General features: G+C 37.2%; 7 protein-coding genes across 7 annotated transcripts; 6 read left to right on the forward strand and 1 right to left on the reverse strand.

Annotated features, from left to right (window-relative positions):
- Window positions 1-1,898: 1,898 nt before the first annotated feature.
- On the reverse strand, window positions 1,899-6,456 carry LOC131351519 (extracellular calcium-sensing receptor-like). The gene is made up of 6 exons (XM_058386934.1): window positions 6,287-6,456; window positions 5,632-5,917; window positions 4,684-5,505; window positions 3,953-4,174; window positions 3,639-3,762; window positions 1,899-2,815 (listed from the first exon to the last, which is right to left on the reverse strand). Exons 1-6 carry the CDS (start codon window positions 6,340-6,342, stop codon window positions 1,899-1,901), a joined length of 2,427 nt encoding a protein of 808 aa, XP_058242917.1. The 5' UTR covers window positions 6,343-6,456.
- A 4,168-nt stretch (window positions 6,457-10,624) lies between these two features.
- On the forward strand, window positions 10,625-19,993 carry LOC131351520 (extracellular calcium-sensing receptor-like). The gene is made up of 7 exons (XM_058386936.1): window positions 10,625-10,644; window positions 16,526-16,687; window positions 16,804-17,092; window positions 17,571-18,326; window positions 18,408-18,635; window positions 18,797-18,917; window positions 19,080-19,993. The coding sequence occupies exons 1-7, from the start codon at window positions 10,625-10,627 to the stop codon at window positions 19,991-19,993; spliced, it is 2,490 nt and encodes an 829-aa protein (XP_058242919.1).
- Window positions 19,994-24,774: 4,781 nt separating this feature from the next.
- On the forward strand, window positions 24,775-28,366 carry LOC131351521 (extracellular calcium-sensing receptor-like). Its single transcript, XM_058386937.1, has 8 exons — window positions 24,775-24,801; window positions 24,944-24,972; window positions 25,287-25,448; window positions 25,581-25,869; window positions 25,982-26,737; window positions 26,820-27,047; window positions 27,165-27,288; window positions 27,453-28,366. Exons 1-8 carry the CDS (start codon window positions 24,775-24,777, stop codon window positions 28,364-28,366), a joined length of 2,529 nt encoding a protein of 842 aa, XP_058242920.1.
- A 2,219-nt stretch (window positions 28,367-30,585) lies between these two features.
- LOC131351522 (extracellular calcium-sensing receptor-like) lies at window positions 30,586-34,172 on the forward strand. Its single transcript, XM_058386938.1, has 8 exons — window positions 30,586-30,612; window positions 30,755-30,783; window positions 31,098-31,259; window positions 31,387-31,675; window positions 31,788-32,543; window positions 32,626-32,853; window positions 32,971-33,094; window positions 33,259-34,172. Exons 1-8 carry the CDS (start codon window positions 30,586-30,588, stop codon window positions 34,170-34,172), a joined length of 2,529 nt encoding a protein of 842 aa, XP_058242921.1.
- Window positions 34,173-41,276: 7,104 nt separating this feature from the next.
- LOC131351523 (extracellular calcium-sensing receptor-like) lies at window positions 41,277-47,002 on the forward strand. Its single transcript, XM_058386939.1, has 7 exons — window positions 41,277-41,327; window positions 43,024-43,175; window positions 43,307-43,595; window positions 44,492-45,241; window positions 45,327-45,554; window positions 45,800-45,923; window positions 46,089-47,002. The coding sequence occupies exons 1-7, from the start codon at window positions 41,277-41,279 to the stop codon at window positions 47,000-47,002; spliced, it is 2,508 nt and encodes an 835-aa protein (XP_058242922.1).
- Window positions 47,003-50,369: 3,367 nt separating this feature from the next.
- Window positions 50,370-54,169, forward strand: LOC131352208 (extracellular calcium-sensing receptor-like). The gene is made up of 6 exons (XM_058388153.1): window positions 50,370-50,506; window positions 50,657-50,945; window positions 51,661-52,410; window positions 52,497-52,724; window positions 52,967-53,090; window positions 53,256-54,169. The coding sequence occupies exons 1-6, from the start codon at window positions 50,373-50,375 to the stop codon at window positions 54,167-54,169; spliced, it is 2,439 nt and encodes an 812-aa protein (XP_058244136.1). The 5' UTR covers window positions 50,370-50,372.
- A 2,366-nt stretch (window positions 54,170-56,535) lies between these two features.
- Window positions 56,536-60,347, forward strand: LOC131352206 (extracellular calcium-sensing receptor-like). The gene is made up of 6 exons (XM_058388151.1): window positions 56,536-56,672; window positions 56,822-57,110; window positions 57,841-58,590; window positions 58,677-58,904; window positions 59,145-59,268; window positions 59,434-60,347. The coding sequence occupies exons 1-6, from the start codon at window positions 56,539-56,541 to the stop codon at window positions 60,345-60,347; spliced, it is 2,439 nt and encodes an 812-aa protein (XP_058244134.1). The 5' UTR covers window positions 56,536-56,538.
- Window positions 60,348-61,457: the final 1,110 nt, after the last annotated feature.

Raw genomic sequence — 61,457 nt, forward strand, 5'->3', positions numbered from 1 at the left:
AACATCTTTGGTTAAATGCTGCATGGTACTTTACCTGTAACTTATTATATTCCAAAGGCATTATTTTATTTTATTATATTATTTATATTATATTATTTTTATTTATTATATTATTATTATGTGTTATCTCAGATAGGAGTTTATGTTTATCTTTCTTGCAACTCTGTTATTTATTTATTTATTTATTTATTTATTTATGCCATTTATTATTATTTTTGCCATTATTTCAGAATCACATGGACTCATACCAGTCACCATGATCTTTATGTTTTTTTTGTGTGTGTTTATTACACGATCTCTACTACTCAAAGTCATGAGATCCATATCTTCTTTTATTACATGCATGGAAGAATCACTAATAAAATTAATCAGTTGTCAGAGTGTGTAGATATGTATACATGTTTATTATTGCTGTAAGTGTTTTTTTTTAATTAGCCTGAAGCAGCTGGGCTTTAACTGGGGGACAAGGGGCATGTTGATGAGTTCCTCAGAGAGAGAACATCTCTGATCTGATCCAGAAAGGAAAACACAGCAAGTGTGTGGTTTTATCCAACGAGAGGGAAGAATCACAAGGGTGTAAGTGTGTAATTATTTAATCTGGGCTCTCCTCAGCAGCACCTCACAGTGGGCAGTGAATAAAAATACACAAGATAATATATTAAAGACCAAGAGTTAATATCTCGAGCCCACAAAGGATCTCATGGCCACAAATTATAATTTTTTGACCACAAAATTTGTAACTTGAGCCCTCAAGCCCATCTTTTATGTTATAATCTGTTGAGGACAAGCAAAAAAGGTTTACTCCTCTGCCTATAGTGGTCTAATTCCATTGATTTCTCTGTGTCTGGCTTTGAAAATACAATAGTAAGAAATTAAATTAAATTTTGTGGCCACAAAATAGATCTTAAGAAACTGAATCATGGCCTTATTTAATATTATACACCAATCAGGCATAACTTTATACCCAACTGCCTAATATTGTGTTGGTCCCCCTTTTGTTGACAAAACAGCCCTGACCCATCATGCACTGTGTATTCTGACCCCTTTCTATCACCACCAGCATTAACTTCTTCAGCGATTTGATCAACAGTAGCTCGCCTGTTGGATCGGATCACACGGGCCAGCCTTCACTCCCCACGTGCATCAATGACCCTTGGCCGCCCATGACCCTGTCACCGGTTCACCACTGTTCCTTCCTTGGACCACTTTTGATAGATACTGACCACTGCAGACCGGGAACACCCCACAAGAGCTGCAGTTTTGGAGATGCTCTGATCCAGTCATCTATCCATCACAATTTGGCCCTTCATCAAACTCGCTCAAATCCTTACACTTGTCCATTTTTCCTGCTTCTAACACATCAACTTTGAGGACAGAATGTTGACTTGCTGCCTAATATATCCCACCCACTAACAGGGGCCATGATGAGGAGATAATCAGTGTTATTCACCTCTCACTGGTCATAATGTTATGCCTGATCAGTGTACAGTATATTAATATGGAGCCACATGAAACTTGCATCCTCTCAATATATTATCTTGTGGTCTCAATATATTATATCTCATATGCTCAATATATCATATAGAACTTTATATATCCTCAATATATTATCTCATGCCTTCACTATATTGTCTCATGGCCTCAAAATATTATCTTGAGGCATTATTTCTACATCTGAACTAAAACCACAACCACCAAATTGTATACATATGAGTTAAAGGACAATGTTTTATTGTAGGCATAATAAGGAACAATAAGGAACTTTTTTTGTCTACTAATATAATATGTACATATTTCACAAATTTTCCTAAAGTTCCCTGAATTTGTAAAAATGTAATGGGCTGATATCTATAAACCCACAATTAAACATATATATTTCAAATTCACGAGATATAATGTTATATTTTTTTTTCTACTGCGGCTTTGCCCATCAGGTGCTTCTTTGTGTTCTTCTCTGGTCTGAGGAGGATGATGTAACACTTTGGGGCAAAGATACACAGCAAAAGGCCATAACTGGAAGCCAGGATGGCAAAAACTTCTACAGCTACTGTGTACTTTCCCGGGGAGCTGACATACGCTGGAACAAAGGCAATCCAAACAGCACAAAAAATCAACATGCTGAAAGTAATGAATTTGGCCTCGTTGAAGTTGTCTGGAAGCTTCCGGGCGAAGAAGGCCAGCAAGAAGCAGATTGCTGCCAGCAGGCCAATGTAGCCCAGAACCAGAGAGAAGGCAAGTGTTGAGCCCATGTCACACAGCAAGATAATGTGTGCTGACTCCCGAGTCATTAGTCTACGTGGGACAGGAGGTGCCAAGCCCAGCCATGCACCACAAATCCCAACCTGTACTGCTGTACAGAGGAAGATCAGAGCACGTAGTTGTGGTGGTCGGAACCACTTCATGGCACTGCTACCTGGCAGAGTGGCTTTGAAAGCCATCAGGACCACCATTGTCTTTCCCAAAATACAAGACAGGCAGAGACAAAAGGCAATGCCGAAAGCAGTGTGACGTAACTGGCACGACCAGGAAGTAGGCTGTCCAATGAAGGCAAGTGCACATAGGAAGCACAACCAAAGAGAGCTGAGAATGAGGAAGCTGAGCTCTGAATTGTTAGCCCTGACCAGAGGAGTGTGGCGTTTGAAGGCGAAAATGAGACCGACAACGAGTGTTGTACAGGATCCCAGCAAGGCTACAGCCAGCAATGTTATGCCCATGGTATCAGCGTAGGACAGGAACTCCACCAGCTTTGGGATACAGGCATCTCTCTTCAGGTTGGACCAGAACTCAGGTCCACATGTCACACACTCTATGGCATCTTACACACAGAAAAAAAAAAAAAAAACATTAAAATGAAATTCAGTAAAATGTAAGTGTGTAATTTACTCAATATTCATATTTGAGTTAAAGTATTGTATCAAAAATAGAGCAGGATATATCCATGTTCCTTTATGTGTTTTAATAATCCCCCCACACACCTACAACACAAACAGTCCATAATAATAATAATAATAATAATAATAATAATAATAATAATAATAATACATAGTAATAACATTACATTAATAACACAATAGGCAATTAATATAGCTATAAAACAGAAACAGTTATTGTCTGTATTCAAGGATGATGCTGATTATTATTATTATTATTATTAGTAAAAGCAGTACTAATGTTATTATTGATATTATTATCATGTTGCTAATGTGCAACAACAACAACAATAAAAAATAATAACAGGAAAGGTTGCATATTCTCAACGATCTCTTAAATTATTACGGGTGACTTTTAAGGTTTTGTACCATGTCAGGATGTCATTTGGGACTTGTTCATTCGTTTGTTCGTTCAGTTGAGAATGAACTACTTGATATTGTAGTATCATGTATTCATTCATTTACTTATTGATTGATTGGTCGAGTGACTGAGTAAAAGTTGCCATTTTTGGAAACAATTTAGAAATAAAGTTGAAGTTGAAGGAAAAAATTGAAGAACACTATCTTTTGCATTTAAGTTAAACAGAATATTAATGTGTTGTTACATTTTTATTTCTTTTTAAATTTGTTCATAAATGCATCCCAGCTTTGAAAAAAAAAACAAAATATCTGTTGCATTTGTTCTCTAGACAGGTGCAGGTAACTCACCTGTCTGATTGCTAACCTCCCCAGCTGCACAGAGAACGCAGTCAAAGCAGCAGACAGGGAAACTAGGCCTAATGGCCTTCCTGGTGCCTGGGGGACAACTGCTACTGCAGACAGACACAGGGACCTGCAGAGCAAAGAGGAAGCCAACTAAAAAGATATAAATGACTTATGTTTAAGCTATAAAATTCAGTAACCATTTATAGAGTTACACTAGATGCAGAAAAATACAATAGATAATAGGATAATGGTGTAATATATAATGACAAGGTGTGATGTCAGTGAAGTTTTGGTTTTATAAAAACCCACAGGCTTACTTTTCTCTGGTTGCCATTCCAGATAATTAGATCTTCTTCTATCAGCAGTTTAATGCTCTTGGTTTCGTCGAACGTGCCCACAGTGCCGTACTGGACCTCACCAGTCTCTGAGAGCTGAAAGTTGATCAGGTCGTACATTGCCACGGCATCGCCGTTTGCATCAAACTTAGTTTCTTCACCATACTCATTAGTGAAGTCCACTTTTTTCAAATAGTGCAGTAGCTGGAACATGGTGCAGAAATAAGATCAGACTGGTAAATGACCAAGACGAGAGATAGTCAGAGAGATAGAGATAAACAATGCAGAAAATATTATAGGACCTGCTGCAAATACCAGAACCAATGTTCATGTATATATCCTTATTTTTTTGTGAATATTGTCCTGCAATGTTGTATTACATGTACACATACCTCACATCTATATATCTATGGCATTCTAATTTTTGTGTTTTTTGTAGCATTGTATATGGACGCCTGTGCATATGATAATAAAGTTCTTGAATCTTAAATTACCAAATTTTAATATTTTTTTTATCATAAGTAACCAATAATAACCAAAATAATAATAACCATAATTTTGTATAAGGGTTATTCATTCTTTTTAAAGATATCAGTAAATATAGACAGACATATAGACAGACATAATAAACAATAAATAAATGATAAAATAAATATATTTCTTTTGAGAAAAAGAAAAAAATATTGAGCTGAATGAGAATATGTGTTTCTAACCTGCCATGGATTTATGGTCCGGGTGTCAGGGCAAGTGCCCCCAGGGAAGGGTCCTCTCTCTGGCACACATTTTAACATTGCATCCAGAGCATAAGCAATGGCATACACACCCTTATAAACATTATAGGAGATCCTCAGCTGAGATACATCTGAGTATATGCTTTTGACATTAGCCAGTAACTCTGAACCATTACAAGAGGGTTTATTCGAGAACGTTCTATTGACTGCAGTGTGAGGAGTGCACCCAAACATCTCCTCCCAAAACTGCAACACAAAAGGATCGTCAGGGAATGTGGAGGGGTGCAGACGCAGCAGGAAAGGCTGCAAACCAGGGATATCCGCCTTGCGAATGGCAAAACCCATAGAGCCCTGCAGAATGGACTGAAACTCTGGTGTGGTGAGGATCGCAGCTGTGATCCAGGCCTCACTGGCCAGCCACTGTATCCCAGTCAGATTGTGATTGAGAGCCTCAGTGAAGAGAGCCTTTGCATCCTGCTCTAAAGCAAACACTAAAACCACTCGAGCCCCTGAGTCATTTATGCGCTTCACAATCCTGGACATTTCTGCTGAGGCATGGTTTTTAGGAATGATCTCATAAAAAGCAATACAAGCATCCAGTTTGGTCACCTTGTCAATGAAGATTTGGGCTCCTCCACGGCCGTAAGCATCATCCCCAGCCACTGTTCCCACCCAAGTCCAGCCGAAGTGTTGTACCAGCTGAGCCAAGGCATTCACCTGGAAGAAATCACTCGGCATGGTCCTTAGGAATGCCGGGAATATTTTTTTATCACTCAGACATGCACAGCTAGAGAAATAGCTAACCTTCAGAAAGGAGAGAAGAGTAAAGTAGAAATAAATGAATGAATAAAAATAATACTTAATGTGAGTACAGCTTTAGGCAACATTTACCCTTTCCTGTAAGCCTGCAAGCTTTTGTTTAAGCCTCACCTGTGGCAGTTGGAAAACACCTAGAAAGTGTGCAACAACCATCGAAAGTGTGGATCCACCATCACCAATAACGACAGGTACCCTGCCCTGACAGAATGCATCTCCACTCTCCTCCTCTCTACCCCCCATTAGCGCCATAGCTGTACGAAGTGCATGGAGAGGGGTACTGCATGAGTCATAGATCTTATAGCCAAGGGTGATGTTCGGCAAAAGATGATTGTCCCTGTTGATCTTTTCTATGGCAAAAATCATTGTCTGCATCCAACGAAATGTCCTGAAATTGAATCTGTCAGATACAAGGGAAGCTAAACTCTTATTTGTTCCTATATATATAGCTATTTGTTCCTATATATATAACTATATGTATATATATATATATATATATAGTTTCTGTTATAACTTATTCAGCTTGATCATTTTTTGATTCATGGAGCTTAATATTTTATCACCATTTCTTACAATTTTTGAATTGTTTCTGGTCCAGAATATTCCTGACTTTGATTAAATATTACAGTGATAAAATATTAAGTTCTTTCAATAATACAACAGAGTAAAATGGTAATACAGCTTAACACCCACATTTTAAAATAAATAAATAAATAAAAGCATATATCCAGGCAGAATTTTCGTCTGTATTGGAGAGCGAGTGACTGACCCAGTGCACTGAGCAGATTTGGGCTGAGAGCTGAAAGAGAGCCGTGCCTCCATCATCGCATCATGCAGAGAAAACAAGCCCCCCAGTGTGATGTTCCCTTCTCTAGACACCACAGGCAGGTGTGAAGAGCCAGTAAGGAGACGACAGGCTTGTTGCTGGAGAAGCTGAGAAGAGATCAGAGTAGAGAGAAATGCTACAGGCACACATACACATGCATACACTCCTATAAGCTGCATTCTGGCTCTGCTCATGCTAAATGACAATGGACAGAACATTCACTATACTCCATAGTATAGCATTTTGGATGTGACATTCTGCCACAATGGCACAGCAAAGACAAATCACTCATGCCCACTTTTATGTTGCTTATGAAGGCTTTTTATGCAACATTAGGCCTCGAATCCTCCTGAGAAAATCACTCAGTGATTGTGAAAATCACTCATGCATGCTCACTGCAATAACACTGTAGACCTTTTTGATGGCAGAAGTCATGCATCTTACAGCCAAGGGCATGTTGGTCAAAAAGTGTTGATTTATTCAGTGAAAAAATTGTTTTGATTAAACCTGTCATATACAAGGAAAGCCAGAAAATTGTATTTGTTGCTTAAAATAGGAGTTTAGTTTATAACAGTAACATCATTTGGTAGATGCCTTTATCCAGAGTGACTTACACTTTATCTCATTTTATACAACAGAGCAATTTAGGGTTAAGGGCCTTGCTAAAGTGGCAGCTGAGTGGACCTGGGATACAAATTCACAAACGTCCAATCAGTAGTCCAACACCGTAACGACTAAGCTAAAGCTTGCTCTCAAGTACTGCCTGCTTATACACATGTGTAAACTCTTTCAATGAGTTGCTTTATGCATGAAGCTGGCATGCATCCTGGCTGTACAGACTGTAAATTAGCAGACTGAACATTAATTTGTATGGTCACTGCAGTAGTACTAAGGAAAGATTGACAAATCCTATCAAAAATCCAAAAGAATCAGAGATCAGGAGTTAAAATGAATTGAATACAATTTGTGGCATTTATTAGTGAATAAAAACTTCATACAAAACATGTCTAGGAGGTTGCTAAAAGGCTAATTCTGGGAGTAATGAATCTCTCTTGTGTTTTTCAGGTACTGCCTAGCCCAAGGCTTACTCATTAGGGTATTTTGGTATTCGGATTAATACCTCATTACAAGCTGTTTAGTGACTTTTGGGATTATTTCAAATTTGTAACCCTGTGGGTTTTCTTAATGCAGACAATTTGAGAATAATGGCATACTGTATTACTGGCTCCAGGCTATTTTCTTTACTTAGGCCTCTCTAATATCAGCAGGAGATTGCTGTATGTACATACAGTCGTGATGAGCTCTCCTAGGATCAGTCTGTGGGAAAACATAGTCATGTCTAGGAAGCAGACCACACTGTTATAGCTCACGGGTTTGAGGGCTTTGACAAAATATACAGTATATGAAATTCTGTGTGTGTTTCCCATTTAATATATGCAAAACATAAATAAATAAATAAATAAATAAATAAATAAATAAATAAATAAACAAACAAGTGCAGCATAAAAATCCTTGTTCAGATCTTATGGCAAACAGTTTGTAAGGTTCATGAAACAAACTTGAACAAATATTAACAGGAACAAATTCACCTGAAATCAGAAGGACTACAATTGAATCATGCTCCAGCACAACTGAGAGATAAATCCCTGCAGCAAATGATGTGGCAGTAATGAAAGCTGTTCATTTATTATTATTATACAAAAGCCATAGACATTTCCTAATTAATTTGTACTGTAATTACACTAGACATTGCAGCATGAGGAAGACAGAAGATAGAAGACAGAAGACTATATTTGTGTCTGTGGTTTTCATAAATATTATTTTTTCTTTGCTATTCAGTTACATGTTTATCTAAAAAAAGGTCTGTGTGTGATTATTGACTCAAGTCTCCTTTTGGATAAACAATAAAACTACTGCTTTTATTAAAACTTAACCTTCCTGTTAGTGTTTGGGACCCAACAGCTTTCTTTTGTATGAACGTTTTTCATAACATGTTACTGTAGCGTGCATTAGCCTCAAGTTGATTTTTAGTTTTATTGTCCTGTATTTATATAATTATTTGCTCTGTTTATCTCTATGGACTTCACCTGCACTGTGTCACTTACTGCTCCTCTCTTTCATACAGATTCAGGCTCTACCTTGCATTTTCTCATTTGATAAATCAAAATTCTAGTGGACTTGCTAGCATTATTGACTGATTAAAATACCACACACTGTTTATGGTTAAGCTGAATAATTTAGCTGCTATTTACTTAGACTTCATTCTTGTAACACAACCTGTGGAAAAAAATCCTCAACATTTGACAGATTTTTGGGGGATTCTGGCCGACCCTAGCACACCTAATCTCTCAGGCACATGTTCGTCCAATCTTCAGATACTGACTCCATATACTGTGAATTTATTGAAACAGCAAGGCCAATCATTCTGTGAGGATAAAGTAAATTGGCAGTGAGAATGTTTCTGTATACTTCTACCATCTACCACTTCTGTAGACTGAGAATGTCCCAGGTGACTGTGCCTAAGAAACAGGTGGGACAACATTGGTGTTTTTTAAAACCTGGCTAGTAGGAAGAAGAAGGGGCATTTACTATTGCAACACACTACATTGAAGCACAGATAAATTTTATTTTATTTTTTTTTACATATCCCAGCTTTGGAGGTTCGGGACAGAGCATAGGTTGGCTGTGATGCACAACCCCTGGAGCACAGAGGGTCAAAGGTCTTGCTTAAGAGCCCAACAGTGGCAGCTTGATGGAGCTAGGGCTTGAGCCCTAATCTTCCAATCAACAACCCAGAGCCTTAACCACTTGAGCCACCACTGCCCCAGAGGTGATGGTGCAATGAAACTGGCCAAAGAACAGTGCCCAGCAGGCATTTGGTTGACTTCCTTATCCAGAGTATCATTACATTTATCTCATTTATACAACTGATCAATTGAGTGTCAAGAGCCTTGCTCAAGGGCCTAGGAGTAAACTCACAACCTTCCCACCTTTAGCCCAACACCTTAACCCCTGAGCTACCACTTTATTACTTCCCTACCACAGTCATCCCCCACTCCTGTCTTGAAGACATCGAATTCTACCATAACTAGTTTGGAGGGACTTGGACAATTAAGCATGGGTGCAGTGGTGAATGCCTGCTTGAGTCTGTCGAAGGCCTAATCAGATGCACTGTTCCATTCTAGAGATTTAGCTTCCTTATTCAGGACTTACCTTAATGGGGGTGCAACACCATAGCCGTTGGTTGAAGCCCATTACAATACTTATAGTGGCCAGAGGTGGTGCTGAATGCTGTCTTTCATTTATCACCATCTCAGACACAAACTAGTTTATATGTGTTGTATGGGTCTAGCTTGGTGAACACATGGGCTATGCACAGTTATTATAGATCTGCTGGAAAAATATGACAGCAGATACTGGCATTTAACAAAGGCAAGACTTGAGAGTTTTTGGTAGCCTATGCATGATTGCAGTCCATGCCCTTTTTTCACAAAGAAGAAACCAGCCAAGTTGGGGGGCATGGATAGACAGATGTACTGCTCTTGTAAAGGTTCAAATGACAGCGAGTGAAAAGGGATTTCCCCAAACAGTCTTTGCATTTAAAATTTATTTGGCTTCCTGTCTGCATTTGGGCAGCTGAAAGGCCTGATTTAGGCCTCTGCCTCATTAACAGTACTGGTGACAAAAATGTCAAGGTGCAATTTACTCATCTTATATTGTACAAGCCAACAACTTGATAAAGTCTAATAGACCCTTTTTCTGTTAGTTTTTTTGTGGGCAGAGCTTAGGTGGATCCAGAAAGATTTCCTTGACCGCTTTACAAGCAGAAGTTATCAAGTTTGTTGGTTTGTTTTTAAACAATGACTAGTCAAAATGATCTGACTATGTTTGGTCACTCACCATCCCGGACCAGGAATGTTATTTGAAAAAATTCATTTTAATGGATGGAAGCAGATCACCAGATCACTCATTGGATGGACGATGTGACAGGATGACCTCCGGTTGAGTGACTTGACATCTACACCTATCTGATAGAAAAACTGAGCACTTCTGTTAACTGTAGAAAGGGAGATGACACAAACAGTTTCTTCTGTGTAGACTACGGCCGCTAGCTACCAGTTAGCTAACTTATACGCTAAAATGTTAGCTTTACATGAAAAAGCAATTTAACTTGATCCCCAGTTTCTGATGAGGTGGGCTTGCATAAGAAATAAGTAACCAAATGACATGTAACCAAACCATAAACCATACAAATGAAAAACAATAGTTTCTTTATCTGATATGGCGTGTGCACTGCAACCGTGAGCATTTTTGTCCAGTCCACTCATTTTATTGAGTTTAACCACAGCTGTGGTCATTTTTTGTCTAGTAGTGGCAGCAGGTATGAGATAAAACTTCAAATTGGAGCCTGTACTCCATCGAATCTGTCACCCAACAACACAACAAGATGATATTTGTGTTCATTGTGTAGCCAAATCTGTACTGGTTTGTACTGGCCGCCTCCAGTTTTCCCTTTGTTTTGCCTCCAGCTAGCGCAGTGACGTAATTGTGACATCGGCCCGAAAAGGGTCTATAGTTAAAGCTTCTAATACACACAAAAACCTGATTTATAAATTTATATGTTTTTGCAGCAACACATTTATGTTTAGAGATGCCTTTTCATTTTTCAGAGCAACTTTCAATTTATAAAACTGAGTATTTGAGGGTTATGGGCCTTGCTCAGCAACCCTTAGCTTGAACTTACAACCTCACAGTCAGTAGCCCAACATGTTAACTCCTAAGAGACCACATCCTGTTGCATCCTATACTATTGCACATTAAAATCTTTGTTCTTTTTATATCATTTTTGTCTGTTTTATAATTCTGACATTATTATTTTTATTATTATTATTATTATTATTATTATTATTATTATTTGTTGTTATTGTTGTGGTTGGTCATATCACTCTAACATTATTTTAGATAACTGAATGTCGCCATTATCATGACCTTTCCGAAACAGGGCCTCAAGATAGCCTAATAAATGGGCATGTATTTTAATGTGCCTGCAGTGTGACTAATAGAGATGGGACTCAAACCTGCATATTGTACTATATAAGATCCATAATGACATAAAATGCTTTCAAGTGTTTGAGTTACAAGCTAAAATTACAAGCTTTACACTATACAGTAGTTGGTTAAATAAAGTAATATCATTGAGGCCATATATCTTGCTGAACTTGCTGCATATCCTTGCAAGCTTAAGCACCTGCATGTGTATACCTGATTCTGGTTTATAATTCTGAACATCTGCCTATAATATATATTATAATTACACAGTAACTCATTACAGCTGTTGCTGTTTTGTTCACTTTGCACAATTTTTGTAAATAAAGTTATCTAGAGAAAGGATCACAGCTGCTGTGGTGAATGGTCCAACATATCAGTAACATATCAGGGCTTTAATAAACTTTACTGGTTTAGCAAAAATATTTGTTGTAAGTTTATTGAAAAGTCTTATTTAGGTTTGATTCACGTTTGTTGTTGTTTCCCTGACTTGATTTCAAAACAAATTAAATTAAAATCAATAGGCATGAACCAAACAGGTGAATAAAGAAAAAATAAAACTTCTGCCTTCGTCTCTAGTGTGCAAGTGACAGCTTCAGCCTGACAAAAACAAACAAATGTCTAATCCCGAGAGCCGAGTTATACTGTTATTGCACTCATGCGCAACAAGGCTCCTGTTTTCAGGCTTTGTTTCAGTTTTTAATTATAACATGCCCAAGGATATGGTTTAATTGGAGGTGAAAAACAGGAAGCAGCTAAGGGAGTTTCAGCAGAGAAGTGACATCTCAGACTCATCAGTTTTGCCCTATCCTGAGGGGAGGTGTCAGGTGTGGTGCAACTTGTTAGACATGTGCCAACAGGTAACTGTTTCCAATTCAAAACTGTATCCAAAGGCTTTGTTTCATTATGGATGATGCTTCATAATTAATTAGCTGCTCTGTGTTAAACACAAGCGAATAAGTGATTAGCGCAGTGCAGAAGATAGCAGGTGATACACGGTGGATTATTCTTTTTGGTCAAAACATGCTTAAAAAATAAACAACCCTTTCAACATGACAGGTTGTAACATGCTGGAAAGTATTTGTAATTATTTCAACTGGGATGATTTTATATCCAAAACCCCTGATTAATTATTCCAAGATTATGTTCACATTCAATGCCCTCAGCATGGCGTCCATCACCAAAGGCCAACAGCAGATACAAGAAATGCTCTAAAATCTCTACACTACATGTGTACCATCTTATCATTTATTAATAATCCTGTGCTTTTATCCCAGCTCCTATACTATAATATTCTGATTGAAATGATCAGGGCTATAAAAAAAGAAGAAAAAATACAGTTCTTGTAGGAAAAAAAAGCAGTATAAATATTAAAAAAATAAGTGCAATAACTATGTGTACATGTGCATTTGTTCCTGTTTGCAATGAACTTTAAATTTTAACTATGCATAAGCCCCTATATCTACGCAGGCCTTACTCATTGTGTGCAGCTTGTAAAGAAAAGGGGACATAAAAATGCACAAAAAACTTTCCGGCTGTAAAAAACCTAGTGCAGATTCAGGTTTCTCAGTATATGGCAGTGATGGTAGCTTTATATCACCATGTATGGATAAATTCATATAGTAAATTTATGTATATAGCATGTATATAAAATCTTTAAAGATTGCACTGATATAAGTAAGTAATCATGGTATTAAGTGCTTGCTGTCATGAAGGCCCAACAGCACATACCACAGACTTAAAGCCAAAGCAGATACTTTTAATGTCTTCACCACTAGCTAAAAAGTCCATTTATTTAATATAAGGAATCCTGTGGAATCCTCTACAACATGCTTTCATATAGACCAAACTGTTCTATTACAGTAACAAAGATACACAATAGCAATTTGTCAATTTTTTTTAAATTAATCATAGTAGTAAAATCGTATTTAAGGCTGAACAATCTATGCACACAAATGATTAAAGAAAAAGTAACTAGTGCATTTAGGATGAGCATTTAGATCAATCCTTTGGCAATCATAATAATCTCCACATCTACATCAACTCTATCAATATGCATATTGATATAGTGCTTGTGAGTAAGATTGATAAAACATCTATATTATCCAAACATCACGAGTCATGTAGATGTGGAGATACAGTTGCCAGTAGGCCAGAATGTTCAGTCTTGGGGTTGAATATGATTGCCAAAGTATTGATCTAACTGCTCATCCTAAATGCACTAGTTACTTTTTCTTTAATCATATGTGTGCATAGATTGTTCTCAAGATTCCTTAAATTAGTGGTAAAGACATTAAAAGTATGTGTTTTGGGTTTAAGTCTGTGGTATGTGCTGTTGGGCCTTCATGACAGCAAGCACTAATCTATATATATATACTTATATATATATATATCACTCGTATAGTGTGATATAGTCCATAAAACCATAACATACCATACCACATTACTCATCTGTACAGTAGTATGGAATACTATTTTCTAGTACGGAAATGGGGAAGTTTACAAATCACAAAATGCTATAACTGTTTCTTAAAAAGAAAGAATCAAATCTTTTTAACATTGTGGATAATATATGCCTTTTTCACTGATGTGGGCCTGACATACTCTGTGTACAAGCCTAGAACAATTGTTAATTTAGAAATGAATAAAAAACAAATTACACATGCTATTAAAGGGTTTGCACAGGGTCAGTTAAGGTCACAGAAAACCTTGTGCTAAGGATAGTTATTAGGAAATTATGATTAATTGAAGTATTTATTGACAAAAAGACAGATATCAGTGTGAAATTGTGTCTTCACTATCAAATTCCTTTTTTAATTTTAATTTATTGCTTTATTTTGTGCACCAAGATGTCAGTTTATTAGTTAACTAAACCCATATCCCTAAGAATATAGAAATGTTTGTCTTGTATAAAATGACCTTATTTACAAATCATTAGTATAAAGCTCAAATATTTAATTTACACAAGATCTGATATTAGAATATTTAACTTTTGCACTTTTATTTATTATTGTTTGTAGAAATACAGAGACAGGGTTAAAAGAAAATTGTGTTTTAGCCAAGGACTTAAGGGAGGCTGTACAGATGGGATGATGCAATACAAAGAGTGGTGGAGTCTATAGGGATTTAGGGGGTGACAAGTTAGAACTTGAAAACAAGCTGACAAAACAGGAACCTTTCCATTCGACTGGAAAGCAGTCTGATTAGTGGCCCTCAAACATTATCATCACAAATAACAATCATATTAATTAACCCCCTGCTGCCTGCAACATAATAAACTTAATTCTGCATCTGCAGGGACTGACATTTTTCTGAACAACAGTGACACAGCATAAACAGTGTATGATGCAATACACAGTTAAATAAGGTATAAAATATAATAATATACAATGTTAAATTTAACATCTTAATCTTACAATTATTAGATGTTCAAGAATGCTCCATAATTCTACAATACTATTTTTATAATAGCTTAATATACATGATCTTTCAGAGGATAAAACAGGTTTCCTTGTGTTTCCATTAATAATGATGCAGGCCTAATCTTTTTGTGAACCTTGTGGGCCTCCAATATTCATATCTGAATAAATCAGAACTGTACAGCAACTGTGATAATATAGAAAATATGTAAGATAAATGACACTTTTAAGCATTTCTTGTGACCCTGCTATAAAAGGTTATCTATAGAAATCTACAGTGCATGAATTAAAATTATAATGCTGTTTAGTACACTTTAGTCCTAACAGCAAATACAACAGCACATAATCATCACTACCTGAAAATCTCCTGTGGTTATATAATTGCTATATACTAACTATTATATACTATACTATGCTATCTAAACCTAAGGGTTTGGCAAACATTTTGTAGCCAGGAACCCATTTAACTGCAAAATATATTTTACAGACTGCTTCAATACAGATTTTTTTTCTTTAACATTATTTTAATAACTACTATTACGCATATACACTCTTCAACCACTTTAATAGGGGCACCTGTGCACCTGCTTTGTTGTTAAGTTAATCAGCCAAATAAGTGGCAGCAGCACAAAGCATCAAATCCTGCAGATACAGAACTTCAGTTAATGATCACAAACATCAGAATGGGTAAAAAGTGTGGTCTTGGTGCCAGATGGGCTAGTTTAAGTATTTCAGAAACTGATGAGCAACTAGAGAACAGCCAAAGCCAAGAACACCAGCAGGCCTGCATGCCAAATGATAAGATTGGCAGATAAGGGTACACCTGGGCAAGCAGCTCAAGTTACCTTACAGTATCTTGTCAAAATCTCTCTTGCCTGACATGTTCATTCTATCAGACACTTCAAAACATCCGGCAATTATAGAGATGACAGTATGCTGGAAAGACCTCACTGAAAAAGTGAAAAAATGCCAAAAATATGGATTGCAAAATTAATGTAATCTTGAAGGAATTTGGGTAGGGGCTCTATATCAATTTTATTCTTGATGCCAGTGGTCTCTTCCAGGATGACACCATTTACAGAACCTCAGGATTCACTGAATGGTTTAATGATGTTAAAAAAGATATGGGACCCAGCTATGGGAAACGTGTTAGACAGCACTCTCCACCACCATCACAACACCTGTCTTTTAGAAGTTTGCTGAGTTCTCCAGTACATTTCCACAGAATTCCATAGTAACATTTTTTTATCGTTCAGTATGAAACTTCAAAATATATTTTATTTATTGTATAATCACGTCGTCAAGTCAAGAAGCTTTTATTGTCATTTCAACCACATATAGCTGATGCAGTACATAGTGAAATAAAACAATGTTTCTCCATATATAATATTCTCTTTTATAATAATATAATTTAATATAAAATATTATGTAATATAATTTCTCTTTCATAATATATTGTAAAAACAAAATAACTGAGTAAAAAAATCTAACTGAAACATTTTTTTCATTTTTTTTTTTTCAGGCATTTTTTTTTAGCATCCTAAACCATAATGATGTCACAAAGCTCAGAGTTTCTGATTTGTCTAAATGTACTGGCCATATTCAAAAGCGTTCTGAGCATGTCTATAAAACATGAGTACTTCATCTGCTAAGGATTCATGAAGCCTAGGTGGACTAACTTTGTGATGTTTTTCTTTATATTGTTGCTTTATTTCAGACTGGCAGAAGGGGAACATTGCCAAATTCTGGACAGCCCAGCATATCCCCTGCTATCTAAAGATGGAGATGTGATAATTGGAGGTTTATTTTCAATACATGGTGATATAAAGCTTCCATCACTGCCATATACTGAGAAACCTGAACCTTTAGTCTGCACCAGGTTTGTTACAATTAAAAAGATTTTTATGTTGGAAAAGCAGTGAAAAACACTGTATTCCCCTTGACTTACTCAACAGTGGATACTAATTGTATCATTTTCCTTGGGAATGTCCACAGCTTTAACCTTAGAGAATTTCGATTTGCTCAAACCATGACTTTTGTAATTGATGAAATCAACAGAAGCAACCGTTTGCTCCCAAATATCTCAATTGGTTACAGGATTTATGACAATTGTGGCTCAAGATTATTGTCTATGAAGGCAGCCATGGCTTTGTTGAATGGTCAGGATATGACAGCAGATGATACCTGTTCTGGACAAGCAGTTGTACAAGCCATCATAGGAGAGTCAGAGTCTTCTCCAACTGTAGTGCTAACAAGAACTACAGGGCCTTTTCAGATCCCAGTGGTAAGGACCAATTTTGAAAATAACCTATCTGGGACAAGAAATGGGCATTCTAAAAATAGCTTGCTTTCAGTTCACCAATAACCTGCTTATGCCAAATAAACATATTTCTTATTCGAGTCTTTTCCAAAAAACTAAAATGCTTGAAAATATAGTTAAAATGGTTGAAAATATATTTCTATCAATAGAAAAGGCACTGCTAAAGCAATGACACTGTATATTTAAAGGTTACAATGGAAATATGAAGATTATGCCATTTAGAGCAAGGATTTTAGTAAAGTGAAATCAGTATTGGAGACAGATCTTTTGTAATCTTTCATTCCTAGTCCTTCTACATACTATATATCACTGTTCTTACATATTCCAGATGTTCTTAATGATAGTTTTAAAATGTTGTCTTCTAAAATGATGTAAAAGATAGGGTAGATGACTTCTAGTTAAATAAACTTCTGCTTTTAAGAAATTATGTTTGTGTTCTCAGATAAGTCATGCTGCCACATGCGAATGTCTGAGCAACAGAAAAGAGTACCCATCTTTCTTCAGGACCATAGCGAGTGACTACTACCAGAGCAGAGCTCTGGCATATTTGGTCAAGCACTTTGGCTGGTCTTGGGTGGGAGCTGTGAACAGTGATAATGACTATGGAAACAATGGAATGGCCATTTTTCTGAATGCAGCCAAAGAGGAGGGAATATGTGTGGAGTACTCTGAGAAGTTTGACCGGTCAGATCCTGCCAAACTAATGAAAGTGGTGGATATTATTAAGAAAGGCACAGCCAAAGTAATCATTGTATTTCTTGGCCATGTTGAAATGAATGTTCTAGTAGAAGAACTTATACTGAAGAATGTCACTGGCTACCAGATGATTGGTGTTGAGGCATGGATCACTGCTGTCAATCTAGTAACTCCAACAAGTTACAATGTACTGATTGGATCCATGGGATTTGATGTGGGAAAATTGAACATTGGTGGCTTTGCTGACTATGTCATTAAAAAGTTTTGGCAAAATGATTTTCCTTGTTTGAACACAGAGAAAAACTTTACTCAATCTGAAAACTACTGCAGCAGATATGAGGAAATCATTCCCTTTAAAGACTACAGTGAAGATATATCAGAATTGAGATATGCAAATAACATCTACAGTGCAATTTATGCTGTGGCACATTCTCTACACAGCCTGTTGAGATGCAGAGAGAACCAGAGTTGTGAAAAAGACAACACAACACGATCATGGCAGGTAACACAATAACCAAAACAAGAAGAAAAGTTACTGTTACTAATATTCTCATATAATGAATGCCGCTGTTTTACTTTAAAGGTTGTTGAGTCTCTGAAAAAAGTCAATTTCTCCACCAAGGCCGGAGAAGAAGTTTGGTTCGACAGCACTGGGGCAACAGCTGCAAAATATGATGTAGTGAACTGGCAACGAGGCTTTGAAGGAGAAGTGGAGTTTAAGGTTGTCGGGTATTACGATGCCTCTCTGCCAGCTGGACAACAATTTGTCTTAAATGCTGACACTATAATTTGGGCTGGAGGGAAAACAGAGGTAGACACAATGTTGGTTAAGTTTTTTTTTATGAAACCTAGTCTAAATTAAAATAGATTGTAAAAATCTTTAGATATCATGTTACAATTAGTGCAGTGCAAAATCTGTATTTGTCTTTATTTTCATGGATAGTATTAATTGTAGCCATTACATATTAGAAGCCAAGGTCTGTGTGCAGTGAGAGCTGTCCTCCAGGAACCAGGAAAGCTGCACAGAAAGGAAGGCCTGTCTGCTGCTATGACTGTATACCATGTGCAGATGGAGAGATCAGTAACCAGACAGGTAATTTCAGCATGACCAAGATTCAAAGACAGTTTGTTAGTCATACAAGTTGTTTCTTTCTCCTATTATTTAAGATCCAGTTACTGAACAATGGCATCAGTAAATAAAACCAGGAACCAATGGTTATTTTCTCTCCTAATCAGAATCATGATTATTTTGCAGATTCAAATAACTGTGAGCAGTGTCCAGGAGAATACTGGTCTAATGCTGAGAGAGATAAATGTGTGTTAAAGGTCATAGAGTTTCTTTCGTTTACAGAGGTTATGGGGATAATACTGGTGTTTTTTTCTTTGTTTGGAGCTACATTAACTGTGTTAGTAGCTATTTTATTTTTAGTAAAAAAGGACACTCCCATTGTTAAAGCCAATAACTCTGAGCTGAGCTTCCTGCTGCTCTTCTCTCTGACTCTGTGTTTCCTCTGTTCACTTACTTTTATTGGAAGACCATCTGAGTGGTCCTGTATGCTGCGTCACACAGCATTTGGGATCACATTTGTCCTCTGTATCTCCTGTGTACTGGGGAAAACAGTAGTGGTGTTAATGGCCTTCAGGGCTACACTTCCAGGCAGTAATGTCATGAAATGGTTTGGGCCTCTACAGCAGAGACTCAGCGTACTTGCTTTTACACTTATACAAGTCATGATATGTGCCATTTGGTTAACAGTTTCTCCTCCTTTCCCATACAAAAACATGAACTACTACAAGGAAAAGATCATATTAGAATGTAGCTTGGGCTCAGCTATAGGTTTCTGGGCTGTGTTGGGGTATATAGGAGTTCTTGCTTTCCTATGCTTTGTTTTAGCTTTTCTAGCTAGGAAGCTGCCTGATAATTTTAATGAAGCTAAATTCATCACATTTAGTATACTTATCTTCTGTGCAGTTTGGATCACTTTTATTCCAGCTTATGTCAGCTCTCCTGGAAAATTCACTGTAGCTGTGGAGATATTTGCTATTCTGGCCTCCAGTTTTGCTCTACTATTCTGTATATTTACACCTAAATGCTATATTATTCTGTTTAAACCTGAACTAAACACAAAGAAAAATATGATGGGTAAAATGGCATCTAAATCCCTTTAAATAAAAATATATCTAAATGTACAAACATATTTATATTTTTACATGCCTAAATCTATTAATTCCACTGATATATGGATGAAAAACAATTACATTACCGTTTATTAAAAATCATATTTTGTGTTATTTATGTCTATACAAAGGCCTTTGGTATTAAGCCATATACATGTTTGTCTTCAGGAATCTGTCATTTATATTGGCACTAAATATTAAATAAAAGTTTTCAACATAAAAGCTATTAAAATGCCAAAGTTAATATATGTTGACGTTTCTAGACCACAGTGTATTTGCAATTTGACCCTCCTGCTAATTTAGGCACCACTATCAACCTAAAACCCCTAAATAATATAATATAATTTTATTACAAAATAAAAACTAACACTTCTCACCCAATATAAAGAATTATTCAAAATTATCAAAATTATTCGGGACTATTATTTTAAAATATATAACTTTGCACGCATCACATGGATATAATGAGCATAACTATTCACTTTAGACAATATTCACTGCTTAAAATCCTTTTTTCAGACAGTCAATGACGTACAAAATACTGAGAAACAAGGTTAATGAATATCTGTGCTATAGGCAAAGAAAAGCAAGCATTATCAAAACCAACAGAGAGGGGCAGAGTCTACCAGGGTTTGAAAGAGTGACATATTAGTAATTTATGAATAATATTGCAAAACAAATTCCTGTGAGAATGCATTCACCTGGAAACTACCTTGATAGATAGCCCTACAAACACTATAATTACGTTATCAAATAAACCACAGCTGGCAACAATGTCCAAAACAGTGGTAATCCTCTTCAGGGATTGACATTGCTCTGAACAACAGTGGCATATTGTAAAAATTAAATGTTGCAATTAACAGTTATGTCAGAAGTAAATAGTACATTTTTGTTTGTAGTTCTGCAAATGTGACAATTGTGATTTAGGAATTTTTCTCAATGAACAAATTTACCACCTGCATGCCAGGTAGTATAAACATTCTTTTTTAAAAATTATTATTCTTTAATTATTGAACATTTTAGATTTGTACCTATTTACAGCAGAGCCCACCTATGCATGTTTTGGTGTTTGTGCACCTTCTTATGATGCAGCAGCATACTCTTCTTCAAGTATGATTAAATCGGTAAACGTACATAGAATATAAGAATATTCTGCCTTAGAGCAAAAAATGTAGAAGGTCAGTGGTGTCATGTATAAATACAGAAAGATGTCCGTAATCCTTTGAAGGTTATCGCATGACTCTTACAAAATCGGCTGTCTTCAAAGACCGCATTACACTCCACTTAACAACATAACACTTATGTGTCCAGCTCTTTTCTTATTATTGTACATAATATAGATAGATAGATAGATAGATAGATAGATAGATAGATAGATAGATAGATAGATAGATAGATAGATAGATAGATACTTTATTCATCCCAAAGGGAAATTTACAATATATAACAATTAATATAACAATATATAATATATAATATAATGAATTAATATAACAATTAGCTAACTCTGTCATGAAGGCCAAAAAGGAGATGTTATAGACATCAAGTCATAGCAGATTGTCTCAATGCCTTGTCTTCAGAACAATATAATTTTAGGGAACTTGTGGCCTTGTACTAGTTGTCTAAGTTGTGCTTTATACTATGTACTATAATGAAAGGGGCTCAGAAGGGATGTTAGAATCTGCAGACAAAAGATTATTTTACACCAGAAAAGCAAATCCAAAATATCATGAATAATAAGCAGGTCCAGGTCATACACATAACAGGCACAGGTGAACACTGGAAAACAGATTCAATGTTATAGTTAAGGTACAGGTAAATCCACTAAACAGGACAGAGAGCTATTCAATACAGAGAAACAAGGTAGACAAAAGTCACATATGAAAATCAGTAAAGGTGTAAACAGGACTTAGTTGTATGAACAGACAAGCTGTAAGGCTTTGCAAAGTAAAAGAGAGTCCAGATGTTTTATATAGTTTGTAAAATGGAAATGATCAGTGAAGTAGTGTTTAAAACTCAGTGCAGGATGCCCTCTGGTGGCAGGATTGTGAGTTGTCTGTGGTGTGTGTAACACATCCAGGGTTGTATTCAGTAGCTATCTACAGTGGAGAGATGGGTGTTGTTATATTTTACACATGATAAAAAAAACACAACGTTAAAAATATCAATGCATACGACATGAGATGTGGAAAATATAAAGCATTCACAGCAACTATTGACAAGTGGTGAGAATGGTTTGGTTAGTGCTGGTTTGCTGGGATACTATCTACATGCTTGTACACAAGAAATCCACCTTCAGTTTGCTTGTCTTACTGATGTTAAGCTTTAGGTTGGTTGTTTGCACAATGAGAGAAAATCTAGAAAATATTCCACTAGTCATTTGTACTCTAAATAATCTATCTGAAATGTGCAACCTAAAATGGAGGAATTATCAGGGAATTTCTGCAGATACACTATATTGCCAAAAGTATTCGCTCACCCATCCAAATAATCAGAATCAGGTGTTCCAATCACTTCCATGGCCACAGGTGTATAAAATCAAGCACCTAGGCATGCAGACTGTTTTTACAAACATTTGTGAAAGAATGGGTCGCTCTCAGGAGCTCAGTGAATTCCAGCGTGGAACTGTGATAGGATGCCACCTGTGCAACAAATCCAGTCGTGAAATTTCCTCGCTCCTAAATATTCCACAGTCAACTGTCAGCTGTATTATAAGAACGTGGAAGTGTTTGGGAACGACAGCAACTCAGCCACGAAGTGGTAGGCCACGTAAACTGACGGAGCGGGGTCAGCGGATGCTGAGGCGCATAGTGCGAAGAGGTCGCCAACTTTCTGCAGAGTCAATCGCTACAGACCTCCAAACTTCATGTGGCCTTCAGATTACATACATCACCAAGTGCAATGCAAAGCGTCGGATGCAGTGGTGTAAAGCACGCTGCCACTGGACTCTAGAGCAGTGGAGACGCGTTCTCTGGAGTGATGAATCGCGCTTCTCCATCTGGCAATCTGATGGACGAGTCTGGGTTTGGCGGTGGCCAGGAGAACAGTACTTGTCTGACTGCATTGTGCCAAGTGTAAACTTTGGTGGAGGGGGGATTATGGTGTGGGGTTGTTTTTCAGGAGCTGGGCTTGGCCCCTAGGTTCCAGTGAAAGGAACTCTGAATGCTTCAGCATACCAAGACATTTTGGACAATTCCATGCTCCCAACTTTGTGGGAACAGTTTGGAGCTGGCCCCTTCCTCTTCCAACATGACCGTGCACCAGTGCACAAAGCAAGGTCCATGAAGACATGGATGACAGAGTCTGGTGTGGATGAACTTGACTGGCCTGCACAGAGTCCTGACCTCAACCCGATAGAACACCTTTGGGATGAATTAGAGCGGAGACTGAGAGCCAGGCCTTCTCGTCCAACATCAGTGTGTGACCTCACAAATGCGCTTCTGGAAGAATGGTCCAAAATTCCCATAAACACACTCCTAAACCTTGTGGACAGCCTTCCCAGAAGAGTTGAAGCTGTTATAGCTGCAAAGGGTGGACCGACGTCATATTGAACCCTATGGATTAGGAATGGGATGTCACTTAAGTTCATATGCGAGTCAAGGCAGGTGAGTGAATACTTTTGGCAGTATAGTGTAGCTTGGATTGTAGGTCTAACGTAGAAAATGAGGTCAATGGGTTAGCAGTCATTAATAGTGCTGGGGTGTCCATATATTGCATTGGAATTATACAGGAGTTCTTTCAGAGCAAGGCCACTTTCTGTAGTCAGGGAAAGAGAGAACAGTTGCTGGAGCATGCCACATAACTGGCTAACCCAGTCTTCAGGGCTGATTCTATCAGGCCACACAGCCTTGCCCCCCAAGAGTTTTCCCTGGACTCTCATCACTTACTCAACTATAAAAGTCAGAGTGGAAAGAAAAATGAGGAAAGCCAAGGGTGGACAAGATGATGCCTTCATTTGGGGAGTCATGAATGGAAGAGGTGTTGAATAGGTGGATAGATGTCAAAAAACATATCAGGTCATTACCATTCTATTAACACTGATTGGATTCCAGTTTCAGTCCAGACAGTTCAGTCCATTCCAAACCACTTTCACATTGTTCTTCTGCATTTTCCATACTGGCTTGTCCCTGTTATCATCTTTTCCCGTTTCCCTGTTTTTATAGCTACGACTGGAATTGCTTAATCTCTTTCCTATTAGCTACCCTGAAAGCGCTCTTCTTCCATTTCAGCAGGATGTCCAGGTCTTTTGTGATCCATGGTTTGCTATTGGGAAAAAAGCATTCCATTGTTGTGGTAATCACATTTTCCACACAGAACTTAATGTCATCTGTAATGCAGTGGTTAAGTCTGTCAACGTTCTCCCCATATATCTGACATGGTTGCACCTAAACATTTCAACCATACATCACAGCGACCTGGCTGAAAGCCTTCTTCAAAGTATCAGCATCTGACTGCACCAATGAGATGTCTGTGAGTGTAAAGTGACCTGTTCAGTGACCCTCTCTGATTGCCCTGGGTATAGCTACATGCAGTGATGACAGCAATTGAGTTGCTTCTGGACAAATGTGATTAGCTGGTCCTATCCCTCCAATGCCACTGTTCAGCATCAGTGGTGATACTCCTATTGGGAGGGACTGACCAACTTGAGCAAAGCTATTCTCACAGGCAGATAATCCAGCTGTCTTACAGGCAGCAGTCTATAGGTCAGTGACTGGGCCTCTAGTCAGGAGAACATGAATGCAGAGTCACTCACATCTTGGCCAGCCCTATGTATGGGCAGTGACTTTAAAAATATCCAGGTAAACGTTGGAAACCTCCTGACAGGAGACTGCTGCACACTCGCTCTTCTCCAATGACCCAACCTGCAACAAGAGGATTTTGTCACGAGGGATAAAAGTTTACTGAAACAGTGCTTTAAGTTATGTCTCCATTTTTTTCTAGGGGACCCTGATCCAGACCATGAATGTTAGGTGAAAGATTTGGTGGAACCACGTTTCCTTTGCTGGCATAATTTTATTATTGACATATTAGCTTCTATAAAACTATTCGAAACATAAGTTGTTATAGTTGTTAGAGATGTGACTTGTAAGCAATTCCTGGGAGATTAAGGGCCAGTGATGTCACCAAGTACAGGCTCTCTGATTTGTCAAAATCAAACAATAATATGCAGATGAGATCTGAGCATGTTAATAAAATTGGTGTATATGAAATCAGTTGTGGATTCATGTGAAAAACAGTGAACAAACTTAGTGATGTTTTTCTATGCATTGTTTTTTTCTTTCAGCCTGGCAAAAGGGGAAAACTGCCATATTCTGGACAGCCCAGTATATCCTCTACTGGCTAAAGATGGAGATGTAATAATTGGAGGTTTATTTTCAATACACAGTGGTATACAGACTCCATCTGTGCAATATACTGAAAGACCAGAACCTTTAATCTGCATTAGGTTTGTTATAGTGGAAAACTTCGAGCTATTTATTCTGCACGAACATGATTAAATATTGTGTTTAGTGATTTTTGTTTTCATTTTATATTAATCATCCTTTGTAATTATTTTCTTTTGGGACTTGTTCCACAGATTTAATCTAAGAGAACTGCGATTTGCTCAGACAATGACTTTTGTAATTGATGAAATCAACAGAAGCACCCGTTTGCTCCCAAATATTACAATTGGCTACAGTATTTATGACAACTGTGGATCAAGATTATTGTCTATGAAAGCATCCATGGCTTTGATCAATGGTATGGACATGACAGCAGATGGTGCCTGTTCTGGACAAGCAGCAGTACAAGCCATCATAGGAGAGTCAGAGTCTTCTCCTACTATAGTACTCACGAAAACTACAGGAGCGTTTCAGATCCCAGTGGTAAGGACCAATTACTGTTGCATCCTGTGCTATAGATCAGTAAGTAGATCTATTCTATATAAACAAATGTGTGTTAAAATTTGATTTCAAGGAAGTTTCTTTGTCTACTCAGATAAGCCATGGGGCTACATGTGAATGTCTGAGCAACAGAAAAGAGTACCCATCTTTCTTTAGGACCATAGCGAGTGACTACTACCAGAGTAGAGCTCTGGCATATTTGATCAAGCACTTTGGCTGGTCTTGGGTGGGAACTGTGAACAGTGATAATGACTATGGAAACAATGGAATGGCCATTTTTCTGAATGCAGCCAAAGAGGAGGGAATATGTGTGGAGTACTCTGAGAAGTTTGACCGGTCTGACACTGCCAAAATCATGAAAGTGGTGGATATTATAAAACGAGGTACAGCTAAAGTAGTTATTATATTTATTGCCCAAGCTGATATGAATGTTCTAATAGACCAGCTTATTTTGAAGAATGTTACTGGCTACCAGATGATTGGTGTAGAGTCATGGATTACTGCAATCAATCTAGCAACTCCAGCAACTTACAATGTACTGATTGGATCCATTGGATTGGATGTGGGAAAATTGAACATCGCTGGTTTTGCTGACTATGTCATTAAAGAGTTTTGGCAAAATGATTTCCCTTGTTTGAACACAGAGGGAAACATTTATCAATCTGCAAACTACTGCAGCAGATACGAGGAAATCATTCCCTTTAAAGACTACAATGAAGATATATCAGAATTGAGATATGCAAATAACATCTACAATGCAATTTATGCTGTGGCACAATCTCTACACAGCCTGTTGAAATGCAGAGAGAACCAGAGTTGTGAAAAAGACAACACATTACAATCATGGCAGGTAACTCAATAACCAAAACAAGAAGAAAAGTTACTTATGTTCTCATAAAATGAATGCCACTGTTCTTTGCTTTCCTTCAAAGGTTGTTGAGTCTCTGAAAAAAGTCAATTTCACCACCAAAGCAGGGGAACATATCTGGTTTGACAGCACTGGGGCAACAGCTGCAAAATACGATGTGGTCAACTGGCAAAAAGGTTTAGGTGGGGAAGTGGAGTTTAAGGTTGTGGGCTATTATGATGCCTCTCTGCCAAGTGGACAACAGTTTGTCCTGAATGCTGACGACATAGTTTGGGCTGGAGGGAAAAAAGAGGTACTGATAATTTTCTCAAATTCTTGGTTTAAATATGTCTAAAAATTATGACACTTAAACAACACAAACACAGGTTATATGAATATGAATGTGTATACTTATTTTTGTTCATATTAGAAACCAAGGTCTGTGTGCAGTGAGAGCTGTCCTCCAGGAACCAGGAAAGCTGCACAGAAAGGAAGGCCTGTCTGCTGCTATGACTGTATACCATGTGCAGAAGGAGAGATCAGTAACCAGACAGGTAATTTCAGCATAACCAAGTTTCAAAGACATTTTTTCTGTTGTACATTTTGCATCCTCCTCCTATTATTTAGGATACAGATCCAGAAAAATGGCATCAATAAATGAAACTTTGACAAATATTTATTTTATTTTCTAATAAGAATAACCATGATTATTTTGCAGATTCATATAACTGTGAGCAGTGTCCAGGAGAATATTGGTCTAATGCTGAGAGAGATAAATGTGTGTTAAAGGTCATAGAGTTTCTTTCATTTACAGAGGTTATGGGGATAATACTGGTATTGTTTTCATTGTTTGGGGCAGCAATAACTGTGTTAGTAGGTATTTTATTCATAATAAAAAAGGACACTCCAATTGTTCGGGCCAACAACTCTGAGCTGAGCTTCCTGCTGCTCTTCTCTCTGACTCTGTGTTTCCTCTGTTCACTGACTTTCATCGGAAGGCCATCTGAGTGGTCCTGTATGCTGCGCCACACAGCGTTTGGGATCACCTTCGTCCTCTGTATCTCCTGTGTTCTGGGGAAAACAGTAGTGGTGTTAATGGCCTTCAGGGCTACACTTCCAGGAAGTAATGTCATGAAATGGTTTGGGCCTCTACAGCAGAGACTCAGTGTTCTTGCATTCACTCTTGTACAGGTTATTATCTGTGTGGTTTGGTTAATATTTTCTCCTCCTCTTCCCTACAAAAACATGAACTACTACAAGGAAAAGATCATATTAGAATGTAGCTTGGGCTCAGCTATAGGTTTCTGGGCTGTGTTGGGGTATATAGGAGTTCTTGCTTTCTTGTGCTTTGTTTTAGCTTTTCTAGCTAGGAAGCTGCCTGACAATTTCAATGAAGCAAAATTCATCACATTCAGCATACTTATCTTCTGTGCAGTTTGGATCACTTTTATTCCAGCTTATGTCAGCTCTCCTGGAAAATTCACTGTAGCTGTGGAGATATTTGCTATTCTGGCCTCCAGTTTTGCTCTACTATTCTGTATATTTACACCTAAATGCTATATTATTCTGTTTAAACCTGAACTGAACACAAAGAAAAATATGATGGGGAAAACTGCATCTAAATCTCTTTAAATAAAAATATATCTAAATATACAAACATATAATTATTAATATTTTATTTGCCTAAATCCATTAATTCCACTGATATATGTAAGGATGCTATGAATGAAAAACAATTACATTACAGTTCATTAAGTCATATTTGGTGTTATTTATGTATATTGAGCCATATTCATGTTTGTCTTCAGGAATCTGTCTTTTATTAGCATTCAATATTAAATATCAGTTTTAAAATGCCAATGGTAATGTATGTTGTTGTTTCCAGACCACAGTGAATTCGCAATTTGACCCTTTTGCTAATTTAGGCACCCCTACCAACCTAAACCCCTAAATATATAATTTTATTACAAAATACAAAATAACATTTCTCACCCAATATAAAGATCAAAATTATTCAAAATTATCAAAATTATTCAGAACTATTATTTAAATATATGTAACTTTGCACGCGTCACATGGATATAATGAGCATAACTATTCACTTTAGATGATATTCACTGCTTAAAATCCCTTTTTCAGACAGTCAGTCATGCACAAAATTCAGAGAAACAAGGTTAATGAATATCTGTGCTATGGGCAAAGACAATCAAGCATTATCAAAACCAACATAGAGAGGAAGAGTCTACCAGGGTTTGAAAGAGTAACATATTAGTAATTTAGAAGTCTTTCAGAGCAAGGCCACTTTCTGTAGTCTTATGAAGTGGAAAGAGAAAACAAGTGCTGGAGCATGCCATATAACTGTCTAACCCAAGTCTTCAGATTACTGGGCTGATTCTATCAGGCCACACAGCCTTGCCCCCCAAGAGTTTTCCCTAGACTCTCATCACTTCATCAACTATAAAAGTCAGAGTGGAAAAACAATGAGAAAAGGCAAGGGTGGACAAGATGGTGCCTTCATTTGGAGAGTCATTAATGGAAGAGGTGTTAAATGACTGGACAGATGTCAAATAAACATCTCAGGTCATTACCCCTCTCCTAACGTTAGTGTGAGGAAAGCCCGAAAGATAATCAAAGACCCAACCTATCTGAGCCACAAGCTACTGTCTCTGCTGCCCTCAGGATGGTGATACTGCAGTATCAAGTCCAAAACTAGACGACTGAAGAACAGCTTCTTACTCCAGGCTGTCAGACTATTAAACAACCAGGACTAACAGTACACCACAGTACACCACTCACCATTTTACACTGGAAAGCATCACAATTTATAACTCGCTAGTCGTGAAAGTACTGTATCTGTACACTGTACACAGTACACTGCACACTGCCTATGTACACAACATTACACTGTGACACACTGTGCAATATCTACTGATTATACTGTGTATCTCATGCTATAGTTACTGCACATACTGCACAATAATGCTACATATATTATCTAATATATATATATATATATTTATTTATTCATTTTTTTACAGTACTTTTCAGTGTTGCACATTTACAACTGTAATGTCTGGAGCTACAGTAAAGTATTTCAATTACTTCTACACTTGTGTTGTTGATGATATGACAATAAAGAGAGATTTGATTTGATTTAATTAACACTGTTTGGATTCCAGTTTCAGTCCAGACAGTTCAGTCCATTCCAAACCACTTTCACATTGTTCTTCTGCATTTTATAGCTATGACTGGAATTGCTTAATCTCTTTCCTATTAGCTGCCCTGAAAGCCCTCTTCTTCCATTTCAGCAGGATGTCCAGGTCTTTTGTGATCCATGGTTTGCTATTGGGAAAAAAGCATTCCATTGTTGTGGTAATCACATTTTCCACACAGAACTTAATGTCATCTGTAATGCAGTGGTTAAGTCTGTCAACGTTCTCCCCATATGTCTGACATGGTTGCACCTAAACATTTCAACCATACATCACAGCGACCTGGCTGAAAGCCTTCTTCAAAGTATCAGCATCTGACTGCACCAATGAGATGTCTGTGAGTGTAAAGTGACCTGTTCAGTGACCCTCTCTGATTGCCCTGGGTATAGCTACATGCAGTGATGACAGCAATTGAGTTGCTTCTGGACAAATGTGATTAGCTGGTCCTATCCCTCCAATGCCACTGTTCAGCATCAGTGGTGATACTCCTATTGGGAGGGACTGACCAACTTGAGCAAAGCTATTCTCACAGGCAGATAATCCAGCTGTCTTACAGGCAGCAGTCTATAGGTCAGTGACTGGGCCTCTAGTCAGGAGAACATGAATGCAGAGTCACTCACATCTTGGCCAGCCCTATGTATGGGCAGTGACTTTAAAAATATCCAGGTAAACGTTGAAAACTTCCTGACAGGAGACTGCTGCACACTCGCTCTTCTCCAATGACCCAACCTGCAACAAGAGGATTTTGTCACGAGGGATAAAAGTTTACTGAAACAGTGCTTTAAGTTATGTCTCCATTTTTTTCTAGGGGACCCTGATCCAGACCATGAATGTTAGGTGAAAGATTTGGTGGAACCACGTTTCCTTTGCTGGCATAATTTTATTATTGACATATTAGCTTCTATAAAACTATTCGAAACATAAGTTGTTATAGTTGTTAGAGATGTGACTTGTAAGCAATTCCTGGGAGATTAAGGGCCAGTGACGTCACCAAGTACAGGCTCTCTGATTTGTCAAAATCGAACAATAATATGCAGATGAGATCTGAGCATGTTAATAAAATTGGTGTATATGAAATCAGTTGTGGATTCATGTGAAAAACAGTGAACAAACTTAGTGATGTTTTTCTATGCATTGTTTTTTTCTTTCAGCCTGGCAAAAGGGGAAAACTGCCATATTCTGGACAGCCCAGTATATCCTCTACTGGCTAAAGATGGAGATGTAATAATTGGAGGCTTATTTTCAATACACAGTGGTATACAGACTACATCTGTGCAATATACTGAAAGACCAGAACCTTTTATCTGCATTAGGTTTGTTATAGTGGAAAACCTGGAGCTATTTATTCCACTATTATTTAATATTGTGTTTAGTAATTTTAGTTTTAATTTTATATTAATCATCCTTTGTATTTTTTTTCTTTTGGGACTTGTTCCACAGATTTAATCTAAGAGAACTGCGATTTGCTCAGACAATGACTTTTGTAATTGATGAAATCAACAGAAGCACCCGTTTGCTCCCAAATATTACAATTGGCTACAGTATTTATGACAACTGTGGATCAAGATTATTGTCTATGAAAGCATCCATGGCTTTGATCAATGGTATGGACATGACAGCAGATGGTGCCTGTTCTGGACAAGCAGCAGTACAAGCCATCATAGGAGTGTCAGAGTCTTCTCCTACTATAATACTTACGAAAACTACAGGAGCGTTTCAGATCCCAGTAGTAAGGACCAATTACTATTGCATCCTGTGCTATAGATCAGTAGGTAGATCAGTTCTATCTAAATAAACTTGTGTTAAAATTTGATTTCAAGGAAGTTTCTTTGTCTACTCAGATAAGCCATGGGGCTACATGTGAATGTCTGAGCAACAGAAAAGAGTACCCATCTTTCTTCAGGACCATAGCAAGTGACTACTACCAGAGTAGAGCTCTGGCATATTTGATCAAGCACTTTGGCTGGTCTTGGGTGGGAACTGTGAACAGTGATAATGACTATGGAAACAATGGAATGTCCATTTTTCTGAATGCAGCCAAAGAGGAGGGAATATGTGTGGAGTACTCTGAGAAGTTTGACCGGTCTGACACTGCCAAAATCATGAAAGTGGTGGATATTATAAAACGAGGTACAGCTAAAGTAGTTATTATATTTATCGCCCAACCTGATATGAATGTTCTAATTGACCAGCTTATTTTGAAGAATGTCACTGGTTACCAGATGATTGGTGTTGAAGGCTGGATTACTGCAACCAATCTAGCAACTCCAGCAACTTACAATGTACTGATTGGATCCATTGGATTGGATGTGGGAAAATTGAACATCGCTGGTTTTGCTGACTATGTCATTAAAGAGTTTTGGCAAAATGATTTCCCTTGTTTGAACACAGAGGGAAACATTTATCAATCTGCAAACTACTGCAGCAGATACGAGGAAATCATTCCCTTTAAAGACTACAGTGAAGATATATCAGAATTGAGATATGCAAATAACATCTACAATGCAATTTATGCTGTGGCACAATCTCTACACAGCCTGTTGAAATGCAGAGAGAACCAGAGTTGTGAAAAAGACAACACATTACAATCATGGCAGGTAACTCAATAACCAAAACAAGAAGAAAAGTTACTTATGTTCTCATAAAATGAATGCCACTGTTCTTTGCTTTCCTTCAAAGGTTGTTGAGTCTCTGAAAAAAGTCAATTTCACCACCAAAGCAGGGGAACATATCTGGTTTGACAGCACTGGGGCAACAGCTGCAAAATACGATGTGGTCAACTGGCAAAAAGGTTTAGGTGGGGAAGTGGAGTTTAAGGTTGTGGGCTATTATGATGCCTCTCTGCCAAGTGGACAACAGTTTGTCCTGAATGCTGACGACATAGTTTGGGCTGGAGGGAAAAAAGAGGTACTGATAATTTTCTCAAATTCTTGGTTTAAATATGTCTAAAAATTATGACACTTAAACAACACAAACACAGGTTATATGAATATGAATGTGTATACTTATTTTTGTTCATATTAGAAACCAAGGTCTGTGTGCAGTGAGAGCTGTCCTCCAGGAACCAGGAAAGCTGCACAGAAAGGAAGGCCTGTCTGCTGCTATGACTGTATACCATGTGCAAAAGGAGAGATCAGTAACCAGACAGGTAATTTCAGCATGACCAAGTTTCAAAGACATTTTCTCTGTTGTACATTTTGCATCCTCCTCCTATTATTTAGGATACATGTCATGAAAAATGACATCAATAAATGAAACCTTGACAAATATTTATTTTATTTTCTAATAAGAATAACCATGATTATTTTGCAGATTCAAATAACTGTGAGCAGTGTCCAGGAGAATATTGGTCTAATGCTGAGAGAGATAAATGTGTGTTAAAGGTCATAGAGTTTCTTTCATTTACAGAGGTTATGGGGATAATACTGGTATTTTTTTCATTGTTTGGGGCAGCAATAACTGTGTTAGTAGGTATTTTATTCATAATAAAAAAGGACACTCCAATTGTTAAAGCCAATAACTCTGAGCTGAGCTTCCTGCTGCTCTTCTCTCTGACTCTGTGTTTCCTCTGTTCACTTACTTTCATCGGAAGGCCATCTGAGTGGTCCTGTATGCTGCGCCACACAGCGTTTGGGATCACCTTCGTCCTCTGTATCTCCTGTGTACTGGGGAAAACAGTAGTGGTGTTAATGGCCTTCAGGGCTACACTTCCAGGAAGTAATGTCATGAAATGGTTTGGGCCTCTACAGCAGAGACTCAGTGTTCTTGCCTTCACTCTCATACAGGTTCTTATCTGTGTGCTTTGGTTAATATTTTCTCCTCCATTTCCCTACAAAAACATGAACTACTACAAGGAAAAGATCATATTAGAATGTAGTTTGGGCTCAGCTATAGGTTTCTGGGCTGTTTTGGGGTATATAGGAGTTCTTGCTTTCCTATGCTTTGTTTTAGCTTTTCTAGCTAGGAAGCTGCCTGATAATTTTAATGAAGCTAAATTCATCACATTCAGCATACTTATCTTCTGTGCAGTTTGGATCACTTTTATTCCAGCTTATGTCAGCTCTCCTGGAAAATTCACTGTAGCTGTGGAGATATTTGCTATTCTGGCCTCCAGTTTTGCTCTACTATTCTGTATATTTACACCTAAATGCTATATTATTCTGTTTAAACCTGAACTGAACACAAAGAAAAATATGATGGGGAAAATGGCATCTAAATCCCTTTAAGAATCAAAATATTTAAAATTTTTACATGTATTATGGATATAAACACCATTATGGATGAGAACATGTAAAAATAGTCATTAAAAAACTGTGTCTTATCTCCATGTGTTGTATATCCTGACATTTACGGATGTCTTACCAGCTAAAATGTTTTCCCCAGGGCTTAGGACTTAAGTGTGGCAATACAAATGGGATGCAGTAGGAGCTGGTGGGGTTGGACTAAAGATTTAAAAGGTAGAATGCAGACTTCTGTGAGCGATCTGTAGAGCAATCTGTAGGTGAGCACACAAATACTGTAATTAGATAAATAACAATAACAGAGACAAAGTCACCAGGAGCTGCTCTCAAGTCACATCTGGCTGACATCAAAAATCCACTGCTCATTATTTGGCTTCTGAGAGATAAAGAAAATAAAAACAAAGAGCAAACAATTAATGAAAAGAGAAACTAGGTGCACACAATAACATTCCAAATGGGAACAATTACAATTCAGGGAGTGTCTTCCAAGGACAACATTATTAATGTACTTAATCAGCAGTATGGGTTGATTATCACCTTTACCGCAGTAAACAAATTGTTGGGTAAAATGTAAACATGCCATGTTTTCCTGTAAAAATGTATATGAGGGTGAACAAAACTGCTTTTTTGAACAGCTTGAATATTTTTCGGATAAAATGACACACAGTAGTTCCTAAATACTTTTTCAAAAATAGAACTGGTTTGGGGAAAAAAATCTATATGTAAACATAAAAGCAATAGAGAATTTCTTCTTAATTATTCTAAAATTATTTGGAATGGTGAGATGAACTTTCATGTGTTCCAGCAGTAAATCAAATATCATGTGCATATTCAGAGGAAATCATTTAGCTCTTTTTCAAGCACTTGTCTTGAAGTTGGCATTATTTAATCCTTTAGCCTCATGTGAGAGGAAAGGTCAAGGACAAATACACGGAACAATGTACAGTGGACTTAGCACACGAAGCACAGAATAGACCAGAGAGTTGTGGTCCATTCATTACAACAGAGGATGTAGTGTATATATATTTAAATATAAATAAGTCTCTAAGGACAGGAAATTTTCTTTACTGAGCTTAACATTTCTCATGCCAAAACATAGATTATCCCACCATGCAAAAATAGTGGCTCAAGTGACCTAACAGACATTGTAGAACTTAAAAACCTCAAATTGTCAGTTGCTTTGTTAAAGTCCATCAGGGCTTAAACCTACCTAGTGTGTATACTGTACATACAGTTCAAACAAATTAGAGACCACTGCCCAATCTCCAGATGTGAACCCTATTGAAAACCTCTGGAATGTCATCAAGAGGAAGATGGATGGTCACAAACCATCAAGCAAAGCAGAGCTGTTTGCTTTTTTGCAAAAAGAGTGGTATAAAGTTCCCCAACAGCAATGTGAGAAACTGTGGAGATCATGGAGCCAAAATGCATGCAGATCAGGGTTATTCCACCAAATACTGATTTCTTAATGTTATTTAGCCAAAGCATTAACACAATTTGTTTACAAATTATTTGCATTTTGTTTTATCTGAGTTATTAAAGCTCTGCAAATACTGCATGATTATTTTGATGTGTTGTCAATTCCTTTAAATATACACTCTAACAATAGTTATAATTGTAACTTCAAAATAACAATAGTTATATTTTGAATTTAGGAGAAATATTGTCAGCAGTTCACAAAAAATGAAACCAAACTGTTCATCTCACCAATACATGAACCTGTAGGAAAAAATCATAAGAAACAGATTATTTTGCAGTGGTCTCTTATTTTTTTCCAGAGCTATATATATATATATATATATATATATATATATATATATATATATATATATATATATATATATATATATATATATATATATATGTATATATATATACAGCTCTGGAAAAAAGTAATATATATATATATATATATATGTATATATATATACAGCTCTGGAAAAAAGTAATATATATATATATATATATATATATATATATATATATATATATATATATATTCAAACATTGAAGTTAACAAAAGCAAAGCTGCCTTAACATTTGTTTGATTAATGTTGCTGGTTAAGAGGGTCTCTATGGATCACTTCCTAGTTGTAGGGAGTCCCATTAATTGTGAAAAGGTGCACAATGGGACATGACACCTCACATAGAATTGACTGTCAGAAGGGTGACATCAATTCATCTGATCATTTTCAGCAGGTGTATTCTTTACCTGGAAACAAAAAGCCACTTATTTCTGGTGTCAGGCCAAAAGTTACAATGGAAGCACCTGACAGCAGACATCACCCCAAGTCTTCATCAGATTTGTCTCCATTCAAGCCATTTTGTCACATGCATGAGGTTGTATGTGGCTTGGACATTTTGCCAGTTTATTAATTAATTTCTCTCTAAGACTTCTTATAGGCCTCAAAGGGATCACCTCTTTATTGAATTAATGTTTGAATGAATTAATGATGACTACATAGGCATCTTGCTGTCACTGCCTAGATGCACCATTTATTCCCATAATGGTCAGTGAACACGTACAAGAAATACAAAATGGATGGATGGCTGCACACATTCAGAACACAAGCAGGCCTAGCATGCATAATTAATGACATCACAAAGCTCATCGCCTCTCTGATTTGTCCAAACTGTATGGTCATGTACAGAAGATGTCTATAAATACATGAAGAATATATCTGTTAAGGACAGATCCAGCAAAACCACTGAACAATATCTGTGATGTTATTTATTGTACTACTCCTTTCCCTTTGCCTGGCAAAGAGGGAAAATTGTCCCATTCTGGAAAACCCAGACTATCTGACGCTTTCTAAAGATGGAGATGTGATCATTGGAGCTGTCTTCTCAACAAATAGTGGTACACAGACTGCCACACTGCCACATAGTGAAAAACATCAGCCTTTACTCTGCATTAGGTTTGTTCTAGTGGTCTTGGCATTGTAATCATTTTTAAGGAAATCTGTATTGTATTTCAGCATTGTGTTTATTTAGACTTATTTTAGATATCTAAAATTAGATATGCAGTTAGTGTATATATATATATATATATATATATATATATTACTTTTTATGTATTGTTGTTAACCGAAGCAACAGCTTAATCCCAAGTATTTTAATTTGTTACAGGATTTATGGCAATTGTGGTTCAAAATTATTATGTATGAAGACAGCCATGGTTTTGATGAATGGTAAGAACATAACAGTGGATGATGTCTGCTCTGGCAGTTTTGCTGATAATGTTGTAATTGAATTTTAGCATGTGAACTGTGTGCCCTTGCTTGCATGCAGAGAGAAACATTTCTCACACTGAGAACAACTGCAGCATGTATGAAGATATGATTCCACATACAAACTACAATGAAGATATATCAGATTTGAGATATAAAATATATATATACACTACAGTTTCTACTGTGGCAGTGGCACATTCTCTACACAGCGTGCTGAGCTTCACAGAAAACCAGAGTTTTGAGAAAGACAAAAAAATACAGCCATGCCAGGTAAGAGAATCAGCAACAAGATATAACAGTGACTAATATTGTCATGAAATTAATGTATATTTTCTTTTCCCTTTGAAGGTTAGTCAGTTAATAGAAAAGGTAAATTGTCCCAATGATATAGGAGAAGAATTGTGGATAGACAGCACCAGGGCAATGACGGAAAAATACAACATGGTGAACTGGCAACAAGGTTTCAATCAAGAAGTGAAGCATAAGTCAGTGGTCTGTTATGTCTCCTCTATGCTAAGTGGACAACGTTTTGTCCTAAATCCTGAAGATATAATCTGGACTGCAGAGAAGAGAGAGGTACATATAATGATAGCCCCATATACATTTTTCTAGCTAAAATGACTAATATTATTTACATGCCAATGAATATGGGAGAAAATATTTACACCAAATATTGCTTCAAAGGATAAGAACTACATTTATTATAATGCTGAGCAAATTATCATGGCTCAAAAACTTGAAATTCAAAACTAGATCATTTGAAGGTCTAAATGTAATACAATAAATACATAAATGTAATTTCAAATATTAATATGTGAACAGGGCGTTATAGATCTGTCTCAGACAAGTGATAATTTTCTGAATTCTATATGAAAATTACTGATTGTATTATTATTCAATATTGTTAGAAGCCAAAGTCTGTGTGCAGTGAGAGCTGTCCTCCAGGAACCAGGAAAGCTGGACAGAAAGGAAGGCCTGTCTGCTGCTACGACTGTATACAGACAGGTAATTTCAGCATGACCAAGTTTCAAAGAAAAGTTGCTAATTGTACATTGTGCATCCTTATTTTATTATTTAGGATACAGTTTCTGAACAATGGCATTCATAAATAAATTGACAAGATAAAGTGTATTTCCTTCCTAATGATAACAACCATATGATTATTTTGCAGATTCAGATAACTGTGAGCAGTATCCAGGAGAATGGTCTAATGCTGACAGAGATAAATGTGTCTTAAAAGTCATAGAGGTTATGGGGATAATGCTCATACTTTGTTCTGTGTTTGAATCTGCATTAAGTGTGTCAGTAACTATTTTATTTATAGTCGAAAAAAACAGTCCCACTGTTAAAGCCAATAACTCTGAGCTGAGCTTCCTGCTGCGCTTCTCTCTGACTTTGTGCTTCCTTGGTTCACCTATTTCAACTGGACGACCCTCTCAATGGTCCTGTATGCTGTGTCACACAGCGTTTGGGATCACTTTTGTCCTCTGTGTCTCTGTATCTATACTGGGGAAAACAATAGTTGTGCTAATGGCCTTCAGGGTTACACTTCCAGGCAGTAATAGAAATCATTCTAAGAAACAAGTTACTCAAATTTTACTCAACCATGCAAATGATCATTTTGTCTGAAGAATGTATAATAAACTTGGACAGACATATACACAAAGTAAATATGATGATAATCACATCATCAAAATAATTACACTTCATCTGGATATGGATAAGAACAGATTAAACTCATAAAAAATTACTGCTGTGTCTGATATCTGTTCAAAGGATCATGTATATAATCAAAAATGCATGTTCGAATATAAAGAATATAGAACAATTATCTAACTGGCATAAAACTTCCAATTACATTTATGCCATTTATACAACTGAGCAGTTGCAGGTTAAAGGTCTTGTTCAAGGGTCCAGCAGTGGCAGCTTGGTGGTGTGGAACATTCAGAACATACTGATCAAAAGCTCAGTAATAGTAGGCCCTAATGCATATAATCAAAACTAAAAAAGAAACAAGCACACAAACAAACAAACAAAAAAAACATCTTTTATGGAGTCCTTCTGAACAGCAGAGGACACTGAAGACTAATTTAACACCATGTGCTTCAGCACCAATACATTTATTTGGAAAACATCATGAGCACCTTACTAAAAGAGTATAAATATTAAAGTAAATTTATAGTATTAAACATATTATACATACATATTTAAAGTTGAAAATCATATTTCTCACAGTGTAGAAATATAACAAAATAAGAGCCAAAGTTTGTGCTTTGAGTGAGGACTTAGTGTGGAGGATATTGATGAACTTAAGTGAACTAACAGGGAGGGTAAGAAGGGTGTAGAGCTTAAAAGACAAGCAATCCTGATTAGTCCTACCCCACCCAGACTAAAGATCCATACACATGAGGATAACTGCCAGGGTCACAACAGTAGAGGGCCACACTGGCTAGAATGTTACCTTAAGTGGTCCGAGAACAAACAATCACACTTAACTCTTCACTTAACACTTTAATTACCACATTTTTACAGTTTAATATAACAGGCATAATAGGCAGGATTAGGCACATAATACACAGCATGTAGAATAACTCTGAAAAAAGAGCAGACAATGTATTAAAGGGAAACAATGAAAATCTCACATTGTCAAAAAAATTGACTGAGTAAACAAGTCAACTTATGAGATTCCTTATATATGTCAAAAGTACAAAAAAAATACTAAAAAAAACCGACAGCGTGAATATAAACATTGTTGGATGGTAATTAAGAACAAAATCCATTCAAGAACAGAACCAAATACACCTGAGGCTTAATGTGTAGAATTGCTCGACACCTGACATCTTTTGGCCTTAATCAACTTATCAGTGTCTGGAGTGAGTGTCTGAGCAATTGACACTTTCATAATGTCATTTATATGAACATGTGACAGTCGAGAACGCAGTTTGGATTTATTTACATTCATAACAGAGAAAGCTTGTTCGCATATATATGTACTTCCAAACATGCACAGAATTACAGAGGCAAAGGCTGCTAGTTTGGGATATTGTGGAACAAGATATTGATAAAAGGTGTGCAAGTTAACATGGGCAAATGTGTCTTTTAGCACAGAATTGCACTGTAAGTCAATCAACTCCATCTGCAGATCGACTGGTACGTCAGAGGGGTTACTAAAGAAAGGCGATGTAAATAGTTTGATTTTTGGCTCAAGTTCATTCAGTATTTGAAAACGCTGCTGAAATTCAGTCTTTAGTTCTGATAATTTTAGCTTGAATCGATCAATGTTGCCACCGTTGGTGGTGTCTTCCAGAGAGGGGAAATGTGCGAGATTGTTCTCTGAAAGCTGCGTCTCCCAAAGGTTAAGTTTCTGCTGAAATGCGCGAACATCGTCATAATACTCCATTAAAAGTTTGTCTCGGCCTTGAAGTTTAGTGTTGAGAATGTTCAAATGATCAGTCATATCTACCATAAAGGCAAGATCCTTAATCCATTCCGGTTCATCCAACTCACTCAGCGATTTTCCTTTATCTTTCATGAACAGACAATTTCCTTTCACAATTCATAAAAACACTTAAGAACTGCCCCTCTGCTTAACCAACGCACATCCGTGTGGTAGGAGAACCATGGCTAATATCCATCTCACTAAGCAAGGCATCAAACTGACGGTGGTTCAGTCCTCTCGCGCGAATGAAATTCACAGTTTTAGTTACCAAACTCATGACATGGTCCATTTTTAGGAACTTGCTGCATAACACTTATTGATGAATAATACAGTGAATTTCCCAGAACTCTTTACCTCCGCAAGATTTCACCTTTTCCCGTAATTTGCTCACAACCCCTGCTTTCTTTCCGCACATCGATGGAGCTCCGTCAGTCGCCACGGAAACGGCACAAGACCAGTTTACTCCCAGTTGGTCCAAAGACTCGACCAGGCAATTGAAAATGTCATTAGCAGTAGTCGTATCAGTCATTGGAATGAGACCCACAAATTCTTCTGTGATTTTCATACATTTGTCAACTCCTCTTATAAAAACGGCAAGCTGAGCGACACTATTAACATCTGTGCTCTCGTCAACTGCAATAGAAAAACAAGTAAAAGTTTTAACCCTCTCCTTCAGTTGACTTTCCAGGTTTCGTGCCAATTCTCCGACTCTGTCTGCTACCGTTTTTCTCGACAAACATATATTTGCGAAACTCTGACACTTTTCAGGGCACACCAATTCAGCAGCTTTCAGCATGCATGTCTTAACAAATTGCCCATCACAATAAGGTTTCGATTTTGATGCGATTTCTTGTGCAATGATATAACTAGCCTTTACGGCAGCATCATTACTCTCTCTACTATGAGTGAAAACAGACTGCTGTTTTTTAAGTTCTGCATCCAATTCTTGTACCTTGTCTGTACGTGCCTGACCAGTATACTGGCTGTACTTTTTGCGCATGATTTGTATCGTAATGTCGTCGAATATTGAATTCTTTAAGGACGGCCACTTGCTGGGAACAAAGTAAACAAACTGGTTTTTTATTTATTTCCCAGAAGAAATATTCTGTTGTCCATTTTTCTTGGAAAGAGACATTTTTTCACATTGCACACGTTTTCACATTAAGTAGGAAAACAATTCAAATAACCAACAGTAGGCACGATGCTGACAAGAGGACCTCTCGTGGATATATAAGGAACTGCATGTGTGTGGATAATTGTACAAATATGCAACTGCATTGCACGCGGGCCGTATGGAATCATCAGGCGGGCCGGTTATGGCCCGGGGGCCGTATGTTTTGCACCCCTGGTTTAGATCCTTACCACAAAACATTCCAGAGATCAAAGTGTCAAATCAAAGACAATACTGAAAATGTGCTGAGAGAACAGGGCAAGGACAAAATACGAGATATCACAAAATTCATTGAATACAAACAATATAATGAACATGGCTCAGAACTCATGAATAGCTTGCAAACTATCAGGTTTCATACCGAAGTTTAAATGCATGTGCTTTAAATAGCAAGGAATCAAATCTCAGACAAGGCCTCCCTCTGGTGGTCTGGAAAGGATATGCTACACTATCCTATTGAAGAAACACCACCAAGATACAAATACGTATATTTAAATAACTGTTTTAGTATTAAAATGTGTAAAAAAAAAATCTGTTTTTTTTTCTGAAAGTGAATACTTTTATACTAATATACAGTATAGGCTTCTAGCTGTCACTAAAATTGCCTAGGAGCAATATAACAGGAACTCACCTACAGTGTACACACAAACAAGAAATATAACAATGAATAAAGACTGGCCACACTGTTTGACAGCTCATGCAGGCCCAGCATATACAAACAAAAATAGTGGCTGAAAATAATTTGTGTGGCCTTCATTTAATTAATTACAACAGAAATAAATGAGAGTTGCAGGTAGCATCCTGTCCCCCAGTGACATCACAAATCTCACCACCTCTCTGATTTGTCCAAACCAAACTGTTATACCCAGAAGACCCAGAGCATGTCAATAAATATATCATGAAGATATCATTTTGAAGGTAATGCAGCAAAAGCAGTGGATGCACTTTGTGATGTTATTCCTTGTACTACTCTTTTCTCTTGGCCTGGTAAAGGGAGAATATTGCCAAATTATAGAAAACCCAGCAAATTCTCTGATGTCTAAAGATGGAGATGTGATAATTGGAGCTATCTTTACAATACATCGTGGTACACAGATTCAGTGGTTGACATATACTGAAAAACCTCCACCTTTAATCTGTATTAGGTCTGTTGTAATGGACACTTTAACATGATTGTGATTTTTGGGAATAATTTACAATTGTCTATTATATTACTTTACTTTTTATTTTATCCAAAAAATTGGAATTTTATAAGATTTTTTTTGTATATTTGTAGCATTGACCTCAGTGAATTCCGCATTGCTCAGGCTATGACTTTTGCAGTTGATGAAATCAACAGAAGCAACCAATTGCTCCCAAATATCACAATTGGTTACAAGATTTATGACAGCTGTCGCTCAGGTTTGTTATCTATGAAAGCAGCTATGGCTTTGATGAATGGTCAGGATGTAACAGCAGATGGTGCCTGCTCTGGACAAGCAGTAGTACAAGCCATCATAGGAGAGTCAGAGTCTACGCCTACTATAGCACTCACACAAACTACAGGACCGTTTCAGATCCCAGTGGTAAGAATTTAATTAATGGTTAATAACAATGAATTTTATACACTTAAAATATTTATATAAGATTATCTTAATTCACAGAGAAATTTCAATAATTACGTTGTTATATATTTTTAATCTATTTGCTAATTATCAATATTCTGATCTGATGGTCCTCAAATTAGAAGAAAATTTAGATTAGATTAAATTATAATTCTCACAAGAGGTACTTTATAGTAATTATGTTTAATATTCCATCATATGTGAATGTTTATACTAGATATATATTAATTTTTGAACATTGTAGGCTATTCTTATGCATAGCAGAGTGGGGGAGTGTAAACCAATATGTACCATCAGTGGCCCAGGTTTCTGGGTTTAATCCTGTGCTTGGGTTACTTTATGTGTTGAGTTTTGCATATTTTTATCATTGTTTGCTGGGGTATCCTCTGGGTTCTCCATTTCCACCCACTGTCCATAACTTGCAGTTAGGCAGAATAGCTACATTAAATTGTCCCAATGTGTTAAACAGTGTGTCCATGGCATCACATGGTGTGTGCATTATGCCCAGTGTTTCCAGGATTAAGTCAGTGCCCACAACAAACTAGACCAGGACTGAATGATAATGCTTAATGAATGAATGTTATTTTTCCTATCAACATCATGAGTATACAATCAGATGTATTTGCTTTATAACATTTGCTTTGTGTTCTTCTATTTGCCTCTTATAATTCAAATCAAATTCAAATTTTACATTTCACATACACAATTATACAAAGTAGGACAGTATTCTTTCTGTTGGAACAGGCGTGAATATATTTTTTTCTTGGTTGGACTAAGTAAACATGTATTAAAATAAAAAAACGGCACTTTTTCAACAAACAGGCCTTAATTACTTTTACCTGTCTTTCTTTCTTCAGGTAAGCCATTCGGCCACATGTGAATGTCTGAGCAACAGAAAAGAGTACCCGGCTTTCTTCAGGACCATTCCAAGTGACTACTACCAGGGTAGAGCTCTGGCATATCTGGTCAAGCATTTTGGCTGGTCTTGGGTGGGAACTGTGAACAGTGATAATGACTATGGAAACAATGGAATGGCCATTTTTCTGAAAGCAGCCAAAGAGGAGGGAATATGTGTGGAGTACTCTGAGAAGTTTGATCGGTCAGATCCTTCTAAAATGATAAAAGTGGCTGATATTATTAAGAAAAGCACAGCCAAAGTAATCATTGTATATCTTGCCTACTTTGATATGAACCTTCTAATAGAACAGCTTATTCTAAATAATCTCACTGGTTACCAGATGATTGGTGTTGCATGGATTTCTGCTGTTGACCTAGCAACACCAGCAAGTTTTAACGTACTAGCTGGATCTATAGGTTTTGATGTGGGAAAACTGAAAATTCCTTTTTTTGCTGACTATGCTCTTAATAGATTTTGGCAAAAAGATTTCCCTTGCTTGGATCAAGACGAAAAGATTTCTCAAACTGAAATCGACTGCAGCAAATATGAAGATATGATTCAATTTAAAAACTATACTAAAGATATATCAGAACTGAGATATGCAAATAATGTCTACAATGCGGTTTATGCTGTGGCACATTCTCTACACAGCCTGTTGAGATGCACAGAAATAAGTTGTGATAAAAACAAAACAATACAATCATGGCAGGTAACACAAAGAAGAAACGTAAAGCAAGCATTATCCATGACTCATATTATTCTGAAATTAATCCTTGTTTTCTTTTCAAATGAAGGTTGTTGAGTCTCTAAAAAAAGTAAATTTTACCACTAAAATAGGAGACCATATTTTGTTCGACAGCACTGGGGCAACTGCTGCAAAGTATGATGTGTTGAACTGGCAACGAGGGCTCAATGGAGAAGTGGAGTTAAAGGTTATAGGCTACTATGATGCCTCCCTGCCAGCTGGGCAACAATTTGTACTAAATACTGAAGACATAGTCTGGGCTGGAGAGAAAAGAGAGGTGAGTGCATTGTTAGCAAATGTAAATGAAGTATAATCTTAACTGGAATTTAAAAAAAAAAAATTAAATGAATAAAGCCCTTAATTATTCATTCTATATGCCACTTATTCTACATGAAACCTCAACATAAAATAATAATAAAAAAAGTATAAAGCTGTAAATTTTTATTGTTAAAATTCAACCATGGCTCTGCCAGATAAAACCTTATGATTTCAAGGCTGTAGCTAAAATATATTGTGTTACAGAAGCCAAGGTCTGTGTGCAGTGAGAGCTGTCCTCCAGGAACCAGGAAAGCTGCACAGAAAGGAAGGCCTGTCTGCTGCTATGACTGTATACCATGTGCAGATGGAGAGATCAGTAACCAGACAGGTAATTTCAGCATGACCAAGTTCCAAAGAAAATTTGTTAACTGTACATTGGGCATCCTCCTTTTATTAGTTAGGATACAGTTCCTCAACATTTGCATTAATAAATAAATCCATGAGATAAAATATATTTTTCTTCCTAATGATAATAACCATAATTATTTTTCAGATTCAAATAACTGTGAGCAGTGTCCAGGAGAATATTGGTCTAATGCTCTCAAAAATAAGTGTATTTTAAAGGTTGTAGAGTTTCTGTCATTTACAGAGGTTATGGGGATAATACTGGTGTTTTTTTCATTGTTTGGAGCTACATTAACCGTGTTAGTAGCTATTTTATTTTTAATAGAAAAGGACACTCCCATTGTTAAAGCCAATAACTCTGAGCTGAGCTTCCTGCTGCTCTTCTCTCTGACTCTGTGTTTCCTCTGTTCACTTACTTTCATTGGAAGGCCATCTGAGTGGTCCTGTATGCTGCGTCACACAGCATTTGGGATCACCTTTGTCCTCTGTATCTCCTGTGTACTGGGGAAAACAGTAGTGGTGTTAATGGCCTTCAGGGCTACACTTCCAGGCAGTAATGTCATGAAATGGTTTGGGCCTCTACAGCAGAGACTCAGTGTACTTGCCTTTACTCTCATACAGGTTCTTATCTGTGTTCTTTGGTTAACAGTTTCTCCTCCTTTCCCGTACAAAAACATGAACTACTACAAGGAAAAGATCATATTAGAATGTAGTTTGGGCTCAGCTATAGGTTTCTGGGCTGTTTTGGGATATATAGGAGTTCTTGCTTTCCTATGCTTTGTTTTAGCTTTTCTAGCTAGGAAGCTGCCTGATAATTTTAATGAAGCTAAATTCATCACATTTAGTATACTTATCTTCTGTGCAGTTTGGATCACTTTTATTCCAGCTTATGTCAGCTCTCCTGGAAAATTCACTGTAGCTGTGGAGATATTTGCTATTCTGGCCTCCAGTTTTGCTCTACTATTCTGTATATTTACACCTAAATGTTATATTATTCTGTTTAAACCTGAACTGAACACAAAGAAAAATATGATGGGGAAAACAGCATCAAAATCCCTTTAATAAATTGTTCAAACATACACTGTAATATTTGCTAATATAATCGAATAAATAATATGTAGAAAATGTCTAATTTACTTTATTTAATTAAATCTATCATGGATGTGTTTGGGACCTGATTAAAGTAATCATACAAAAATCTGAATTGTGTCTTATTTCTGTTCAGAGAAATACATTCTGTATTAGGCAACATGCATGTTTGTAATCATGAATGTAATACAATTATCTCATTGGCACAAAGAATTTGTAATATGTTAATGTCCATGAAAAAAGAGAAGTTAAGAGTGTTATCTTCTCCTGTTAATGGTCCCAGTGCACAATTCCTCCAACCAACCAATCGACAAGCAAATAACTACATATATGATGTCAGAATAAAGAATAAACTTGACCAACAAAATATTGTTGAACTAGGTGATGGATGGTAATAATCATCTACTTTTAAAAAGCCTCTGCTATATTCTCCATCAGATCAATAGAGGGCACTCAAGTCTGATGGTTAAGACCACAAGCTCAAGCACTAGGCAGAATTTCTCACACAATTTACCCAACATGCTTATTTATTCTGGTTCAGATATGGGAGCTGGAGCATATGGAATGGTGACTGTGGTGGTTTTGTGTTTGGAGGTTCTGTGAAGATTGTACATACAGATTGAGGAAAGTGCAAAAAAGGAAAGGAATCACAGAAAACACAGCTGGTTTTGCAGAAGGGGTCTCTTACATGAAAAGCTTGCATAACTAACAGACCTGTCCAGGGTACCACATTACATTAACATGCATTCTGCCTCATTTGATCTGTTTTGGATTGGTTTACACCTTGTATTAAAATCCATCTCTTATGACCATTTGCATTCCAGTTTCATACATCATTTCTACAGGGGAATGTGAGTCAGACATATTTACTACATCAGCCTTTTGCTGCATTTATTTACAGGCAGAACATCCCACAAATCCTATTTTGCCTAAATAATTGGGCTGTTCAAATGTTTAGCTTGTATTGCTTCTAACAAAACTGGGGTTCAGTGCGGCTTGGCACCTCTAGGAATTATGCTGCACTCCCCTATGTGTATTGCTTTGTCAAGCACTATGTCTATAGGTGTTCCTATCCAGGATGCTGGGGCAAGTTGGTCCTCTCCGCACAACCTTATCAGGTTCTATGACCTGGGTCTTACAGGGCTAATGGTGCCCTTCTCCCGGCTCGTTTACGCCCTTTCACAACCTCCAGGACAAACATCTCCCTGCATGTGGCAGCATTGATAATAGCATTCCCCGTCAGCCATGATGCAGCATCGAGTTCCCTCAAAAGGGAACTACACCAGCTTACATATGTAACCCGGACAATTGGAATGGGGTGGCACAAAATACACACAATGAAGCAGGCTTCCAAGGTTCACCTGCCAGCACCCTCTCCAGGTCTGGCAGAGAACTGTCCAGCTGTTCCTGACATAACCCCCCCTACTGAAGCACCCACATTAAAACTGGAGAGTGCCCCAGGGGTAAGCGGGTGATGTAGTCCATGATAGAGTGCAATGTATTTCATGAATGCAGTCTATGGCGATGCCCCAGGTCCCAGGGGCAAGTTGACATCTGGCCCTGGCAAGAGATGGGGGGGAAGCATCTTCCACCCGTGGTGCCGAGTGACGTCCTCCACGGAAACTCCATCATGAGGCGGCATCCCCGGCTGGCAAGGTGGTGGAACCACGCTTCCATGGGGTCCGATGAAAAGGGGGTGCCCCCGAGACATGGGATCGAGTGGCGTCCTCCACGGAACTCCACCTAAACACGGATGGAGGCATCTCCCTGTTGAACCAGGAAAGGAATCCGCCGGATGTCATCCACTGGATGTCCAGGGCTCTAGCCAGCAGACTGCAAATCCTTGCCGGAGACAGGAACTAGCTGGGAATCCCTCTGGGTCTTAGAACACAGCTGATTGTCTTGTCCGGACACCCCCGCCCCCGGGGCGCGAGTCCGGACCTCCGTGGTGGTGCGTGCGCGTGCACACCATGGACACACCCATTTGCGGGGTTCAGACAAGCGCTGCTTTATTAACATAAACACAAGACATGGGGAAGACGAACCAAATAAACAAGAGATGGTAACAGAAACCTGACCTGGAACGAGAACAATAGGAAAGGCATGGCACAAAATACGCACAATAAAGCAGGTTTCCAAGATTCATCTGCCAGCGCCCTCTCCGGGCCTGGCAGGGAACTGTCCGGCTGTTCCTGACAGTAGAAATATAAAGAAATAAGAGCAGAGTGTGTGCTTTGGGTGAGGACTTACGGTGGAGGATATTAATGACCTTAAATGAAGCAGTTCTGATGAGACAAAGAAATAGGACCCATTGATTGAACAAATAGTAAGGGTGTGAAAGGTGTGGCTTAGAAACTTACAAATGGCAAAGGCAAGTGCTTATGATTACAGCACACCATCCATCATGCACCCCACCCAAAGTAAACATACATATGCATGAGGATTACTGTTAAGGTCACAACAGGCCAGGTCCTTACCATAAAACATGCCAGAAATCAAAGTGTCAAATCGAAGACAGTATTGAAAACGTGCTGAGAGAACAGGGCAAAAACAAAATACCAGATTTCACAAAATTTATTGAAGACAAAAAATATAATAAACATGGCTCAGAACAGACATGAATAGTTTGCAAACTGTGAGGTTTCAGACTGAAGTTTAAATGCTTGTGAATTAATTTGCAAAGATACAAAACAAAGGTGAGGGCTTCCTCTTGTGTTCTGGAAAGGATATGCCAATGTTAAATGCTACACTATCTTTGTGAGAAAACTTTCTTTCCACCAAGATATATATGTACTACCTGTTTAAGTGTTAAAATGTCTATAGATAGTGTAGTGATAGTGTAGATAGTGTACAGAAGTGATAAAATCAGATTTTTCTGAAAGTGAATACTTATATATTAATATACAGTATATAGGCTTCTAGATTTTACCAAAGTGGCCTAGGAGCAATATGACAGGAACTCACCTACAGGTCAGTGAACACACAAATGATTGAATGAACACACAGACTGACCACACTGTTTGACAGCTCATGTAGGCCCAGCATATAAAAACCAACCACTGTGTCTGAATATAATTTGTGGTCTTCACTGAATTAATTACAACAGAAATAAATGAGAGTTGCAGGTAGCATCCTGTCCCTCGATGACATCACAAATCTCACCACCTCTTTGCTTTGTCCAAACCAAACTGTCATACCCAGAAGACCCAGAGCATGTCAATAAATATATCATGAAGATATCGTTTTGAGAGTAATGCAGCAAAAGCAGTGGATACACTTTGTGATGTTATTTCTTGTACTACTCTTTTCTCTTGGCCTGGCAAAGGGAGAATATTGCCATATTATGGAAAACCCAGAAAATCCTCTGCTGTCTAAAGATGGAGATGTGATAATTGGAGCTATCTTTACAATACATCGTGGTACACAGATTCAGTCGTTGACATATACTGAAAAACCTCCACCTTTAATCTGCATTAGGTCTGTTGTAGTGGACATTTTAACATGATTGTGATTTATGTGAATCAAAAATTTTCTACTTCATAATAACTTGCATTTTTATTAACTTCACTTTTGATTTTTATCAAAAATAATTTAAAATTTCAAATAATTTGTTTGGTATATTTGTAGCATTGACCTACGTCAATTACGCCTTGCTCAGACTATGATTTTTGCAATTGATGAAATCAACAGAAGCAGTCACTTGCTCCCAAATATCACAATTGGTTACAAGATTTATGATAGCTGTCGCTCAGGATTGGTATCTATGAAAGCAGCTATGGCTTTGATGAATGGTCAGGAAACAACAGCAGATGGTGCCTGCTCTGGACAAGCAGAAGTACAAGCCATCATAGGAGAGCAAGAGTCTACTCCTACTATAGCACTCACACAAACTACAGGACCATTCAATATCCCAGTGGTAAGAGGCAATTAATTTAATTATTGTTCAATAACAATGAATTTTATACACTTAAAATATGGATATGAGATCATCTTAATTCACAAAGAAATTTAACAATGAAGTTATTACTATTTATTTTTAATCTATTTGCAACTTAACAATCTGAGGATCTGAAGGTCAATGAATTAGAATTGAAAAGCAATTCTCACAAGCAGGTAAATTATAGGAATTATGTTCAATATTCTATCATATATATATATGACTATGGTAGATATATATTTGTTTTTGAACAATGTACGGTATTCTTATACAGTTAAAATGGGTGCACCAAAAACACATCATTGTCTCTGTGTAGAGTTTCGCATGTTTTAACCTTTTTTTCGGGGGGGGGGGGGGGGGGGGGTCTCTTTACACCCTTTGTTCATAAACATTCTGAAAGGAAAAATGCCTACATCAAATTGTCCCTATGTGTTAAACATTCAGTACATTGTGTCACATGGTGTTTGCATTATGCCCAGTGTTTCCTGGATTTACTTAAACCAGACCAGGATTGAGTGTGAAATATAAAGAATGAATGTTATACTTCATACATAAGTTTTTGCCTTATAACATTTGCTTTTGTGTTTTTCTGCTTGCATGTCAGAATTGGCTTGTGAATAATTTTTTCTTGGTAGAGAACTTTCGGTCTAAGATGCACACAAACACAAACAGGCCTTAATCTTTCTTTCTTCAGGTAAGCCATGCTGCCAAATGTGAATGTCTGAGCAACAGAAAAGAGTACACTTCTTTCTTCAGGACCATTCCGAGTGACTACTACCAGGGTAGAGGTCTGGCATATCTGGTCAAGCACTTTGGCTGGTCTTGGATGGGAACTGTGAACAGTGATAATGACTATGGAAACAGTGGAATTGCTTTTTTTCTGAAAGCAGCCAAAGAGGAGGGAATATGTGTTGAGTACTCTGAGAAGTTTGATCCGTCAAATTCTGAGAAAATAATGAAAGTGGTTGATATTATTAAGAAAGGCACAGCCAAAGTAATCATTTTATTTCTTGCCTACTTTGATATGACTATTCTAGTAGAACAGCTTATTCTAAAAAACATCACTGGCTACCAGATTATTGGTGTTGCTTGGATTTCTGGTAATGGCCTAGCAACACCAGCAAATTTTAATGTGCTTGCTGGATCTATTGGATTTGATGTGGGAAATTTGAAAATTGATGGGTTTGCTGACTATGCGGTCAATGAATTTTGGCAAAAGGATTTCCCCTGCTTACCAACAGATGGAAAGATTTCTCAAACTGAAATCGACTGCAGCAAATATGAAGATATGATTCAATTTATAAACTATAGTAAAGATATATCAGAACTGAGATATGCAAATAATGTCTACAATGCAGTTTATGCTGTGGCACATTCTCTACACAACCTGTTGAGATGCACAGAAATAAGTTGTGAGAAAAGAAAAATAATACAATCATGGCAGGTAACACAAAGAAGAAATGCAAAGCAAGCATTATCCATGACTCATATTATTCTGAAATTAATACTTGTTTTCTTTTTAATTTAAAGGTTGTTGAATCTCTAAAAAAGTTAAATTTTACCTCTAAAATAGGAGACCATATTTTGTTCGACAGCCCTGCGGCAACAGCTGCAAAATTTGATGTGGTGAACTGGCAACGAGGGCTCAATGGAGAAGTGGAGTTTAAGGTTATGGGCTATTATGATGCCTCCCTGCCAGCTGGGCAACAGTTTGTCCTAAATACTAAAGATATAGTCTGGGCTGGAGAGAAAAGAGAGGTGAATACATTGTTTGCAGTTTTTTTTGTTAATGAAATATAAACTGTAACTAAATAAATAAATATTTAACTTAACTTACTTATATATCCCACTGATTCTATATGCAACATCAATATAGTGTTTCAAATAAAAAGTATAAAGCTGTAAAGCTACATAGATTTCATTATTACACATGCAGTTATGGCATTACCAGATAAAACCTGAAGAATCCAAGGCTGTAGCTAAAATATATTGTTCTTCAGAAGCCAAGGTCTGTGTGCAGTGAGAGCTGTCCTCCAGGAACCAGGAAAGCTGCACAGAAAGGAAGGCCTGTCTGCTGCTATGACTGTATACCATGTGCAGATGGAGAGATCAGTAACCAGACAGGTAATTTCAGCATGACCAAGTTTTTAAAAAAAATTGTTAATTGTACATTGTGCATCCTTATATTATTATTTAGGATACAGTTACACAATAATTGTATCAACAAATAAAAGAATCAGATAAAAAATATTTTACTTCCTAATGATAATAACCATAATTATTTTACAGATTCAAATAACTGTGAGCTGTGTCCAGGAGAATATTGGTCTAATGCTGTCAAAAATAAGTGTGTTTTAAAGGTTGTAGAGTTTCTTTCGTTTACAGAGGATATGGGGATAATACTGGTGTTTTTTTCATTGTTTGGGGCTACATTAACCGTGTTAGTAGCTATTTTATTTCTAATAGAAAAGGACACTCCCATTGTTAAAGCCAATAACTCTGAGCTGAGCTTCCTGCTGCTCTTCTCTCTGACTCTGTGTTTCCTCTGTTCACTGACTTTCATTGGAAGACCATCTGAGTGGTCCTGTATGCTGCGTCACACAGCGTTTGGGATCACATTTGTCCTCTGTATCTCCTGTGTACTGGGGAAAACAGTAGTGGTGTTAATGGCCTTCAGGGCTACACTTCCAGGCAGTAATGTCATGAAATGGTTTGGGCCTCTACAGCAGAGACTCAGTGTACTTGCCTTCACTCTCATACAGGTTCTTATCTGTGTGCTTTGGTTAACAGTTTCTCCTCCTTTCCCATACAAAAACATGAACTACTACAAGGAAAAGATCATATTAGAATGTAGTTTGGGCTCAGCTATAGGTTTCTGGGCTGTGTTGGGGTATATAGGAGTTCTTGCTTTCCTATGCTTTGTTTTAGCTTTTCTAGCTAGGAAGCTGCCTGATAATTTTAATGAAGCTAAATTCATCACATTCAGCATACTTATCTTCTGTGCAGTTTGGATCACTTTTATTCCAGCTTATGTCAGCTCTCCTGGAAAATTCACTGTAGCTGTGGAGATATTTGCTATTCTGGCCTCCAGTTTTGCTCTACTAATCTGTATATTTACACCTAAATGTTATATTATTCTGTTTAAACCTGAACTTAACACAAAGAAAAATATGATGGGGAAAACAGCATCAAAATCCCTTTAACAAATTGTTCAAAAATATATACATTGTAATTTTTGCTAATATAATCAACTAAATAATATGTAGAAAATGTCTAATTTACTTTATTTAATTAAATCTATTATGGATGTGTTTGGGACCTGATTAAAGTAATCATCCAAAAATCTGAATTGTGTCTTATTTCTGTTCAGAGAAATACATTCTGTATTAGGCAACATGCATGTTTGTAATCATGAATGTAATACAATTATCTCATTGGCACAAAGAATTTGTGATATGTTAATGTCCATGAAAAAAGAGAAGTTAAGAGTGTTATCTTCTCCTGTTAATGGTCCGAGTGCACAATTCCTCCAACCAACCAATCGACAAGCAAATAACTACATATATGATGACAGAATAAAGAATAAACTTCATCAACAAAATATTGTTGAACTAGGCGATGGATGGTAATAATCATCTACTTTTAAAAAGCCTCTGCTATATTCTCCATCAGATCAATAGAGGGCACTCAAGTCTGATGGTTAAGACCACAAGCTCAAGCACTAGGCAGAATTTCTCACACAATTTACCCAACATGCTTATTTATTCTGGTTCAGATATGGGAGCTGGAGCATATGGAATGGTGACTGTGGTTGTTTTGTGTTTGGAGGTTCTGTGAAGATTGTACATACAGATTGAGGAAAGTGCAAAAAAGGAAAGGAATCATAGAAAACACAGCTGGTTTTGCAGAAGGGGTCTCTTACATGAAAAGCTTGGATAACTAACAGACCTGTCCAGGGTACCACATTACATTAACATGCATCCTGCCTCATTTGATCTGTTTTGGATTGGTTTACACCTTGTATTAAAATCCATCTCTTATGACCATTTGCATTCCAGTTTCATACATCATTTCTACAGGGGAATGTGAGTCAGACATATTTACTACATCAGCCTTTTGCTGCATTTATTTACAGGCAGAACATCCCACAAATCCTATTTTGCCTAAATAATTGGGCTGTTCAAATGTTTAGCTTGTATTGCTTCTAACAAAACTGGGGTTCAGTGCGGCTTGGCACCTCTAGGAATTATGCTGCACTCCCCTATGTGTATTGCTTTGTCAAGCACTATGTCTATAGGTGTTCCTATCCAGGATGCTGGGGCAAGTTGGTCCTCTCCGCACAACCTTATCAGGTTCTATGACCTGGGTCTTACAGGGCTAATGGTGCCCTTCTCCCGGCTCGTTTACGCCCTTTCACAACCTCCAGGACAAACATCTCCCTGCATGTGGCAGCATTGATAATAGCATTCCCCGTCAGCCATGATGCAGCATCGAGTTCCCTCAAAAGGGAACTACACCAGCTTACATATGTAACCCGGACAATTGGAATGGCGTGGCACAAAATACACACAATGAAGCAGGCTTCCAAGGTTCATCTGCCAGTGCCCTCTCCAGGTCTGGCAGGGAACTGTCCAGCTGTTCCTGACAGTAGAAATATAAAGAATCAAGAGCAGAGTTTGTGCTTTGGGTGAGGACTTAGGGTGGAGCATATTAATGACCTTAAATGAAGCAGTTCTCATTGGACAAATAAATAGGACTCATTGATTGAACAGGGCAGGAACAAAATTCCAGATATCACAAAATTTATTGAAGACAAAAAATATAATAAACATGGCTCAGAACAGACATGAATAGTTTGCAAACTGTGAGGTTTCAGACTGACGTTTAAATGCATGTGATTTAATTTGCAAAGATGCAAAACTCAGGTGAGGGCTTCCTCTTGTGTTCTGGAAAGGATATGCCAATGTTAAATGCTACACTATCTTTGTGAGAAAACTTTCTTTCCACCAAGATATATATGTACTATCTGTTTAAGTGTTAAAATGTCTATAGATAGTGTAGTGATAGTGTAGATAGTGTACAGAAGTGATAAAGTCTGAATTTTCTGAAAGTGAATACTTATATATTAATATACAGTATATAGGCTTCTAGATTTTACCAAAGTGGCCTTGGAGCAATATGACAGGAACTCACCTACAGGTCAGTGGACACACAAATGATTGAATGAACACACAGACTGACCACACTGTTTGACAGCTCATGTAGGCCCAGCATATAAAAACCAACCACTGTGTCTGAATATAATTTGTGGTCTTCACTGAATTAATTACAACAGAAATAAATGAGAGTTGCAGGTAGCATCCTGTCCCTTGATGACATCACAAATCTCACCACCTCTTTGATTTGTCCAAACCAAACTGTCATACCCAGAAGACCCAGAGCATGTCAATAAATATATCATGAAGATATTGTTTTGAAGGTAATGCAGCAAAAGCAGTGGATGCACTTTGTGATGTTATTTCTTGTACTACTCTTTTCTCTTGGCCTGGCAAAGGGAGAATATTGCCATATTATGGAAAACCCAGAAAATCCTCTGCTGTCTAAAGATGGAGATGTGATAATTGGAGCTATCTTTACAATACATCGTGGTACACAGATTCAGTCGTTGACATATACTGAAAAACCTCCACCTTTAATCTGCATTAGGTCTGTTGTAGTGGACATTTTAACATGATTGTGATTTTTGGGAATCAAAAATTTTCTACTTCATAATAACTTGCATTTTTATTAACTTCACTTTTGATTTTTATCAAAAATAATTTAAAATTTCACATGATTTTTTTGTATATTTGTAGCATTGACCTACGTCAATTACGCCTTGCTCAGACTATGATTTTTGCAATTGATGAAATCAACAGAAGCAGTCACTTGCTCCCAAATATCACAGTTGGTTACAAGATTTATGATAGCTGTCGCTCAGGTTTGTTATCTATGAAAGCATATATGGCTTTGATGAATGGTCAGGAAACAACAGCAGATGGTGTCTGCTCTGGACAAGCAGAAGTACAAGCCATCATAGGAGAGCAAGAGTCTACTCCTACTATAGCACTCACACAAACTACAGGACCATTCAATATCCCAGTGGTAAGAGGCAATTAATTTAATTATTGTTTAATAATAATGAATATTATACACTTAAAATATGCATGTGAGATCATCTTAATTCACAAAGAAATTTAACAATGAAGTTATTACTATTTATTTTTAATCTATTTGCAACTTAACAATCTGAGGATCTGAAGATAATTGAATTAGAATTGAAAAGCAATTCTCACAAGCAGGTAAATTATAGCAATTATGCTTAATAATCCATCATGTATATTTGACAATGCTAGATATATATTTGTTTTTAAACAATGTACATTATTCTTATACAATTAAAATGGGTACAGCAAAAACAGATCATTGTCTCTGTGTAGAGTTTCAAATGTTTTAACCTGTTTTGTTTTTTTTTTGTTTTTTTTGGGGGGGATCTTCTTGGTTCTCGATTTCCACCCTCTGTTCATAAACATTCTGAAAGGAAAAATCCCTACATCAAATTGTCCCTATGTGTTAAACATTCAGTACATTGTGTCACATGGTGTTTGCATTATGCCCAGTGTTTCCTGGATTTACTTAAACCAGACGAGGATTGAATGTAAAGCATAAAGAATGAATGTTATACTTCATACATAAGTTTTTGCCTTATAACATTTGCTTTTGTGTTTTTCTGCTTGCATGTCAGAATTGGCTTGTGAATAATTTTTTCTTGGTAGAGAACTTTCGGTCTAAGATGCACACAAACACAAACAGGCCTTAATCTTTCTTTCTTCAGGTAAGCCATGCTGCCACATGTGAATGTCTGAGCAACAGAAAAGAGTACACTTCTTTCTTCAGGACCATTCCAAGTGACTACTACCAGGGTAGAGGTCTGGCATATCTGGTCAAGCACTTTGGCTGGTCTTGGGTGGGAGCTGTGAACAGTGATAATGACTATGGAAACAGTGGAATGGCCATTTTTCTGAAAGCAGCCAAAGAGGAGGGAATATGTGTAGAGTACTCTGAGAAGTTTGATCGGTCAAATTCTGAGAAAATAATGAAAGTGGTTGATATTATTAAGAAAGGCACAGCCAAAGTAATCATTTTATTTCTTGCCTACTTTGATATGACTATTCTAGTAGAACAGCTTATTCTAAATAATATCACTGGCTACCAGATGATCGGTGTTGCTTGGATTTCTGGTAGTGGCCTAGCAACACCAGCAGGTTTTAATGTACTTGCTGGATCTATTGGATTTGATGTGGGAAATTTGAAAATTGATGGGTTTGCTGACTATGCGGTCAATGGATTTTGGCAAAAGGATTTCCCCTGCTTGCCTAAAGATGGAAAGATTTCTCAAACTGAAATCAACTGCAACAAATATGAAGATATGATTCAATTCATAAACTATAGTAAAGATATATCAGAACTGAGATATGCAAATAATGTCTACAATGCAGTTTATGCTGTGGCACATTCTCTACACAGCCTGTTGAGATGCACAGAAATAAGTTGTGAGAAAAGAAAAATAATACAATCATGGCAGGTAACACAAAGAAGAAACGCAAAGCAAGCATTATCCATGACTCATATTATTCTGAAATTAATACTTGTTTTCTTTTTAATTTAAAGGTTGTTGAATCTCTAAAAAAGTTAAATTTTACCACTAAAATAGGAGACCATATTTTGTTCGACAGCACTGCGGCAACAGCTGCAAAATATGATGTGGTGAACTGGCAACGAGGGCTCAATGGAGAAGTGGAGTTTAAGGTTATGGGCTATTATGATGCCTCCCTGCCAGCTGGGCAACAGTTTGTCCTAAATACTAAAGATATAGTCTGGGCTGGAGAGAAAAGAGAGGTGAATACATTGTTTGCAGTTTTATTTAAATGAATTATAAACTGTAACTAAATAAATAAATATTTAACTTAACTTACTTATATATCCTAATGATTCTATATGCAACATCAATATAGTGCTTCAAATACAAAGTATAAAGCTGTAAAGCTACATAGATTTCATTATTACACATGCAGTTATGGCATTACCAGATAAAACCTGAAGAATCCAAGGCGGTAGCTAAAATATATTGTTTTTCAGAAGCCAAGGTCTGTGTGCAGTGAGAGCTGTCCTCCAGGAACCAGGAAAGCTGCACAGAAAGGAAGGCCTGTCTGCTGCTATGACTGTATACCATGTGCAGATGGAGAGATCAGTAACCAGACAGGTAATTTCAGCATCACCAAGTTTTTAAAAAAAATTGTTAATTGTACATTGTGCATCCTTATATTATTATTTAGGATACAGTTACACAATAATTGTATTAACAAATAAAACAACCAGATAAAAACTATTTTACTTCATAATGATAATAACCATAATTATTTTGCAGATTCAAATAACTGTGAGCAGTGTCCAGGAGAATATTGGTCTAATGCTCTCAAAAATAAGTGTGTTTTAAAGGTTGTAGAGTTTCTGTCATTTACAGAGGATATGGGGATAATACTGGTGTTTTTTTCATTGTTTGGAGCTACATTAACTGTGCTAGTAGCTATTTTATTTCTAATAGAAAAGGACACTCCCATTGTTAAAGCCAATAACTCTGAGCTGAGCTTCCTGCTGCTCTTCTCTCTGACTCTGTGTTTCCTCTGTTCACTTACTTTCATTGGACGGCCCTCTGAGTGGTCCTGTATGCTGCGTCACACAGCATTTGGGATCACCTTTGTCCTCTGTATCTCCTGTGTTCTGGGGAAAACAGTAGTGGTGTTAATGGCCTTCAGGGCTACACTTCCTGGCAGTAATGTCATGAAATGGTTTGGGCCTCTACAGCAGAGACTCAGTGTACTTGCCTTCACTCTCATTCAGGTTCTTATCTGTGTGCTTTGGTTAACAGTTTCTCCTCCTTTCCCATACAAGAACATGAACTACTACAAGGAAAAGATCATATTAGAATGTAGTTTGGGCTCAGCTATAGGTTTCTGGGCTGTTTTGGGGTATATAGGAGTTCTTGCTTTCCTATGCTTTTTTTTAGCTTTTCTAGCTAGGAAGCTGCCTGATAATTTTAATGAAGCTAAATTCATCACATTTAGTATACTTATATTCTGTGCAGTTTGGATCACTTTTATTCCAGCTTATGTCAGCTCTCCTGGAAAATTCACTGTAGCTGTGGAGATATTTGCTATTCTGGCCTCCAGTTTTGCTCTACTAATCTGTATATTTACACCTAAATGTTATATTATTCTGTTTAAACCTGAACTTAACACAAAGAAAAATATGATGGGGAAAACAGCATCAAAATCCCTTTAACACATTGTTCAAAAATATATACATTCTAATTTTTGCTAATATAATCAACTAAATATTATGCAGAAAATGTCTAATTTCCATTATTTAATTAAATCTTTTATGGATATGTTTGGGACCTGATTAAAGTAATCATACAAAAATCTGAATTGTGTCTTATTTCTGTTCAGAGAAATACATTCTGTATTAGGCAACGTGCATGTTTGTAATCATGAATGTAATACAATAATCTCATTGGCACAACGAATTTGTGATATGTTAATGTCCATGAATAAAGAGAAGTTAAGAGTGTTATCTTTTCCTGTTAATGGTCCCAGTGCACAATTCCTCCAACCAACCAATCGACAAGCAAATAACTACATATATGATGTCAGAATAAAGTATAAACTTCATCAAAAAAATATTGTTGAACTAGGTGATGGATGGTAATAATCATCTACTTTTAAAAACCCTCTGCTATATTCTCCATCAGATCAATAGAGGGCACTCAAGTCTGATGGTTAAGACCACAAGCTCAAGCACTAGGCAGAATTTCTCACACAATTTACCCAACATGCTTATTTATTCTGGTTCAGATATGGGAGCTGGAGCATATGGAATGGTGACTGTGGTGGTTTTGTGTTTGGAGGTTCTGTGAAGATTGTACATACAGATTGAGGAAAGTGCAAAAAAAGAAAGGAATCATAGAAAACACAGCTGGTTTTGCAGAAGGGGTCTCTTACATGAAAAGCTTGGATAACTAATAGACCTGTCCAGGGTACCACATTACATTAACGTGAATTCTGCCTAATTTGATCTCTTTTGGATTGGTTTAAACCTTGTATTAAAATCCATCTCTTATGACCATTTGCATTCCAGTTTCATACATCATTTCTACATGGGAATGTGAGTCACACATATTTACTACATCAGCCTTTTGCTGCATTTATTTACAGGCAGAACATCCCACAAATCCTATTTTGCCTACTTAAATGGGCTGTTCAAATGTTTAGCTTGAATTGCTTCTAACAAAACTGGGGGTCAGTGGGGCTTGGCACCTCTAGGAATTATGGTGCACTCCCCTATGTGTATTGCTTTGTCGAGCACTATGTCTAGGGGTGTTCCTATCCAGGA

Source organism: Hemibagrus wyckioides, linkage group LG04 (genome assembly GCF_019097595.1).
Source record: "Hemibagrus wyckioides isolate EC202008001 linkage group LG04, SWU_Hwy_1.0, whole genome shotgun sequence".
In the NCBI taxonomy this organism is placed as follows: domain Eukaryota; kingdom Metazoa; phylum Chordata; class Actinopteri; order Siluriformes; family Bagridae; genus Hemibagrus; species Hemibagrus wyckioides.

Bases quoted from the DNA above. Each gene is read 5' to 3' on its own strand.
- LOC131351521 (XM_058386937.1), top strand. From the start codon at position 24,775: ATGGGCAGTGACTTTAAAAATATCCAG. The intron at 25,449-25,580 runs GTTTGTTATAGT...CTTGTTCCACAG, and splicing joins GAACCTTTAATCTGCATTAG to ATTTAATCTAAGAGAACTGC. The intron at 26,738-26,819 runs GTAACTCAATAA...TTTCCTTCAAAG, and splicing joins ACACATTACAATCATGGCAG to GTTGTTGAGTCTCTGAAAAA.
- LOC131351522 (XM_058386938.1), top strand. From the start codon at position 30,586: ATGGGCAGTGACTTTAAAAATATCCAG. The intron at 31,676-31,787 runs GTAAGGACCAAT...TTGTCTACTCAG, and splicing joins GAGCGTTTCAGATCCCAGTA to ATAAGCCATGGGGCTACATG. The intron at 33,095-33,258 runs GTAATTTCAGCA...ATTATTTTGCAG, and splicing joins AGAGATCAGTAACCAGACAG to ATTCAAATAACTGTGAGCAG.
- LOC131352206 (XM_058388151.1), top strand. From the start codon at position 56,539: ATGGAAAACCCAGAAAATCCTCTGCTGTCTAAAGATGGAGATGTGATA. The intron at 58,905-59,144 runs GTGAATACATTG...ATTGTTTTTCAG, and splicing joins GGGCTGGAGAGAAAAGAGAG to AAGCCAAGGTCTGTGTGCAG. The intron at 59,269-59,433 runs GTAATTTCAGCA...ATTATTTTGCAG, and splicing joins AGAGATCAGTAACCAGACAG to ATTCAAATAACTGTGAGCAG.
- LOC131351519 (XM_058386934.1), bottom strand. From the start codon at position 6,342: ATGATGGAGGCACGGCTCTCTTTCAGCTCTCAGCCCAAATCTGCTCAG. The intron at 5,506-5,631 runs GTGAGGCTTAAA...TCCTTTCTGAAG, and splicing joins GTGTTTTCCAACTGCCACAG to GTTAGCTATTTCTCTAGCTG. The intron at 3,763-3,952 runs GTAAGCCTGTGG...TTTGCTCTGCAG, and splicing joins GGAATGGCAACCAGAGAAAA to GTCCCTGTGTCTGTCTGCAG.
- LOC131352208 (XM_058388153.1), top strand. From the start codon at position 50,373: ATGGAAAACCCAGAAAATCCTCTGCTGTCTAAAGATGGAGATGTGATA. The intron at 50,507-50,656 runs GTCTGTTGTAGT...GTATATTTGTAG, and splicing joins CCACCTTTAATCTGCATTAG to CATTGACCTACGTCAATTAC. The intron at 52,725-52,966 runs GTGAATACATTG...ATTGTTCTTCAG, and splicing joins GGGCTGGAGAGAAAAGAGAG to AAGCCAAGGTCTGTGTGCAG.
- LOC131351520 (XM_058386936.1), top strand. From the start codon at position 10,625: ATGGCGTGTGCACTGCAACC. The intron at 17,093-17,570 runs GTAAGGACCAAT...TTGTGTTCTCAG, and splicing joins GGCCTTTTCAGATCCCAGTG to ATAAGTCATGCTGCCACATG. The intron at 18,636-18,796 runs GTAGACACAATG...ACATATTAGAAG, and splicing joins GGGCTGGAGGGAAAACAGAG to CCAAGGTCTGTGTGCAGTGA.
- LOC131351523 (XM_058386939.1), top strand. From the start codon at position 41,277: ATGGAGCTCCGTCAGTCGCCACGGAAACGGCACAAGACCAGTTTACTC. The intron at 41,328-43,023 runs GTTGGTCCAAAG...GGCCTGGTAAAG, and splicing joins ACAAGACCAGTTTACTCCCA to GGAGAATATTGCCAAATTAT. The intron at 43,596-44,491 runs GTAAGAATTTAA...TTCTTTCTTCAG, and splicing joins GACCGTTTCAGATCCCAGTG to GTAAGCCATTCGGCCACATG.